This window comes from Salarias fasciatus, chromosome 15, assembly GCF_902148845.1.
Source record: "Salarias fasciatus chromosome 15, fSalaFa1.1, whole genome shotgun sequence".
NCBI classification, from domain to species: Eukaryota; Metazoa; Chordata; class Actinopteri; order Blenniiformes; family Blenniidae; genus Salarias; species Salarias fasciatus.
Window position 1 is genome coordinate 24,795,383 of NC_043759.1, and position 71,288 is coordinate 24,866,670.

General features: G+C 43.5%; 6 protein-coding genes across 6 annotated transcripts; all 6 read right to left on the bottom strand.

Moving 5' to 3' along the window:
* Positions 1-3,841: 3,841 nt before the first annotated feature.
* On the bottom strand, positions 3,842-4,846 carry LOC115402364 (trace amine-associated receptor 1-like). Its single transcript, XM_030110872.1, has 2 exons — positions 4,519-4,846; positions 3,842-4,446 (listed from the first exon to the last, which is right to left on the bottom strand). The coding sequence occupies exons 1-2, from the start codon at positions 4,844-4,846 to the stop codon at positions 3,842-3,844; spliced, it is 933 nt and encodes a 310-aa protein (XP_029966732.1).
* Positions 4,847-9,092: 4,246 nt separating this feature from the next.
* LOC115402366 (trace amine-associated receptor 1-like) lies at positions 9,093-10,097 on the bottom strand. The gene is made up of 2 exons (XM_030110873.1): positions 9,770-10,097; positions 9,093-9,697 (listed from the first exon to the last, which is right to left on the bottom strand). Exons 1-2 carry the CDS (start codon positions 10,095-10,097, stop codon positions 9,093-9,095), a joined length of 933 nt encoding a protein of 310 aa, XP_029966733.1.
* Positions 10,098-19,202: 9,105 nt separating this feature from the next.
* LOC115402367 (trace amine-associated receptor 1-like) lies at positions 19,203-20,207 on the bottom strand. Its single transcript, XM_030110874.1, has 2 exons — positions 19,880-20,207; positions 19,203-19,807 (listed from the first exon to the last, which is right to left on the bottom strand). Exons 1-2 carry the CDS (start codon positions 20,205-20,207, stop codon positions 19,203-19,205), a joined length of 933 nt encoding a protein of 310 aa, XP_029966734.1.
* A 23,988-nt stretch (positions 20,208-44,195) lies between these two features.
* Positions 44,196-45,191, bottom strand: LOC115402368 (trace amine-associated receptor 1-like). The gene is made up of 2 exons (XM_030110875.1): positions 44,864-45,191; positions 44,196-44,791 (listed from the first exon to the last, which is right to left on the bottom strand). The coding sequence occupies exons 1-2, from the start codon at positions 45,189-45,191 to the stop codon at positions 44,196-44,198; spliced, it is 924 nt and encodes a 307-aa protein (XP_029966735.1).
* A 3,019-nt stretch (positions 45,192-48,210) lies between these two features.
* On the bottom strand, positions 48,211-49,206 carry LOC115402369 (trace amine-associated receptor 1-like). Its single transcript, XM_030110877.1, has one exon. It carries the CDS (start codon positions 49,204-49,206, stop codon positions 48,211-48,213), a length of 996 nt encoding a protein of 331 aa, XP_029966737.1.
* Positions 49,207-56,962: 7,756 nt separating this feature from the next.
* On the bottom strand, positions 56,963-58,684 carry LOC115402370 (trace amine-associated receptor 1-like). Its single transcript, XM_030110878.1, has 2 exons — positions 58,663-58,684; positions 56,963-57,951 (listed from the first exon to the last, which is right to left on the bottom strand). The coding sequence occupies exons 1-2, from the start codon at positions 58,682-58,684 to the stop codon at positions 56,963-56,965; spliced, it is 1,011 nt and encodes a 336-aa protein (XP_029966738.1).
* Positions 58,685-71,288: the final 12,604 nt, after the last annotated feature.

Consider the following 71,288-nt stretch of genomic DNA (forward strand, 5'->3'; position numbering starts at 1 on the left):
TTGATCTTCCTGCCACCTTTGAGCTGAATAGAGACAGTGAGGCAGGAGGGACAGATCTACAACAGATACCTGCAGCGGTTGAGAGGGAAAGTAAACGGCCTCAGAGAAGTAGGAAGCCAGTGATTAAACTCAGTTATGATAAGCTGGGACAACCGTCTGATCAGCCTGTGACTGCTGTTGCTCACGGGTTGTTTGTCAGGAGTAGTGCCAGCAAACACTCCAGATACCATCCCTGTAAAACCATTTGGTGTCACCCCTTCGCATTATGTCCAGACTGTGTCAAGCTGAGTCTTTGTAAGTACTGAATATGGGCTCATGGTCTAGTTTGATGGGGACATCAAAACGTTTAGAAGGGGGAGGGTGTAGCCCATTGGAAATATAAGGGATTATATGAAGATCATAGAAGTTTAAAATGGATCTATGTTGATGTATCTATGTTGTGTTCTATGTTTTAATGTCTATGCTTGCGTGTTTTTTCAAATCCGTCATTTTCTTTAAATACATTGCTTGATTATTTTCTGAGAAAAACCAAAATCAGTTGTCTGGGTCCAGTTATTTCATTTTATAGGGAATTATTATATAATTTAATTAAAGTGAACCTGACCACCCCAGCTAATAATCACAGCAGGGGTGTTATATAATCACACAACATTGTGATCAGGGTGTGATCAGAGCGGAGCGCTGCAGTGTGCGGTGCCTCTCTCTCTGTCACCCTGTCGCCCTCTCTTCCTGTGTGTGTGTGTGTGTGTGTGTGTGTGTGTGTGTGTGTGTGTGTGTTTATCTGAAAAGGAAAACCGAAAAGCAACATAATTAATGTTATTTTACTTCATTTTAATTGACCGGATTCTCTATTTTCCGTTCCCGACTTCCTGTGTGGTGCGATCTGCTCTGTGTAGCTTTACAACTGGCGGTGCACAGCGGGCGCGTCTCACAGAGAAAAAAGAGAGGAGCGGAGCGGCCGCGGTCCACGCGGCGCTGTCACGCACCTCTTGTATGAAGCGTCAGATAGGTTAACAGGGGTGCCGATCTGACAGTCGGTGCGCGGCGCTTCTCACTTCCGCGTCGAAAGCGGCGCGTCTTGTGTGAACCAGGCGTTTGTCGCCCCCTGTCGGCGGGCCTGCTCAACCATGTGAAAGACTCCCTATCTGTCAATGATAAAGAATCATTTAAAAAATTCCTGGATCCAGACAGTGATCCGGATCATAATTGAAATTTAATCAATTCTAAGTTAGCCCAAGACCCACCTTTCCACAAAGTTTCACTGCAATCCGTCAATTACTTTTTCCGGGATCTTGCTAACAAACCAACCAACCAAACAACCAACAAACCAACCAACCAACCAACAAACCGACATGATTACATAACCTCCTGGCGGAGGTAATAATAATCCTGGGACGATTTGCACAGATATAATTATAATGCAGGCGACTGGTTTTGCCATGCCACCTCCTGGTCTACGCTGGGCACCTTCTCCAGATTCTACAAGTTGGATGTTGTGCCTCCGCATCCGCTGTGGGTGGTACTGGGCCTGGCAGAGGCATCTCAGTGAGGTGGGTCTCTGGGATTCCTCGTGACCAAGTTGGCATATGTCATTCAAGTGCTTTCAGCACTGCCTCTGGCGGTCAGTAGGGATCAAATAGAACAAGAGCTATGAATGTAACGATGGTTCTATGAATCCCGGATGACCGGCAGAGCACTCTGTCACTCGGAATCCTCGTGGTCACCCGAGAAGATTCCACAGGAAATGAACCTGGTTCGCTGACCGGAATTTGTAGTAATTCCAAGGTCACCCAGGGGTCACAAGTGACGCTGTTGGTATACATCAGGGGTCTCTAACTGACGGGCCGCGGTCCGGATCCGGACCCAGACGCCATCCAATACGGACCCGGACTATATTGAGCGGAGCGCGGCATGCGGCATGTGGAGCAGTACAGCGTGCGACGCGCGGATCGGTGTGGCGGCGCGCAAAGCGGTGCGGCACGGTGCCTGCATGCGGTGCCTGTCCATGCTTCACATGTCCGCGTGGGTGCGTGTTGCGCGTTGGTCCGCGTGACGTAAAAATCATCATGGATTCCTGTCCGCTAGGGTCCCACGGACCGATCCACGGATGTCCGCGCAGCAGCCAGATTTTGAGACCGTGTTTTGCATTGCGCGCAGCTCGTGGCGGTGTACGCATGCGCCAGACCGCTACAGCAATCAAAACATGACAGTAAAAGTGAAAGTAGACGGAGCTCCAGCCTGATGGCTCCACTTAAAGACACCGAAAGAGTGAAAAACTTGTGGAAAGAGAGAGCAGACTCTGGAGGGAGGAGGAGGTCTGCAGACATAAGTGAAAGTAACTAATCGCTCCGGCGCCACCCCCACGATTCAGAAACAGGAAAAAAAAGCTAAATAAACTTTAATAATCTGTAATAAAGGAGCAGATAAACAGTCTGTAGTGCCGGAAAAGCTTCTCGAGGATGCGTGGGTCAGCGTTCCTGCGTTGAACGTTGAGCTCAAAATGTAGTATGGGAGAAAATATGGGAGAAAGCGCGTGCGCATCGGTGGTGCGCGGATACTTCAAAGCGGACGTGGAAACGCATACATGTGAAGCATGGACGAGCCTTGGGTTGGGGAGGCGCGGAGCGGTGCGGTGCCTGCATGCTGCGTCGAGATCGTTGAGTGGGGTGCTGGATGGGCCCCCCCGCCTTTAATTCTGGGCCCCCCCAACCCTGGGCCCTGGACAACAGACCCGTTTTCCCCCCCTGTCGGTGGACCTGGAGCCCAGTATGATCAGTCCACCAGGATACTGAGAGTCACTCGCTGCCCAGCAACGTGCAAATGAATGTTCCCTCAGAGTTGCTTGGATATTGGGGCATCACAAAAAACCATTTAGTGATGGGGAGGTTGTCAAGGACTGCATGAATTCATTTGATTTGATAGTCAACTATTGATGACATGCAGACGCTCATAGAACTACTAGGTTACATCAGCATATATCACACTAATTCAGTTAGACATTATGATGCTCCGGACCTTTGCTTTAACAAAATATCCCTGACCGGACCTCTGTGAATTTTAGTTGCATACCCCTGGTATACATACTCGAACTACGCATGCGCGAAGGGAACATTCCAGTGATTTCAGCACCACCTCTGGCGGTCATCTGGGATTCATAGAAACGTTGTTACATTCTAACTCTCATTTTCTGTTGAGACTGTAGTCATTTTCTTTAGTGATTGTTTCTCTTTGTGAAAAAATATATATAAGCATTGTTTTGCCAACTGTCCAATTCAACATGAAATTGAGCTGTATATGGCTCATCAACTAAAATGTGTTTGACACCCCTGGTCAAGACTTCAATATAGTATGTCACATCAAGAAAGTATTTTCTTGACGTGTCTCCGTTCAGTTCCCATCCAGCAAAGTGGTGTGGTGTTAAATAGTATCACTACAGAGTTAGAATGTTTGCTTCTTCGCTGTGTGGATTTTCAGAGTGTGCAACTGACATAAATGGGTAATGCTGGCCTGGTGGAGCTGTGGGAGTAGGCTCAAGTCCCTGAAAACCTTTTCTGATTAAAACAGGTGTAGAAGACAGGCTGATGTCCATTCATGGATCAGTGAATATTACTGATTTATCGAAGTCTCTGTCAGAAGTCATATCAGCTATAACTAAGACAGAGTTCATCCTGGACAGGTTGTCTGTAAAATCACTGACATCTTGAAAATCCGAAACATTGGAGCAGAGACAGGACATGAAAACTCAGCCAAATCAAAAATTAAATGTCTTCATGCTTTAATGTAACAATGTTAACCACAGCCTTGAACATACACTGTAGGTTTAAGCTGGTGAGTCAGTCACTTACAACAATTTTGTGTTTGTAAAATTGCCTTTGAATATTTTCCCAGAGATGATGATCCTGAAGGCCGATCTGAACCAGCTGTAAAAGAATCCATACACAAACGGATTAAGCATTGAATTGGACCAGCCAAGCCAAACAAAGGTCTCAGTGAGAGCTGAGGGGATCACATAGTCAGTCACGGGATTGAATGTTATAGAGAGAAAGAAAGGAGTCCAGCAGAAGAGGAAAACACCCAAGACAACAGCCAGAGTCTTTGTGGCTTTCCTTTCCATCTTATTGACTATAACTATTGATTTTTTGGCCTGACATGTTGCGTTCTGAATGCATCGTGCTTGTTTCTGTGCCACAGAAAATATTTTCAGGTAGACGAAAAGCATTAACATGACTGGAATGTAAAATGACACGATCGAGCCAACTATATTTGATTTTGGGATGTGAAATATGAAACATCTTCCTTCACAAACAAAGTTTCTGAGACCCACAAACATGATTCCAAATCCAGAGAGAGCAGAAGCGGACCAGCTTCCCAAGATCATGAGGAGAACAACAGAGTCATTTATTTTGGATCTGTATGTCAGAGGCTGGCACACAGCGTAGTATCTGTCAATAGAAATACAGCAGAGGTTGAGAATTGATGTCGTCATGAGAGAAATGTCAAAACCCCGTCGCATTTTGCAGATCAAATCTCCAAAATACAAACATGACTTGACGGTTAGTGCCATGTTAAACAACAGCACCACGGCCCCGACGAGCAGGTCGGCCACAGCCAGGGAGAGAATGAGGTAGTTAGTAGGAGTGTGGAGCTGTTTGAAGTAAGCCACGGAGGTGATTACCAGAAGGTTGCCGCTTATCGTCACAAGTGAAAGAGAACCTCCGATGAACATGTATAAAAACAGACGTATTGTTGAAGGGCTGATGGCCATGATGCAAGTAGCAGTCTCTGCCTCTTTACAGGAGTGCACTGTGGTGTTATCAGTCCCGTTGAGGATGTTTCCGGCCTCCATGCTTCCTCAGTCCACAATCTTCTGCTCGTTAATTTCCACAAAGCACATTTACAACAAACAAAGGAGAGATTCTCTTCAGGATGAGGTTTGACTGACTGAACGGGCTACATGATGGTTTGAATGAAGTTCATGAGAGATAATACACAGCTTCACACACATAAATCAATTCAGCTGACATTTACTAAGCTCCTCCCCCTGAACCATAACTGTCCAATGAGAGGTCACTGCAGACAACAATGTGATTCACATTGGTCAGTAACTTTTCAAGTATTCAGTAAAGGTTTTACTTTAATTTGTGGTCCTTTTGAATGATTTAGAGATGGGGACTAAGACCAGTTGGCACTGATCTTACCAGGTACTGGACGCCTAGGGCGGGCAGAGCAGAGGGCCCAGGGCCCCAATAGTGGAAGAACTGCCCCTACCTGCTCAAGCAGCGAGCCATAACTATAGCCAAGAGAACCGGCCTCAACAGGTATGGCGCAGTGCCCAAAGTGAACCACAGTGTTGTACATAAATAGCAGCGCTTGAAATTTAGTCCATTTTTCATTGCTCATAATTTGTCAAAGTGGTGAATTTTAAGAAGAGGTAAGATTTAACAAACCTATATTTATCCTCCATTGCCACATTCATTTTCAAGCTGTTCTGCCAGTGCACGCCACACTTGAAGGAAAGAAACAACAGAGGTAGAGGTGGGCTTAATAAAGCCCTATTTGCATTAAAATTCTATTCTATTCTATTCTATTCTATTATATTTTATTCTATTCTATTCTATTCTATTCTAATTATGGACAAACACATTGTGTTTAATTACATTTAGGTCTTTCTAAGAAAACAGCCCTATTTTCTTAAAACTGAACGATAGAAAAGGCAGTGAATTTGTTGTCTGCCATAATCTAAACTTGAGGTTATAGAAGCGCACTTGGGATCCTAAATTTGCAGGTTTGACCCACAACCGCTCCCTGGACACCTCTCACAGCAGTCCACTGCTCTTAACGTGTGTAGTTAAACCTGAACTAATTTTTTATGAGCAAGCCAGAGAGGCCCTCAGGACCCAGGCAATCCCAGATCCCAGCCAACCCCTCAGAAAAACCACATACTGGTCCAGAAGTAGGCAGGGGAAGGCACCAGTCAGGACATCCTGCCCCCACCCACTCAAGTGGGCGGGTGGGAAAAAACAGTGTCCACTGTACAGGGCGTGCAGAGCACACGGAAATAAAACTTTCACCTAATGTGCATGGAAACTCCGTGAGGAACCCATAGATAAAACCACTGACACACCCGCTGTGGAGACCATATGCTCACCAGGAGAACCTCCCGCTGTGGAGACCACACCCCTACCAGGAGAACCTTCGAGGACCCTTCTCCTGATGAACAAGTGAAATGAGACTGAAGAGCAGCAGGACAGAAGTGAAGAAGAACATCTCTGTCTATATTGTTGAGGGCATATTTCCCATTTCCCCTGGAGACTCAGAAACTTTCATTCATTTTTTTTAACTCTTGAGAGGATAAAACCCTTAAGATGTGACATCTCATTTTCGAAAGGGTCCTCAAGTCCACAAGGAAATGATATGATTTCTAAATTTCAATGTATGAATGCTGGAAGGATACACACAGAGGCGGAGCGTGCCAACAGGCAAACCAGGCATTTGCCTGGGGCCCCGGCCTTTAGGGGGCACCCACTAGGTGCAAATTGTGTGCAAAAAGCAATTTTTTCGATGTGCACGGATGGGCTGGGGGCCCGATGAATTTCTTGCTTGGAGCCCCCACTGACCCTTGCCCCACCACTGGGTACACACCATTGTTTTTTTTTTGGTTTTTTTTCCATCTTATTTTGTTGGAATGAAGTGTTAGAAATATGCAGAAATCTAACTTTATTTTATTTTTATTTTTCAATTTGGTGTAATTTGCATAAAATTAAAAGATTGAAAGTAAGAAAAAGTTTAATCAGGACACTTTTATCTGATTCCATTTAGATCATGATTTGTGATGGAATATAGAGAAAGAATAGAATCATGCTGAAAGCTTTATTGCTGTAACGTGCATTCAGGTTGTGCATCATGTTTTTGAAGAGTATAGTAATAAATACACTAATAACTTTTGAAATTAATCACTAAAGGAACAAGATTACTTTCTTGGACAAGTAAGCAGTAACTAATTACTATTTCCAAGTAACTCGACTAACACTGCCTACCACCACCCACATCTGCTGCCCCGTGCCCCCACACAGATGCAAACAGCTGTGTGCCCCCAAAACCAGCAGTCACCCAGCCCACAGGCGGCCTGGATTCCAGGCCTGTGGGGAAACCAGTTGGCACCAGGACGCACCTGGAAACAGGGGTGCAGAAAGACCCCATGGCCCTCATCTCCCACGATCAGGAGTAGTGATGAGGCATGTGTTTTAGATGAACTTTCTGAACCGCCGCCATCTTAGTCGTGACATTACGACGAGAACAGGATTAGCAACAAGACTAATGACAACAGAAAAGTAAAGAAAGACAAATATCTTCTGACATTTCACACTGCTCTTCAGTAATTAAACCCGTTTTTGAAGAATAGTTTGAGAGTGGCCGTCAGATTGAGTTTTTTCATCTGATAATCTGGACTTTAGGTACTATTGATCTCATGATGATACCAGACACAATCTTGTCTCCTTTATTACATGTAAGTTAACTGATGCTAAATGAGTCTGATCACAGATGATGTTTCATAGTGTACACATTTACTTTTAATGAAAAAATACTTTCCTTTCACAACTATTATTTATGAGAGTGGCCAGCTCAAAAGACATTCGGTCCTCCTCACTGACAAAGGTCAATTTTTCAAAAAGACAAAGAAATAAAAGTGACAATTATTACAATGTCAACATACAGCCCGTTCTCATGAACTCAAAAGCACTTATCGGAAAGAAAAAAGAACTGAAGTGCTGTACATAAATAGCAGCAGCTGAAATTCATAGTCAATTTTTCATTGTCTATAATGTGGCTAAGTGGTGTCGTGTTAAAAAGCATCACAGCAGAGTTAGACTGTTTGATTCTTAGCAGAGTACTGTATTGGCCCGAATATAAGACGACTCCGATTATAACACGACCCCTATTTTTCAAAGATCATTTTGTGGAAAAAAAAATGCTGAAGACAGTAAGGTCACTCATAAAACAACTTTTTATTATACAATTATTATAAACTCAAACTCACAACTGAGATAACATTTCACGAGATATAAAATGAAAAAAAATATTACTACAGTATTGAATAAAAAATATATTCTCTTTCTCAAAATAAGCAACAAATAAGAAGCCTCAAGGGGTCAAAACTGCATAAATGATGTAAATAACTTTCCATTGCCTTCAGCTTAATCAGGCTCTGGTGGTGGGCATTCCGTCTTTCCGTTTTTCAGTTTCGTATTCACTCATCCTTCTATCAGTCTCTCTGAAGCGTCGCTCTTGGGACCACGGAAAGCTTTTCTCATAGCGTTAGCATCTGTAGGCGTTTTTTCTGTGCTCTCCAATATCGAACTCTGCTACACCAGATCTCCTGGTGGCTTGGCAGTTGTTTGATGACTCTGCTGCGTTGATCACCATCAGTTTAAAGTTGGTATCATAACTTCGCCTCTGTTGTTTGCTCAGTTGTCCAGCGTTCGAGCCCCTTTGTTCCAGATTATCCGCCATTTTTCGTCAGATCATTTGATCTCATTTCATCGCTCCACTCGCTCTCTGGTCAGTGATACTTTGACTCCATCTAGCGGCGCAGATGCGTATTGACCATCTACCGTAAGTCCGCGATTATAACACGACCCCACTTTTGAGGATACAATTTCTGGAAAGAAATATCGTCTTATATTCGGGCCAATACGGTATTTCGTTTCTTCTGTCAGACTGTGTCATTGATTTCAATGGGTAATGCTGGCCTCGTGGAGCTGTGGGAGTAGGCTCAAGTCCCTGAAAACCTTTTCTGATTCAAACAGGTGTAGAAGACAGGCTGATGTCCATTCATGGATCAGTGATTATTACTGATTTTTCAAAATTTCTTTCTGAAGCCATCAAATCATATCAGCTAACTAGGACAGAGTTCATTCTGGATGGGTTGTCTGTAAAATCACTGGCATCTTGAAAGACTGACACATCAGAGCAGAGACAGGACATGACACCTAAGTCCAGTCAAGGCTGAAACATGTCTTCATGCTGTACTGTAACAGTGTTAACCACAGCCTTGAACATACACTGTAGGTTTAAGCTGGTGAGTCAGTCACTTACAACAATTTTGTGTTTTTAAAATTGCCTTTGAATATTTTCCCAGAGATGATGATCCTGAAGGCCGATCTGAACCAGCTGTAAAAGAATCCATACACAAACGGATTAAGCATTGAACTGGACCAGCCGAGCCAAACAAAGGTCTCAGTGAGAGCTGAGGGGATCACATAGTCAGTCAAAGGATTGAATGTTAGAGAGAGAAAGAAAGGAGTCCAGCAGAAGAGGAAAACACCCAAGACAACAGCCAGAGTCTTTGTGGCTTTCCTTTCCATCTTATTGACTTTAACTATTGATTTTTTGCCTTGACAGGTTCTATTCTGAATGCATCGTGCTTGTTTCTGTGCCACAGAGAAAATTTTCAGGTAAATACAAAGCATTATCATGACTGGAATGTAAAGCGACACAACCGCTCCAACTACATTTGATTTGGGGATGTGAAATATGAAACATCTTCCTTCACAAACGGAGTTTCTGAGACCCACAAACATAACTCCAAACCCAGAGAGAGCAGAAGCAAACCAGCTTCCCAAGATCATGAGGAGAACAACAGAGTCATTTATTTTGGATCTGTATGTCAGAGGCTGGCACACAGCATAGTATCTGTCAATAGAAATACAGCAGAGGTTGAGAATTGATGTCGTCATGAGAGAAATATCAAAACTCCGTCGCATTTTGCAGCTCAAATTCCCAAAATACAAACATGACTTGACGGTGAGTGCCATGTTAAACAACAGCACCACGGCCCCGACGAGCAGGTCGGCCACAGCCAGGGAGAGGATGAGGTAGTTAGTAGGAGTGTGGAGCTGTTGGAAGTAAGCCACGGAGGTGATTACCAGAAGGTTGCCGCTTATCGTCACAAGTGAAAGAGAACCTCCGATGAACATGTATAAAAACAGACGTATTGTTGAAGGGCTGATGGCCATGATGCATGCAGCTGTCTCTGCCTCGTGACAGGAGTGCACTGCGGTGTTATCAGTCCCGTTGAGGATGTTTCCGGCCTCCATGCTTCCTCAGTCCACAATCTTCTGCTCCTTAATTTCAACGAAGCACATTTACAGAACAAAGGAGAGATTCTCTTCAGGATGAGGTTTGACTTATTGATCAGGCTACATGATGGTTTGAATGAAGTTCATGAGACACAGTACACTCACAGACTACTGTCTGCCACAACTTCACACACATAAATCAATTCAGTTGACATTTACTGAGCTCCTCCTCCTGGACCATAACTGTCCAATGAGAGGTCACTGCCAACAACAAAATGATCCACCTTGGTCAGTAACTTTTCAAGTATTGAGTACAGTTTTTACTTTACTTTGTGGTCCTTTTCAATGATTTAGAGCAGTATTGTGACATTTGTGGGCCCTGAACCCTTTAGTTCAGGGGCCACATACACCTCAGTTTCACTTCAAGTGGGTCATCAGTGCCATAATAAACTTTAAAGAAAAACTTTATTGTTTTTCTTTCTGGTGACATAGGGTATACGTGATAAAAATGTTGATGTTCACAAAAAAAAAAAAAAGAAAAAAACAAACAAAAAAACAAATACTCCAGAAAATTACTACAATCTCAAAATAAAGCTAAGGAAACTTTCTGGGGCCGAAAATGATAAAATATCCCTGAAAAATCTTGAAGATTGCACAGAGATTAAAGATCAGCTAAATCATGCAAATGTGACTGTAATCATGTAAATATGACCTCTGACCTCTGAGGCAATCAGAAACAGGCCAGAGAGGCTTCCAAGATCCAGGCGATCAGCAGCAATCCCAGAGCTCAGATTCCAGCCACCACCCGAGAAAAATGTTGATGCACTGATCCACAAGGGGACAGTGAAAAGTCCTGGCCAGGGACCTCCAGCAGCCAGGGGTCTGGTCCCCAGGGAACTAAGACCAGCTGGCACCAATAACACTGCACAATGGACGCCCAGGTTGGACAGAGCAGAGGGCCCATGGACCAGGGCCCCAAGAGCCAACGAGCTGCCCCCACCCATTCAGGCAGAGAGCCATGATGACCATACCCAAGAGAAGGCTTACAGTCAGGTCTGCCCCATGCAAACTTTCTCTCGCTGAAAAAAAAAAAAAAAAACGCTAAATTTGTCTGGTGCGCCACTGCTATGGAACCGGTAGGAATCAAACACGTCTGCTGTGACGTTCATTGAACGAGTCGGTCATTTGAACGGCTCTTTTAAGTCAATGGCGAGAGCTGGTCCACAGTTGTCTGAGAACCGTTCCAATGTGCAAATTATCCACGCTTCCTTCACGTATATAATGTGTGCCTTGTGAGTCCGAGCTGTTGCCGCTGCCTTCATTTGAACGACCGAGTTTTCTGCAGTCACCTGAACGCAGCAGCTAACTAGTGGAGAAGGAGTGTCTCAAAACCAAAGTGGAGCCAGTGTTTTGGAATAACTGGTGTCCCTATTAATTGGCGACTGGGTTTCTTTCATGTCACTTATTGCTGGTAGACGTTAAACATCAGACAAAAAGCCGTATCACAGATTTTATTAGTCTGATTTCAACACTGACTGCTACTAGCAACAGCAGCAGCAGGAAATGCTGAAGGAAGTCAGTCACCAGTTAACAAGGAAACTAGTTCATATGAAACACTGCATTGACCGCTTTAACAGAGGTTTTAGCAATGGAAAACACACACAATAAAATGCCCAATCAAAGAATACGTAGCAGCATTTTGAAGCTCTTCTCTGGGGACGATGTGCAAGGTAAAGCACAATGTAATGTGTGTCAGATAAACATCTGTTAAATCCACTCACAAATGCCGCTCGCTCTCTAGCAGACTCACCTGATAATAATGTTTTTTCATTGGTTGTTTTGCGCTATTTTAGCCCGCCCCTTTCCCTTTTTTGATTGACAGGTAAGTGACAGGCTTGCACACGTGTTTGATTCATCCCGATTCCATAGCAGCAGTGCACCAGACAATATTACCACCATTTTTTTTTCAGCGTGAGAAATGTAATGTGTGGTGTGAGTGCGTGACTAAAGACCGAAATGCATGACTGTCACGATCAATACGTGAGACTTGAGACCCCTGCGAGTTTGCATGGGGCTGACTTAGCTTGGAGCCGAGTTGGTAAGCAACCCTAAAGGTTACATGAACATTAAAGAACAGAGGTTCATGAAAAATTAGAGACTATGCTAGAAATGGGAGTAACAAAACATCACACAGTGCCTGGTGTTGCCCTATTGTTCTTGTTCCAAGAAAGATGGCTCGGTATGGTTTCTGTGGACTACCGCAAGGTGAATGAGGTGTCACGTTTTAATGCCTACCAAATGCCCCAGGTTGAGGATCTTCTGGATCAGCTAGGCAGGGCTCATTTTTTAACAGCACTGCATTCAGCCAAGGGCAACTGGCAGATACCTTTGTCTTCAGAGTCCAATGAGAAAATGGCCTTCTTCACACTCTATGGTTTTTACCTGTTTGTCAAGCTTCCTTTTGAGTTGTTTGGTGCACCCACCACTTTCCAGCATCTCATGGACCAGGTGCTGTGGCCTGACACTGCGTATGCTGCCACCTACCTTGATGATGTGATTATTCATCAAGACACGTGGGAGGAGCATATGCAGCTGTGCTGTGGTGCTTCCATCTCTGAGATGTGCATGTCTCACTGCCAACCCAGGGAAGTGTGCAGTTAGATGGAGGGAGGTACGGTATCTGTGGCATCACTTGGGTGGTAGGCAGGTGCCACAGGCCACAAGTAGACAAGACCGCAGTGATTGCACCCTGCCCACAGCCCAAGTCGAAAAAAGAGATGAGGTGGTTTTTGTTGTTATCAAAGTATTATCAACAACTGTGGATTACTGGGGAGTGCAGTCGCCTTACAATCGAGAAGTTGTTTTTTCAATTCCTGTCTCCCCCTGTCTGCATGTCGCAACCCCCAGCTATGGGTAAAATAGCACTACTGCCTTGTTGTTGTCATGGGAGTGACAAAGGCTAAGGGAAACCCCCCCCCTACAGAAAAAATCCGGAGTGGAGCCCCAAAGGCGCTTGGTCTTTGTGGCCTCTACCAGTGACTCCTGTAACCAAGTAGGTACCAACCATATGGGCCTGTCCCTTCCGTTGGCCACTGCCAACGAGGCTGAGAAGGGGGATCTGTCGACTGGGCATCTCAGTTCCTCCACTACTTCGCCCTGGCTTGTCCATGATCTCTCGAGATTGACGGAGCCTACAACAAATTATAGACGGTTCATCCTGAACTTTGTTGACCTGACCAATCCACTGACAGTGGACGGAGATGTGCCAGTTGGCGTTGGAGAGGGTGAAACAGGCTCCCTGTGGGGAGCCACTGCTTCACACACATGTTCTGCAGACTGATGCATCAAACGGAGGGCTGGGGGTCGTTTTGTCCGAGCAGGTGGAGGGTGTCGACCACCTTGTGCTGTACATCAGCAAGAAGCTCTCACAGAGGGAGAGCAAGTACAGCACGGTGGAGAAGGAAGCCCTCGCTATTTGGTGGGTGCTACTACCTACTGGGATGCCCATTCAGCCTCTGTTTGGACCATGCTACCATCCAGTCATTCCACCGCATGAAAGATACTTAAACCCGGATCATCCAGTGGTATCTGGCTTTTCAGCCTTTAAAGTTCAAGGTGATCCACAGGACAGGAGTACAGATGGTCTCTCTCACTCTCATGAGGGAAGCAGGAGGGCAAGTTTGCTCTGCTGGACAGTTCCCCAGGCAGCCTCCCAACCTGGGTCTGATGGTGGGGGTATGGAGGAGAGGTAACAGCAGATGTTAAAATAAGACTCACAGTGGGACAGATTATCTCAATATTTCATAAGAATCTTTCACTTGGTGATACAAGCAGCAAAATTGGCACAGATGAAGTTCAGAACATACATTTTAAGAAAAGTACGTTAGCCATCAGAAAATTCAAGATGGCTGCCAGTTTTCAAGATGGCTGCCAAAGCAAACCTGACAAATTGCAATTTTTTTAAGAGGAACTCCAATTAACAGTTTGTTTTTGGTCCAAATATAAAATGAATGTGTTTTCATATAATAAAGCCGATGATGACAGTGACAATAAGACAGAACTGTTTAAGTACCTAGCAGACAAGATTGTATCCATGTGTCTCGACAATGTCATAGTTATGACCAAAGGGGAGAAGGTCTTGTAAAACAAACCCATCAACTTTGAAGGTCTACATCCTTGCAATCATGAAGAAGCTGAGTCCAGGATTTTCACACATGCCCTCCATGCAGTCAAACAGCAGACAGAGTCTGTGTTGACACAGACATTCTTGTCATAGCAGTTGGTGTCTTTGCGAGTCTTCAGGATGCAGGCTTAGAAATGCTTTGGGTGGAATTTGGTCAGGGGCAGTCCATTAGATGGTTCCCAATTCACGACTTGGTGAGGAACCTTGGCCCTGAGAAATCTAGTGGCATGCTCTTATTTCATGCCTTCACTGGTTGTGTTGTTATGACAGCATTTCGAGGTAGAGGCAAGACAAGGGCATGGAAAACATGGGCAGTTTGTCCTGAGGTGAGCCCAGTATTCAAGAAACGCAGCCGGTACCCACCTACCATAGAAGATGCCGACCTTGACATTCTTGAAAAGTTTGTTGTCACTATGTATGACAAGCACAGCAACACGACCAAGGTTGATGAGGCAAGACTGCACTTGAAGATCCTATGATTCCATCCCACCAACTAGTGCATCTCTTGTTGAGCATGTGAAACGATCAACCGACCAAGCTGCCTGCATATGGGGCCAGGGAACAGTCCACAAAATGAATTCTGAAAGCCCTGGCAACTGGGGCTGGAAAATGCATGGGGAAACCTGGGAAGTTCTTTGGACGACCCTCCTCCCCATTGCTCAGTCTTGTCAGCAGCTGACAAAAGGTCATTGTACGGGTGAATGTCGGGACCATACAAATGTTATCGCTACACCCTGAAGTGCACACAACTGTGTACCTGTAAATGCCAAGAGTAAAACAATGATTCAGGCTAAATTGAAGCATGTCAGTTCAGTCTGTTGTACTTCTGTTATGACAATTTGAGATACCACATGGGTAACTTTACTGAGACAGTGCTAATTCATATAATATTTAGTGCAAATACTGTTTCACACTGTAATTAATGGTGGCCATCTTGAAAAAAGGTGGCCATTTTGTTTTTGAATTTCACTAACATGCTTTTCTGAAAGAGGAGGTTCTGAAGCACCTGTGGGCCAATTTTGGTGCTTGTATCACCAAATGAAAGATTTTTTTGAGTAATCTGCCCCACTATCACAAAAGACTCTAAACTTATAAATTTACTGTAACTGTAGATAATCAATGTTCGCTAGAAAGACGACAAGTTTCAGTTGGCATTTCAACATCTGTTCATCACAAATTAACATGGACCCCAGTTAATTAGAAACATCGGCATGTGAAGCAGAGCCCCGGTGCTCACACCGAGACGTGGCGCCTCGCGGGGCGGACTCCGGCCAGGAGAGCACCTACTCCTTGAGTAGCGTATCATAGAGATGTTGGAACATTATTTGTAGCAGTTCTATTTCATCCCTAGTGACCGCCAGAGGGGGTTCTTAAAGCACTGGAATGTTCCCTTCACGCATGCGCAGTTCGAGTATGTATACCAACAAACGTCACTCGTGACCCCTGGGTGACCCAGGAACGGCACTTCAAGGGATCTCATTAATATAACGCTATGCAAACCCTAACTCAGTCTGTTACCACATGACTTTAGGGTCATCTCTCTTTCTGAATTTTGGCAAAAAAAAAAGTCAATGTGACAAAAGCAGCGCCCCCCCTCCCCATGAGGGAGGAGACCATTGGTGTGAAGCTCCGCCTCCCACCACCCACGGGTCAGTTCCACCGAGCTTTTTGTTCGGCAGAGCAGCTAGCCTGTGATGTGTGTTGTGGTGTAAGAGGCCAGCCGCCTCTTGCAACCAGCTGCTGTGTATCTTTCTGGTCTGTTGTGTGTACAGCCGCTTCCGCGGGTTATGCCGCCGCTAGCAGGCGGACGGGGGGCCAGTGCTGCCGCCGTGTTCCAGCCTCCGTGTTTGCGTGCAGGCCAGGTGCGCATCACTGTTTCCTGAGGCTGAGGCTGAGGCTGGGCACCCCCCCCACCGCAGTCGGGGCCATGAACTCGCCCCCCACCACCCCCACCACCCCCACCCAGCCTGTTGTTCGCCGGCTCCATCCAGGATACACACATTCCTGTCTTTGTGTATTGTGGTACCGCCACGAACACACACACACACACACACACACACACACACACACACACACACACACACACAGACAGACGCACACGTCTTTGTATATTGTGGTGCCGCTGTTCCTGTGGGCACTATGTGCAAAGCGGGTGCACCATTGTTCTTGTGTGGTATGTTGCTGCAGGCTTACCTTACGTTGTTGGTGGTGCGATGCTGTTGGCGGTGCTACACTGTTAGCGGTGCTACGCTGTAGGTGGTGCTTCCACTGTAGGCGATCTATTCTCTCAGCATGTCTCCGGTGACTGCCACGTCCTTCCTAGAGTGCTGTCGGGGCTGTGGACAGCCAACCTATGCGACTCAGTTTGTGGCCCACCCGGCTAGAACTCTGGAACGCTGCATGGCTGCTATGCAGATGTGCCGACATCTGGCCAGCCAGTGGTCTTCTACGGTGGCCCTAGTAAGGGCTTTGCTCTCTCCAGGCAGCGCCTGTCCCACTGGGTTGTGGACACTGTTCGCCATTCCAGGCCGCAGGCCGGCCTTTGCCCGAGGGTGTGCATTGCCGCTCCACCAGGGCGGTGTCCACGTCTTGGGTCGTCCTGAAGGGGGTGCCCTTGGCCGAGTTATGTGCTGTCGCCGTCTGGACGATGCCTGGCACCTTTTTCAGGTGCTACAGGTTGGCCGTTGTGCCTCCGCATGCACTGCGGGTGGTACTGGGCCTGGCAGAGGCTTCTCAGTGAGGTTGGTCTCTGGGATTCCTCGTGACTGAGTTGGCATTCGTCATTCCAGTGCTTTAAGCACCGCCTCTGGCGGTCAGTAGGGATGAAATAGAACGAGAGTTATGAATGTAACTATGGTTCTATGAATCCCGGATGACTGCCAGAGCGCTCTGTCACTCGGAATCCTCGTGTCACCTGAGAAGATTCCGTAGGAGCTGTTCCTGGGTAAAGATCCCGAATTTATACAGTTCCTGGGTCACCCAGGGGACACGAGTGACGTTTGTTGGTATACATAATCGAACTGCGCATGTGCGAAGGGAACATTCCAGTGCTTCAAGCACCACCTCTGGCGGTCATCCGGGATTCATAGAACCGTAGTTACATTTGTAACTCTCGATAACCAGCAGATAAAAACACTCTACTCGGCACTGAGGACTGCTGGCTGCAAAGCTAAAGACCTGAAAGTTCCGCGAGAGACTTTGTACCATTTGGAACACAGAACACCTATAATCCACTTCATCTCGACAGCTCCAGGTATCTTTGACCAATCAGAAGAGCCCCTGAGGCTCTAACCGTGATTGGTCGAGGGGCGTTCGTCACACATTCTTGTGGGAGGGGCTTAACTTGCGTAAGGGTGTGATTTCAGAGAAAACAAGAAAGGATTGGCTGTGCAGGATTTCAAATCGCCATCTTGGTTAGGTAAACCTAAGCAAGATGGCGGTGATGCTGAATCCGGCCTACAGCACCTTTAACACAATTGTTTTTAATCGAATTGAAAAAAACATCCATGTAAACTGGGCCAATGAGTGCATCGATTCTGTGCTGGAGGACGAGAGTGGAGGTGGAGAAACAGAGTTGTTACAGTTAGTTTTTGCTTGACAGTTTGGCAGTGACTGGTGGATTTTTATGTCTATTCAGAGCTCAAAATTGTTGTATTTTTTTTATTGTAACTATTAATTCCGCAATAATAATAAGGCAGCAGTTATTTTAGTAGTTGAATATTGTGTTGATTACTTTGGTGATTATTCAAGAAATCATAAAAAAAAAAAAAAAAAAAAACACATATCCATTCACTCTCTATCACACCAAACATACTCCATCACACACACCATCAGTCACTGTCATAGATATAAAGCTCTTTGCAGTCATTATTCAAATAACAACAATAATAATAATAATAATGATCATATAAAACAAAAAATAAATGATTGAAAGTAGTAGATGTTGAACAGATGCATTTTTAAACATATGAAGGGAGGTTATAGGGCGGATGGAAGATGGATGATTGTTCAAGTCACATTATATTTGAATTAAAATTTGTGTATTTCATTTTTAATTCAAGCTGCTACAAAAAATATTACCATGTCTCAAACTCTAAGAAGGACTGAATAGGATTAGACATTGTTCGAACTGAGCAGGATTAAAATGAAAACATTAAGACAACTCCAGTGGAGTTGACGTCTGGAGAGTGGAGTGAGCCAGGACAACTGCTGTTACAGCAAACAGGGATCAGTTCTGAAGGGACAGCGAAGGACAGACCTGCATAGACTGTTACAGGTGACAGATGAAGTATAAAAAAGTCAGTTAAATTCACAAACAATTCAATTAGTCCTTAAATTAATGTTTTATTGGCAGATTATGGTAGTGTTTTTTTTTTTTTTGCTCTATTCCTCACTGATGTGTTGAAATCTCACTTTGACGACCTCAAAGGACAAAAACCTCTGACCTTCACTGTGCTCTCTGGTGTCCCTCTTAGGCGCTGCTGGACAGGCCACCAGTCCATGGCAGACACCTTGAAAGGAAGACACATTTGACCATAGACAATGCATGAAAACTCAACAAAGTGATGTAAAACATGTCTTCATACTTTAATGTGACAACGTTGGTCATATCATTGACCTTCCTGCACATGAATCATGGTCATGAAATGTCCCCCCTCAGCAGATGTCACATTGGGTTGATATAAGCTTTCAAGTTAACTTGAACTTTTCATTAAATCTGCTTTCTTTTCTGATCCAGTTCTTTAAAAATATATATAAATAACATGAAAAACTACTTAAATTACAACAGAATTGGATCACTTTTACACAAAGTGGCACAGGATGAAGTATTAGTAATTTTCAGCTTCTTGCAAGAGTGACTTCATTATGTATTATACAGGGAACACTATGTTTTGCTTTATTTCTTCTGAGAAACTTCATAAAGCTGGTGGATCAGTGAGTTACAGCAATTTTGTGTTTGTAAAATTTCCATTCAATATGTTCCCAGAGATGATGATCCTGAAGGCTGATCTGAACCAGCTGTAAAAGAATCCATACACAAACGGATTAAGCATTGAATTGGACCAACCGAGCCAAAAAAAGGTCTCGATGAGAGGAGATGGGATCACATAGTCAATCACAGGATTGAAGGTTATAGAGAGAAAGAAAGGAGTCCAGCAGAAGAGGAAAACACCCAAGACAACAGCCAGAGTCTTTGTGGCTTTCCTTTCCATCTTATTGACTTTTACTTTTGCATTTTTGCCCCGATAGGTTGTGTTCTGAATTTGGCGTGTTTGTTTCTGTGCCACTAAGAAAATTTTCAGGTAGATACAAAGCATTGTCATGACTGGAATGTAAAATGAAACAACCCAAGCAACTATGTTTGATTTGGGGACGTGAAATATGAAACATCTTCCTTCACACACTAAGTTTCTGAAACCAAGAAACATAGTTCCAAATCCAGAGAGAGCAGAAGTGAACCAGCTTCCCAAGATCATGAGGAGAACCACAGAATCATTTATTTTGGATCTGTATGTCAGAGGCTGGCACACAGCGTAGTATCTGTCAATAGAAATACAGCAGAGGTTGAGAATTGATGTCGTCATGAGAGAAATGTCAAAACCCCGTCGCATTTTGCAGATCAAATCTCCAAAATACAAACATGACTTGACGGTGAGTGCCATGTTAAACAACAGCACCACGGCCCCGACGAGCAGGTCGGCCACAGCTAGGGAGAGGATGAGGTAGTTAGTAGGAGTGTGGAGCTGTTTGAAGTAAGCCACGGAGGTGATTACCAGAAGGTTACCGCTTATCGTCACAAGTGAAAGAGAACCTCCGATGAACATGTACAAAAACAGACGTATTGTTGAAGGGCTGATGGCCATGATACAAGTAGCAGTCTCTGCCTCTTTACAGGAGTGCACTGTGGTGTTATCAGTCAAATCAAAGATATTTCCGGCCTCCATGCTTCCTCAGTCCACAATCTTCTGCTCCTTAATTTCAACGAAGCACATTTACAGAACAAAGGAGAGATTCTCTTCAGGATGAGGTTTGACTTACTGATCAGGCGACATAATGGTTTGAATGAAGTTCATGAGACTCACTGCCACAACTTCACACACACAAATCAATACAGTTGACATTTACTAAGCTCCTCCCCCTGGACCATAACTGTCCAATGAGTGGTCACTGCAGACAACAACGTGATTCGCTTTGGTCATTAACTTTTTAAGTATAGGGTAAAATTTTTACGTTACTTTGTGGTCCTTTTTAATAATTTAGAGCATTGTTGTGAAACTCATTTTAGTTCAGGGGCCACATACACCCCAATTTCATCTCAAGTCAACATGCTCAATAGCAGTATAATGCATTTTAAGGGTGACCTTTAAAGTTTTCTTTGTTGTGACAAAGCATATACTTGATAACAATGTTGATATTTTAACAGAATCAAAAATGAGGACAAAAAAATACTACGTTATCAACAAAAAGCTCATTTTAATGAATCCTTCTGTGGCAAAATAAAGTGAAATGTTCCAGAAACTTTCTTTCTGTAGCTGTTACATTACGCATGCTTTTAAATTCTTGCTGGCTCGAGAGACTGCCCATGCAACTGATGGTGACCAGCAGGCCAAACAACTTCCACATGTGTTTTGTAGATTTGGAGAAGGGGTTTGACCACGTCCTTCGTGGTATCTTGTGGGGGGTTCTTTGGGAGTTAGGAGTCTGCAGACAATGTTGTCTTGTTGGCCTCATTGAATATGGACCGACAGCATGCACAAGGGCAGTTTGCAGTCGAGTGTAAAGCGGCGGGGATGAGGATCAGCACCTCCAAATCGGAGGCCATGGTCCTTGACTGGAAGAAAGTGGTCTGCCCTCTCCAGGTTGATGGAGAGACCCTGGCCCAAGTTGAGAAGTTCAAGTATCTTGCGGTTTTGTTCAAGAGTATGGGAAGGATGGAGATTGACAGGTGGCTGAAAATGGATGGATGTATGTATGTATGGATGGATGGATGGATGTTTTTACAAACTCACCAAAACAGTATGACTCTGAGGCTAAAGCTAGTTTGATAGTTTTCATCGGAACTTCTAGGATGGGGAAATATTTTTTAAATCCCCTGCTTTACTTGTAAGTTTTCCCACTTTGATACAAAATAAAACTCACTTTTTTATGATTGCTTATGATTATGACAGTAGATAGAATATCAGTAAAAAAAAAAAAAATGCACAAAAGAACACAATATAAACATTACAAAATGCAATGCATTTTATCAAGTGAAATAAATATTAATTAAGCCCCCAACTAAAGCCTGGTAGAGACTTGGCCATACTTGGTAGAGAAACTTTTGTTTGTTCCACACTTCTTGTAGTTGGTCACTAGGTTTGTACACAGCTCAGGAGGGATTATTACCCCTTGATTTTCACAGCCAGTTTCTAAATCCGTTATGTTTCTTTGAAACTATGAGCTTCAGCTCCCTACACAGGTTTCCAATTGGGTTGCGGTCTGGAGACCGACTGATCTTTATCTGCTTCTTTTTGAGCCACTGCTTTGTTGTCCTGGCAGTATGTTTGGGGTCATCGTCAGGCTGGAAGACCCACCCATGACACATTTTCAGAGTGCTGGCTGAGGAAAGGAGGTTTTATTCGAAAATTTTACAATGCTGTAAAATCTGCTCGAACAGTGTAAAAAGTGCTATGTACTTACATTTACCATTTTCAACTGATATTCTGTCTACTGCCATAATCACTAATGATATAAAGAGTCTATTAATTCCGAATCAAAGCTGAGCTGTGGCCTCTCTGATTAAGGTCTTTGAAAGAACAGAGTCTGTTCTGGGTCTTCTTTTGTGGCAGAGGCCAGACACAAGGGCCCTCATTTATCAAATGGTAGTACGGCGGTATATGGGCCCGTCGTACGTCCATATGAAAGACGGGTTGGTTATTTATCAATTTGGTCGTGATCGTTCGGAAAGATGAAATCTCACGATAGGTCTGACATCGTGTACACAAGTTTCAGTCAGTGCGGACTTGCGGTGCAGTGCAGAAGAACCTGGCGGAGCGTGAAAATAATTACAAAGCACATCTCAAACATGCCATAAAGCAGGAGCAGCACACATTCAGTACAGATTAAAAAATAAATAAATAAAAAATAAAATTATGCCCTTACGGAATATCTAATAAAATTCTTCCTCGTTGGATTAATAAAGGATTTTTAACTTTCAATAGGTCCGCTGGTTCATCCTGCCACGGAGAGGAGGGAAGTTTTAACAGTGCGCAAAGATGCACACGCGCTGCTGCGGAGCAGCTTCAGACGCTCAGATCCAGCGGGGGAAACACTGCTGTTCCTGTTCATCCCCGAAAAGGTGTGTGACTTTATTTAGGTAGTTTTACACAATATTGCACTGCCGATAGAGTTACTTTGATGCGCTTGCGCCACAAGAGGATGCGGGAACCAGCAGAGCCGCACTGGGTCTGGATGGAGGAGACAGGACCTGAAGAACCGCGACTGAAATGCAAATAGCTAAACTCTAAAGTATAGAAAATTATTTATTTTATCAGTGATGTGATGCCAGCAGCCTAGAAAATAACATATGAACTAAAGGGAGGTTAAATACAGACAGAGGACGTGTAGTCAAACATTTTATTAAAACTTCTATAAATTGTCTTTAATTTAAGCAGCACCAGCAGCGGGTGGCACGCGCCGCCCTCGGTGGACTGAGTCCCGGGTCCTGTTCGGTCGTGTGCTGTGTCCCGTTCGGTCCGAGGTGTGTCTCGGTGAGACCGTCCCCGCTGTGTGAAGGAGACCGGGCCGCGGTGCCGCGCTGTCTGACTCTGAGACATCATAAAACAAAACAATAAAACTCTGAGCTGTACAACATGAGTCGGCTTCATTATTTGTAATATCAGGGTTAAATTAACGGATCTATAATCTGTTCAGACCTCAGCCGGTGCCTGTTCATCCAGGTGACGCTGCTCACCGCTGCCGTGAACAGCATCCTCCAGACTGCGTTTTTCTATTCTCCTTTAATTTCAGTTTTTATTCTTCCAAAGAGCTCCTCCTGATTTCTCTCCACCTCAGACCTGAGAGGATCCATTTCCAGCTCCCAAAAGTTTCTTTTTTCGCCAAAATCGCTCCTTTTCCATGTTTGACCTCAGTGGGCGGGGCTTCGGAACGATGAATATTTCAGGGCGTAACTTGTTAATGACGATCAAATTCAGCCGCCGCATTTATCAACACCCGATCACTCAAACGCTGAGATCGGTGAGGTACGGAAGTTTCTGTAATGCCGTGCGAGCCCCGTCGTACGATGAACTCACCGCTCTGATATACACCCGTTTGAAAGATGGATTGATAAATGAGGGCCAAGGTGCTGAGCCTCTTCTTGTTGGTTAAGCCTGGCCTTCCTCGTTTGTTAACCTCTGTGAACTTTGGGTCTGGTTTCAGAGAGTTGGAGGGGTGGACCTCCTATTCCGAGCTTCTACAGCAGGGGTCACTAACTGGCGGACCGCGGTCCGGATCCGGACCCAGACGCCATCCAATACGGACCTGGACTATATTGAGCGGAGCGCGGCATGCGGAGCAGTACGGCGTGTGACGCGCGGATCGGTGCGGCGGCGCACAAAGCGGTGTGGCACGGTGCTTGCATGCGGTGCCTGTCCATGCTTCACATGTCCGCGTGGGTGCGCGTGGGTGCGCGTTGGTCCGCGTGACGTTAAAATCGTCATGAATTCCTGTCCGCTAAGGTCCCGCGGACCAATCCGCGTACGTCCGCGCAGCAGCCAGATTTTGAGACCGCGTTGCACACAGCTCGTGGCAGTGTATGCATGTGCCAGAGCGCTACAGCAAACAAAACATGATGGTAAAAGTGAAAGTAGACGGAACTCCAGCCTGATGGCTCCACTTAAAGACACCGAAAGAGTGAAAAACTCGTGGAAAGAGAGAGCAGACTCTGTCTGGAGGGAGGAGAAGGTCTGCAGACAGAAGTGAAAGTTAAATCGCTCCTGCGCTGACCCGCGATTCAGAAACAGGAAAAAAAAAGCTAAATAAACTTTAATACTTAATGATAATGTACTGACAGTGTATGTGCTGAATTTTCTCTAAATAATCTGTAATAAAGGAGCAGATAAACAGTCTGTAGTGCCGGAAAAGCTTCTGGAGGATGTGTGGGTCAGCGTTCCTGCATTGAACGTTGCACACAGCTGGGCTCAAAATGTAGTATGGGAGAAATATGGGAGAAAGCGCGTGCGCATCGGTGGTGCACGGACACTCCAAAGCGGACGTGGAAACGCTTCATGTGAAGCATGGACGAGCGGCGCGGTGCCTGCACGCTGCGTCGGGATCCGTGAGTGGGGTGCTGGATGGGCCCCCCCGCCTTGAATTCTGCCCCCCCCCAACCCTGGGCCCGGGACAACAGACCCGTTTTCCCCCCCTGTCGGTGGGCCTGGAGCCCAGTATGATCAGTCCACCAGGATCCTGACAGTCACTCACTGCCCAGCAACGTGCAAATGAATGTTCCCTCAGAGTTGCTTGGATTTTGGGGCACCACAAAAAACCATTTAGTGATGGGGAGGTTGTCAAGGAGTGCATGAATTCATTTGATTTGATAGTTAGCAATTGATGACAGGCAGATGCTCATAGAACTACTGGGTTACATCAGCATATATCACACTAATTCAGTTAGACATTATGATCTTCCGGACCTTTGCTTTACCAAAATATCCCTGACCGGACCTCTGTGAATTTTGGTTTCATGCCCCTGGTATACAGCAAGGCTGACAGATGCTCATGGAGGTAATTTAATTAAATCATGGCAAATGCACAGTTTGTTGACGCACGGGTCTCCGTGTTGTGTTGTGTCTATTACTCTTAAGAAATTTAATAATAAAAAAAAAAAAAAAAAAAAAAAAAAAATCAGTCTTTTCTTTGGAATCATTAAATTTTGATTGGCATTTTTGCGGTCATTGGGACTTTTCAACCTCTTATTGTCACACAACAGAACTCAAATGCCTTGAATGATGAACACAGCAAAGTGTTGTTTGAGTTGATGAGTCTGACAAGTTGTAACTGCCTTTTGTCAGTGGTTTACTATTTTAAAGTTATAATTAAATAAAACACACAAACAAGCAAGCAAAAACCATACCACAAGCAGATAAGAATATATCTGTAAACTGAACTGCAAAAAAAAATCCCCAAAAAATCTGGTGATTCCTTTTTTTATGGACTTTACAGGAAGATTGTTATTATATTGGTAACACTTTGAATGCTTTATAACAATGAACTTCAGATTACTATGAAGGTCACTGTGTTTTAAAAAAAAATACTTTTCAGAATGCTTGAATATATTTTTAATAAACATGTATATTCATACAATCCAATTCTCTTGCATCATACAATCCAGCCCGGTCATGTTTACAAGCTGATGCAACAATGCCATGAACGTTAACAACCCTCTCATTAAAGGTGTGAATGTGTTCGGTCCCTGAGGGGCCTCAGTGATAAACTTCTGCCCAAGACACAAGGAACAGCAAACTCATCTCTCATGAGGTGGTTATGCAATGTTTCCACAGTGATGTTTCACACAAAGTTTCAAGTTAGAAACTTAGGAACAAGAGCAACGTCTGAAGTTGCTTTGAAACAAAAGTGGAAAGGAGTTTGGTAGCGCCTCACATGCAGATTCAAAACTGTCGTGTCTTCATTACATTTACTTCTGTCTATTTTTTTGTATTTATTTTCTATTTAGAAATATATATTCAAATTGCAACAAATTTAGTGCTTGCCAGACCAATTGACCAAAGAGGAGCACGAGGCAGGAAAGCTCAGTATTGGCCTAACTGCTCACTCTGGCCATGTAGCCACTCGCCATTTGCCAAATATTAGTGGGAGTCGAATTGGAAAGACAGAATACAGACTGTGACATAAATGTGTGAAATATTGAATAAATACAGGAAACTGTCTCGGTATAAGTTAAACTTTGGAAAGAGTGAGGTCATGCCTTTGGGACAGGTCACTTTTTAAAGGAATACTCCACCCAAAAAACGATTTGGCCTCATTTTCTACTCACCCTCATGCTGAGAAACACTCTGGAGCACTTTTTTGACGTTTCAAATGCAGTTGGAGATGTTTGGGGATTTTCGTTGTCAACAAACAGGGACCGACAGAGCCCGACAGAAAAAATCGTCCATAAAATCCACAAAACGTTCCCATTTTCCTTCATACTGCTCGTCCGCTGTAATCCAAGTGTCCTGAGCGCGTAACGTCCATAATTAATTCTTAACGAGGTCATTTAGTACATTTTAAGAGCCCAAACAGGGCACTCTCATACAGCTCCATTGCATGTCTGCGCGCGCACCCTGAACTACGGAAGCCGCGGCAGACCAAGCCAGACGCTTGCGTGCTTTCAGCGACTACTTTTCTAAATTGCAAGCGTAGAAGAAGAAGTTCCGCTGTTTATATTCTGCTGTGAGTGACCGAGCTGTGGACAATGACAAAAGTGATTGGCTACTGTTTTAAAGCTTTGTATTCGGTGTCCTGCTGAAAGGGCACAAGCGTGTTGCTTGGTCTGCCGCGGATTCCGTAGTTCAGGGTGCGCGCGCAGACATGCAATGGAGCTGTATGACAGCGCCCTGTTTGGGCTCTTAAAATGTACTAAATGACCTCGTTAAGAATTAATTATGGACGTTACGCGCTCAGGACACTTGGATTACAGCGGACGAGCAGTATGAAGGAAAATGGGAACGTTTTGTGGATTTTATGGACCATTTTTTCTGTCGGGCTCTGTCGGTCCCTGTTTGTTGACCACGAAAATCCCCAAACATCTCCAACTGCATTTGAATCGTCAAAAAAGTGCTCCAGAGTGTTTCTCAGCATGAGGGTGAGTAGAAAATGAGGCCAAATCGTTTTTTGGGTGGAGTATTCCTTTAAGGTCTCCCTGACATAGTTTTAAAATGGAAACCAAAAAGATTTCAATACCCTGGTGTACATATGTGTAAAGACTTTATTAAAATATAGTAGCTGAATTTTCACTCACTCATAGGAAAACTTAAGACAGCTTTGCTGTCTGTAATAGTTTGACATCGTCAAAATGAATGTACGACCAAAATTCCCGAATCTCTTTCAATCCATCCCTCGGGGAATGTCCCTCTAAGTTATCTATTGAGCTCAGTCAGGTCATCTCAAAGTTCATATGGTCCAATAAACATGTGTGAAACAAATCCCTAATTCGGCAAGCTCCGAAACACAAAGGAGGACTCACTCTACCAAATTTTAAACTTAGTAACTTCCCAAGTGAGAGCTGTATGGTGCTGCTGCCAAGACAGGGCACCAACGGCTTCATTCATGGTTACAGAAAGGCGTATTTTAAATGAGATCCCCTTTAATGCTTTTCCTTGCACACAGATTAATAATATTACAACCAACCCAATAATTAGACAAGTTCTTTCTGTTGGCAGAAATGCCACAACCTCATGGGTATTAAAAACAAGTTTTTTGTTAGGAATCTCTTGTGGAATGGCTCCTCTTTAGGCAATTGATTAAATTTTTCCCCTTAAATTGCTACATTGTCGTATGCAAGTATTTGGAAACCTCTGTAAAGATGGTCTGATTGATGAATACTTAGATTTCTGCAATCATTACTATCTACCCTCTTCACTTAAAAAAAAGGACAAACTAACTCAAATTTTTCTAGATTAACTAGAACTCGTGATTCTTTTGGATCACCACCTGACTCACCAGATGGACAATGAGGAATGGGAAACAATCTTTAAAATGTCACAAATTTTAATAACATAAACTAAACTGAATCACTTAAATGTCTTGAAGTATCCATATGACACCCCTCTCAGAGACGACGCCACGTGTCCATCAGTTCCTCCTTGTTGCCCAAGATGCACCACTGAGGATGGTGATCTAACCCAGATGCGATGGGACTGTCTGTCAGGGCCTTCAGACTTTTGGGGAAGGCATCCACAACATCTTATCTAAAGTACTACAAAAACTGCAGACCCCTTTGCAGATATTATTGGGAACAGGCTGAACAGGCTTCACTACTTCACACCGTTTCAGAAAAAGTTAATTCTACTATCCATTACAGCTGAAAAAGATGCAGTTCTGTTTCATCCCTTCTGACCGCCAGAGTGCTTAAAGCACTGGAATGTTCCCTTCGTGCATGCGCAGTTCGAGTATGAATACCAACAACGTCATTCATGACCCCTGGGTGACCCAGGAATTACTATAAATTCCTGTCAGAGAACCAGGTTCGGCTCCTTTTTTCTTCTCGAGTTCAGTTCGTATACGCCTGATGGGATGAGCCTCTATGGCATCATGATGCACCGTCGCTGGGAGCTTTGTGACTGTGTAGGTTGGAGCTGCTGATGCCCTCCAAAGGCTGTGATGTGTTGCGGTCCTGTTCACCTAACTCGGCGGCACTGTGCGTTACCTGTGGTGAGAGATTCATTCATACCTCCGGCAGACGGTAAGGTTGCTGAATCTACTATCCTTCATGGTGAGTGATGGGGGTTAGCAGCTGCTTCCCCTGGGGGTGTTTACATGACGCCTGCGGCCGTTGCGGCGTGGTTGGTGTTATTGGGGCTCAGGGATGCCGCTCCTGTCCCTTGCCTGGCTTCAGAAAGTGAAGCAGCGATCTGGCTGGTGTGATACTGTGCTTCTGACTGTTGTGAAGCCGCATTCAGCTCCCCACCGAGCAAGGTGCCACCACCGCCGCAGCGGGCAAGGAGCGCGGTGGGCGAGGAGCACGGCAGGTGGCAGCGTACGGCCGCTAGCTCAGCTGACCGGCTAGCCTGTGATGTGTGTTGCGGTGTTGGAGCCCCAGCCGCCTCTTGTACCAGCTGCTGCGTGTCTTTCTGATCTGTTGTGTGCACCGCCGCTTTGGCGGGTGACGCTGGTGCTGACGGGCAGATGGGGGGCTGCCGTAGCCGCTGCCACCGCAGTGGACGAGCTCCACAGTGGGTGATAGCATGTGGCCGCTAGTGCGTGGCTCGGCTGAGCAACTAGTCAGTGATGTGTGTTGTGAGCAGAAGGCACAGCCCCTGCGTACCCTCCGCCGTTACATACTTCTGGTGCATTGGGCGCAGCCCCGTTCTGGCGGGTGGCTCGGCCATTGGCATACTGTCGCAGTATTTCCGCTGTTGTGATGTTTCCGCTGTCATTGTTGCAGTGTTTCCACTGTCACTGTTGCGGTGTTTCTGCTGTTGCAGTGTTTCTACTGTCCTTGTCGTGGCGTTTCCGCTTTCACGGTGTTTCAGCTGTTGCTGTTGTGGTGTTTCCGCTATTGCTGTTGCGGTGTTTCCGCTGTTGCGGCGCTTACGCTGGTTGCTGTGTTTCCGCTGTAGCGTCGCTTACGCTGGTTGCTGTGTTTCCGCTGTAGCGGCGCTTACGCTGGCTGCGGTATTTCCGCCAGGTTGCGGTATTTCTGCCAGATTGTGATATCTTTGCTGGTGCGGTGTCTGCTAGATTGCATTGTCTGCGCTCTCGGTGCAGCGGACCGCTTCGCATTCTGCTTGAGCGGCGGCGTAGCCTTCCATTCTTGGTGTTAATTAGCGGACGTTGCTGTGTGGCCGGCGTCTGTCCTGCCGCTCTGTCCTTTCCCCATATCCATTGCTCGGTGTGTGGTGCCGCTCCCGCGGGAGCAGCAGGGCAATCATTTTCCCCCCGCACCCACTTGGTTTGCCGTGCAGGTGGTGTACGCCTCTTCCCTCGGCTTACCGCACTACCGTCCCGGGCACCGGAGCAGTGGGGAGCGGGTGTCCCCGGTCGACTGTTTTTTTCCTGTGTGGTGCTGCCCGGCTGCTAGCTTACACTCTGCTTTTGCCGTGTAGGCGGCGTAAGCCCCCTTCCCTTAGCTTCTGCACTGGCATTATTCTGGCCTGCAGCCAGTGCGCGGCACTGCGGTCAGGCAGGAGGAGAGAGAGCCGCCTGGTGGCCGCTCTCTCTGCTGGTTGTGGATGGTGTCTGGTTTGGTTGTGCAGGCGGCGTGCGCCCCCTTCCCTCAACCTCCACAGACAGGACGTGGCATAAGATGGGAGAGCCGTGTTGTTGGCGATGTGGCCTTAGCTGGGACCCTGGGCAGACGGCGTGTGCTGCCTTCCCTCAGGTTACTGCATTGCTTTGTCCTTTTGCTTCTGAGCGATGGGCGCTGCCGCCCCCCCATTCACCCCTGGCGGTGGACCACTGGCGGCTGATGGAAAAGGGGGTTGCCGTCCGTCTCTGGCAGGTGACTCAGCCGGCTTGCTGGCCAATGTTTGAGGTTGATTGTGCAGGTGACACGCGCCTCCTCCCCCTGCTTCTTGTGCTGCTGTTCTTCTGGACTGGTACTGCTCCGACAGCGCAGCAGCGAGGGTACCGCTGGGTGGAAGTCCCCTCTCCCGAGCACGGCCTCAGTTGGTGTTCATAAGCTTGGTAGTACGGCATCCGCTGTGCGGACAGCGTACGCCCCTCCCCCAGCTTGTCGCTGTCGTATCGAACTGTTGCGTGCACACCACCGTTACTGGCAGGTGGCACTGCAAGGGAGGCGGATGGTGCAGGGGGCTGCTGAGCAGTCTGCCCGGGTTTGGCTCTCTGAGTTGCTAGTCCGGTGATTTGCGGTGCACCCCCGCTTTGGCGGGTGGCCCTACTTGAGGACTGATGGTGGAGGGGGCTGCTGAAGCAGCCGTTCCCCTCCTGGATGGAGCACTATTCGTGCGCGCCTCCTCTGACGGTCAGTAGGGAGGAAATAGAATGAAAGTTACGAATGTAACTACGGTTCTATGAATCCTGGATGACCGCCAGAGCACTCTGTCACTCGGAGTTCTCGTGGTCACGCGAAAAGATTCTATCGGAGCTGAACCTGGTTGTCTGACAGGAATTTATAGTAATTCCTGGGTCACCCAGGGATCACGAGTGACGTTGTTGGTATACTTACTTGAACTGCGCATGTGCGAAGGGAACATTTCAGTGCTTTAAGCACCGCCTCTGGTTCATTCATAACTTTAGTTTAATAAACTGGAAAACCAAAGCATCTTTGAAATAGTGGTGGAAAGAAATTGAAGCTTCTATTGTTCTGAATGTGATTAATTGAACTGAATTGTTTTCAGTTGGCCCTTATGTTTATTTTTAACTCACGCTGTCTGGTGAGGGGTGGAGCCGGGTAGGGCACTGCGTCTTTTTGATCTGTTTTATATTTTAATTTGTAAGCAAACTGTGAATAATAAAAGAAAGAAAAATAGTTTACAGCAGTTGTCTGTGTTGTGTCAAATGAGTTCAATAATTTCTGCACAGAAGTGTTTGGCTGCTGTCGTGTTTTTGTGGAAATTCATGGGCATTCCAGAATCTGTCACTGACTCATCATTCTCTCCTTTTGTGCATCGGAAAACAGCGATCTTCAGCAGTTGCATAACATCCACCAAAGGCTACACGAGTGTGTTTATTTTATCTGATGGGGTGCAACGAGATGATTCCAACCTTCTCCTCTCCTGTAATGACTGGCAGACTCAAAAACATCCACATTATTGGCTTCTAGGTAAATCATATTGTTTTCTAACTGATAATTAATTTGGGCTTCTTGAACCATCAGAATTATTTTAAAGAGGATGTCGTGGTTACTCTGTTTGTTGCTCATATGTTTTGTCAACAAACAATAATAATGGTAATAATAATAATAATCATCATCATCATCATCATCATCATTATTATTATTATTATTATTATTATTATTATCATTATTATTATTAGTTTTTTGTATTTGTTGATAGTTACATATATATTTCACTGTGAAGAGTTAAAGAATTGTTTTTATCTTTTTTAAACAGCAAACCGTTTTCTACAAGTTTGTTCAGACTCTTTTCTTGGGCAGCTCTCATCACTGAGCATTTTTAAACACCTGATTTTTCTCCTGATTTTCCCTCTCTGTTTGCCTTCAGCCATAGATGAACGGGATCAGCTACAGTTGCATGAAGCTGGACTTCTAAGTGCACTGATAATTTTGCAAAGAAAGAGGGGAGCAGACTTGTTTTTCCATCTTTACTGTGAGGATTTACAGTCAGTGCAGCTTTGAGTGAGCCAGATCACTTCGCAGTATTTTCCCAGAAACAATCATATGAAAAGCGGACCGAAACCATTTGTAAAAAAAAGCATAAATAAAGGGATTGAGCATGGAATTGGACATTGCAAGCCAGTTAAATGGCTCAAACAGTATCACTGAAATATAGTTTAGAGTATGAATGGGGAACAGGATAAAGAGGGGGAGCCAGCAGAGCAGAAACAGACCAATCACTATAGACATTGTTTTGGTGGCCTTTCTCTCCTTTTTACTGGGGGCAGGTCCCGTCTGACAGGACGTGTCCTGGATGCTGCGTGCCTGTGCCTGTGCAACAATGAGGATTTTAAAGTACATAGTCAGTAAAACAGATATTGGAATGTAAAATGCAAAGAGAGAGAGCGCAATCAGGGCCACAAAACACTCTCCCAAACAGAGATCATAAGAAAACCCCACTGACAGGTACACTATCCCAAACAGGATGGAGATGACCCACGTCCCGATGGCCATGGCCACGGCAAAGTGATCTGTGATTTTACTGTTGTACATGAGAGGGTAACACACGGCATAATATCTGTCGAAAGAAATGCAGCACAGGTTCAGGATGGAGGACATACTGAGCGTAAAGTCAAAGCTGCCTTGGAGTTTGCATTGCACTGCGCTGCTAGAGTTGCACGCCGTGAAAGAGAACACAATGTGTAAGGGAAATGTCACAAGCCCCATCAGCAGGTCGGCCATGGCCAGAGAGAGGATGAGGTAGTTAGTCGGAGTGTGGAGCTGTTTGAAGTACAAGATGGCGATTACCACAAGGAGGTTCCCACCTACTGTGATAAGGGTTAACGAGACAAGGAAAATATACAGCAACACACATGTCTTGTCATTTTCAATCTCACATACTGGGTCATCTGTGAGGTGGGACAGATTAAAAGCCTCCATGCTGCCTCTGCCCTGTGATTTCAAAATCAACACAAACAGCAATGAAATCACATTTTACAGTCAATACAGCAATGATGCTTCTAAAAATGAGAAAGCAGACAGAGTGAGTTCTCATTCAGTCATTCATGCCATGAGCTCAGTCAGCTGTGCGGTGAGGGTGCTCGCCCTCACCTGCTCCAAGCAGAGAACTTCTGGCCTGGACCGCCAGTTTTATGGTGTCCCTCCTGATTACAGTAAATAATTAAATATGTTTCCAGCCAATTACGTGTGGCTGCGCACAACATCTGACTTTGTGATGTCTAATTAGTGAGAGGACAGTGAGTGTGTGCACGCACGCCAAGTCCAAGGGTTAAGTGTTCTATGACCCCCTGACCCCTTCATCAATGAAACATCTGCTCAGCTTCCCTAAAACGTTACTTGAGACAGTTTTCTGTTGGTTAGAACACTCTTGTTTTTCCAACTGACAGCTGCTGCGAAACATAACTCACAACGTGTTCAAGGAATGGAAGATTAGAGAGGAGACTACGTGACAGAACCTTTCCATCGTCGCACTGTACAATTAAAAACAAAACAGTTGAAGGAACTACAGTTTGCTTGTTATATTCTTCAATAATGAGGTTTTATCTTCCTCGTTACATTTACACCCCATCTCAGGGTGTTTGCTGTTCGACTGTCAGTGTCACTTCAGCTTCAGTCTTTTCATTCACCAGTTTTTCAACACAAAAGATGCATTCTGTTTTAAATTTGTCCATGAATTTGTTTTCTATGTAAGTTTTATGGGACCTTTCTTTTGCTTTTGATGGGTTCAAGTTTCTCTTCAGCATGACACCATTGTTTCCTTTTTGTAAACCCTTTAAATTGGTTTTGACTCACCCATTTCTAAAACTTCACAAAATCTCTCTCTCTCTCAGGGGCAGAGCTATGATATAGAAATACAAACATATGTGATGGATGTAGTGTTTTACCAAAACAAAGAACTGCAGAGGGTGTTCATCCATGAGAGATGGTTTGATTAGAGACACTATTTATCTGGATGAACACAGTGATCCAGGCATTTAATGCAAAACAGCAAAATAATGGTTGTTTCAGTTCACAGCTATATTGGTCAAGCTTTGGGTAAAGCTGTTTGGGCCATCTAGTGGCAGGATGCCTGCACTCCTGAACAACGTTGACATTTTTTAAGCTTTGTTTCACATCTTGCCACATGTTATATTACATGTAACGAGTTATATTGTTATACAGCTATGACAATCTTTTTTTTTTTTTTTTTTTTGTAATAATATGCTCAGCAGATATGTAAATATGGAATTTAAGCTCCATCCCTTCAAAAGCTCTATCCCTCCCAATGCATGCCCGGAATTAATACTTTGGCATGACACCGACAAATCAATGTTGCTTTATTTTTTTCTTACTGCTCAACTGTTACTTATTTATTTATGTTATTTATTTATTCTTATCAACCATACATTCAGAATTGTTTCCCTTGGCAATATTTGTAATTGCTCTCAGATGAATTGAAAAAAGGGTTAGAAATGATTAATGGAGATCATCACACTGCAAAATGCCAGTCGCCAAGAAAAAAAAAAAAAAAAGGGGTATACTACTTAAACTATACCCATCGAAGATGGCGATTTGAAACCCAGCACAACCAATCCTATCCTGTTTTCTCTGACATCACGCCCTTACACAAGTTAAGCCCCTCCCACAAGAACGTGCAACGAACGCCCCTCGACCAATCACGGTTAGAGCCTCAGGGGCTCTTCTGATTGGTCAAAGATACCTGGAGCTGTCGAGATTCCTTTTCAGCTCAGAACAGAGACAGATGGAAACGCTGCACCCTCGCGGTAGTGCAATTATGCTACACTCCTAAAGGATTATCAATGGATACTCTAACATTTAATCCAAAGAAAACACAGAAAAATTAGCATTGACTAGCAAAATCCTGCCTACAGCACCTTTAAAGGTGCATTAAGGAGTTTGCACTTTTCATGCGAAACAACGGCCCCTGCAGGCCTTGGGCGTAACTGCAGCTTAGTGAAACGCTCGTGCCCGTGCCTTGCGTCCATGTAAGTGCACGGAAGAGGGGAACTCCTTCCTCGCTCGTTTAGTAGCGCTCAAGTAAGATTTAAGTTTCTTTTACCTGGTGGGGTCTGTGCTGGAGCTGTGGCAGTGCTAGAAGCCAGTCTTTTCTTACTTTCTGGAAGATCCATCCTCAATACTGCACAGTTGTTGCTCGCTAAACATCTGGTGGAGTAATGGCGGACAAAATGAAAGCTAAGCAAGTCAGGCCAGCGGGAGCGCGCATTACGTCACCTCCTCTAAAATTCTCCCCAAGAAATACAAAATGCCGGACCGGCACTGCAACTTTCAAGTGACAATGTAGCGCTGTTAGCGGTATTTACAATGAATATGTCAGGACACATTCTACACATCACTGAATATTTTTAACATATTTATGATTAAAAATAAGTATTTTTAAAGTTTAAAACTCCTTAATGCACTTTTAAAATAAGCAACATTATCTGCCAACACAACAAGAAAATTTGGGTTGTCAAGACTTTCCAAAACTAGTAAAACTATCTCATCTCAATTAATCTTCACAATGCTTAAGATGAGTGTATTTACAGTAAAAACAAGTGTGTTTTTCTTGATAGAAATAAAAAAAATAGACTTGCTACCGTAAAATGTTGAAAAATATTCTTAAATTAAGTGAATTATAGTGTCATTATCTTGACATAAACATGTGTGCCATCATTCCACATTTATTTTTAATATTTTGACAAAAATATAACGTAATGGAAGCCTTTTTTCTGCAAACCCAACTGATTACAACATTTGACAAAGTTATGAACCTCCTCTGCTGTACCTAATTGATTTTTGGATGGTTAATGACTGAAACTCCAGAGCAGAGAAAAGAGCATTGGGAATTTCAAATTGGGAGAAAAAGGCAGTGAATCATTGTGTCCTGATCCCATGTGGTTTCTGAGACCGCGGAGCTTAATCTCTGCTTCCATTCAATGGGAAGAGGAACGAGCTGAAGCAGGCAGGTGCACAAATGCTCAGAAAAGGCCACTTGATGAAAGAATAAGGATAACTCTCCAAACCTTTCCAGACAATAATAAACATGCAGCCCCTGCTGTGTGTCCCCTAATGTGGGAGCGCCATCAGCTGGGCTTACTGATATAACAAATGTGGATTGTTACAATCATGCTTTCATTGTCAAAGAAAATCTAACAAAGGTAATGTAATGTAGGACATTTATAGGTGAATAAATGCTTTTGCTGTTCAGTACATTACGTGCTGCCCAAGTTAATTGTATGCCTGACATCTTATCCTTCTCCTTATTTTGTAATTAAATGTAATAATACTGGGCAATTAGCCTGCTAACTAAACCTAGACTAAACTAAATACTCTCTGGGTACAAGATACAAATGCGTTGGATTAATGTGTCCAACTTCAAGTGCAGAAAAATCAACATATATATATATCATTAGTGCTTGGTCACAAATTCAAAAACGGGCAGGGCCTTTATATTATATCATATCATATTATATTATATTATATTATATTATATTATATTATATTATATTATATTAAATTTTTTGCATTCTGTTATATTATTTAAAGCAAAAGCTGGATAGCTTACAGCACACGTTGAGGAAAAACCTCAATGATCCTATGTGGGGTTTGCAGATGGTTTTATGTTAATACTGATTGTGAACATTTAATGGTTTGTCAGAATTAAGTAATAATCAAAGTCTGAATACAGCTTATATACGTATATGGTATTTAGAGTCTCAAAAAGGATCAAGATGGAGTGAGATAATGTCCTTTTTTTTTTTTTTTTTTTTTTTTTTTTTTTGCAAAGTACTGACTCAGTCTTTGGGGAGCAGCAGTGGCAGCAATGTGTTGGCAAAAAAGAAGCCACAGGTGAAGATGGGATTATTTTTTTTTTTTTAGAAAGGTGAAAACAAATGCTTGAGCCTCATTGGGAGAAAGGAGGGGAGGGGTTCAACATATGGTGGATGCCCGGTTTTCACTCTCTGTCTGGATTCTGACGTTTATTGTCTCCGTGACAATAAACTCCATTTAACTTCACTCTTCTGATCACATGGCACTGACATGCAACTACAGTTCAAATCATAAGTCTCTCACTTTATGTTGTAAAGTTTGTATTTACAGTTTTTAACTGTTAATTTGTTAGCAAATTAGTGTTTCATTCAATTTGAACCTGTTCTTGGTCACAAGCGCACACGCGCACACACAGAGTGACATTACGGTGTGTGCAAAAAGACTGTAGAGGAGGCAGGTGGTGACTGTCATGCCTGAATTTATTGCCATGTCGTACATAAATAGTCAGTACAGTTTTGTGTGAGCAAGGTTAGCCTGAAAAATCTTCCCAGAAATAATCAATCGGAAAGCAGTCCTGAACCATTTATAAAAGAAGGCATAAATGAAGGGATTGAACATGGAGTTGGACATTGCGAACCAGTTCAGGGGTTCCGTCAAGTACACGATAACAGTGCTTAAGAGCTGAAAGGGGTAAATGATGTACAGGGGCAACCAGCATATCAGAAACAATCCCATGACAACAGCCAGAGTCTTGGTGGCTTTTTTCTCCTTCTTACTGGCAACTGCTCCTGGCATGGAGGTGGCATTCTGGATGCTGCGTGCCTGCCTCTGTGAAACCAGGTAAATGTTAAAGTAAACACTGATCAAAACTATTGACGGCACGTAATATGTTAAGACGCATATCAGGCATATCAGTGAAAAACAGACTTCTGTACAGGTTTCAAAAGAAGTAATCACTGCCATGGCAAGAATTCCAAAAATGAATGCTGCAAGCCACGCGAATGTGATCATCAACCCAACCACCTGATCTGTGATTTTACTCTTGTACATCAGTGGCTGACACACCGCGTAAAATCTGTCAACTGAAATACAGCAGAGGTTTAAAATGGAAGTGACACTTATCATGTAGTCTAAAGAATACCGAAGCTTGCAAAACACATTCATGGTTTCCATACAGAAGTGCACAGAGAATGCCATATTTAAAGGAAATATCAAAAGTCCTATGAGCAGATCAGCCACAGCAAGAGAGAGGATGAGGTAGTTAGTGGGTGAGTGGAGCTGTTTGAAGTGAATGATGGAGATTATCACAAGGAGATTCCCAACTACGGTTACAAGGGTTAAGGAAATCAGAAAAATGTACAATAACACACAAAATATGAAATAGTCTGCTTTACATGAAACCAAGCTAGGATCATAACTGGTCTCATTGAGAGCACTCATGCTCCCACAGTCTTCAAATTTCAGGACAACAGTTCAAATGGTCATAAATGAGTAACAGTCAGGAGGTGAAAGCATCCAAAGTACTACATTCAGAGTAAACACCAGCAGCAGCCCTGTGAAAGAGAAAAACACAGAGTGTTAATTCACACTCTCCCAGGAAGTCTCTGTGATTCTGGCTATGGTGAGATTCACTCCCACTGAGCTCATACAGCAGTGTCTATGAGTGCGCTCGATCACACTCCTGCTGAGCTCAGCTTTTAGACCGGACCTTCACTTATATAATTACCCGACTAATTACAATAAATAATGAAATAAACAATCAGACCAATTGGGTGTGAGCATGCACAACAGCTTCTTTCATAGTGTCACATCTACATCTATGGTGGTATACACGTGTGTTCAACATTTACTCGTATGTCATCATGCACTATATTGAACATAAGCATGATCTGATTAATTAGCTTCAGTCTTCTTCATCTGCTGTCCCTCGACAGTGTTGGCAAGAGAGGGACAAACAAAGTAACAGAACACCACTGATGCAATTATATGAACAGTTTACCTCTTCAAATGACGTATACCTAATTTTTTTCAAACACTTCATTTCCTTTTGTGTTTGATATCCAAAGTAAATTATTTGGTATCACTGATGGTGTTCTTCTTATGTGATCACAATCCGTTTGTGGAAGCATGCCATTCTTTTTTCCTGTGATGGTAAATGGATTTCACTTACACAGCACTGTCACACTGCTTTGAGCGGCGGCCGAAACTCTTTACTCTGTTGATCACATTCAACCCATTGCACATACATTCAGATGACAATGGCACACGTCAAGGACGCTTCGTCATGTGAAATCAAACCTGAAACATTTCAATGGATAGTGGACCACTTTACAAACTGAACCACAGTCACCCCTGTGAATGAGGAAGAGCGTGGTTTAAGGAGGTGGTTTAATATATCAGATAGCTGCTTGATGGTTCCACGTCTGATCTGATGATAGAGTGTTATTTTGATAATGCTTCGTTAAAAAAAGTTTCAGTTTCTGGGTGAGTCCAGAGGCTGTAAAGAGGCTGCCAGTAAACCAAAATTTTGCTCAGGGTCATGTTGTTGTCATCCACACAGTAATCAACTATGGAAAAATTTGTCATGAGATGGTCGAGATCCTTTTTGTCAGTATATGAGTATCGTATGATGGTGGGTTTGTCTAGTCTCCAGAGTGGCATTGGTATTTGCTCTTGATGTGGTGAGACACCAGTGACAGATCAAATAACATATGGTCAGATAGACAAGAGTCATAAAAATAGAGGTCGCAGACAGAGGTCAATTCAGTGATCACCAGATCCAGACTATTCCCCCTGGAGTAGGTGGGAAAAACATGTTGTCTGTCCAGTGATTGCAGAAATTATTAGCATTTATTTGCAGCATTTATGTTCAAGCCTCCAACCATTTGCAGATGTTGTGCCGATGTTAAAAATTAGTCTATACAGCACTTCTCAGCATTAAAGGACGGCTTTGGTTTGGGCTACAAGAGCAATCGCAGTACAACAAGGGGATTCAGATTGATTGACATGCATTTCAGGAAAGATAGGTCCAGTGGAGACTGAAGAGTCTCGTCCATGATTGTTGTGGATTCCAGAATTCCAGGTGGGGATGACTGCTTTGGGCCAGGGAGACATTGAAAATCCTGCAGAAGATGTGGGACAGCTCGAGAGCAGATGCTCTGAGCACCTTTCCATGGACTCCATCTGGAGCAGCAGCTTTCCTTGGGTTTACTTTCGGGAACATCCGCCTCACATCATGCTACAAGCGAGTGGAGGGGTAGATGAGTGTCCCTGTGATGATTCAAAATGTGCAAAAATGTATTTTAGCTCCTCTGACAGCGACTCACTCAGTTCTCCTGGAGTCGCATCACAACCTCTGAAGTTCGTGATGCTCTGCAGACTCTGCCACCCTTCCCGTGATCTGTTGCTGGTGAAGTGAGGCTCTATTGTCCTCTTATAGTCTGCTTTAGCCCCCTTGATGCCCTTTTTCAGGTCAGGTCGAGCAGCACTGGAGAGAGCTCTGACAATTGACCTGAAGGTGGAGTCACGGGCCTTGAGGAGTCAGCAAACCTCGCTAGACATCCAAGGTTTCTGATACGGAAAGATCCTGATGACTTTATCCACAACCACAGTTCCCATGCAGAATTTAAAGTAGTGCAGTACTGTCCCTGTGAATGTTTCCATATTCTGGTGTTAAAAGAGGTCCCAGTCAGTGTTTTCCCCCATTGTGGAACATTTGACATGCTGTTGGAACTTCTGGAGTACAGTCTTTAAAGCAGAACTATGCAACTTTTTTACCTCAATAAATGCCGGTCCCTCCACTCCCCCCGGGGTCTGTGTCCTGAAAACAGCGCTTGCAACTTTCAGCGGAGCGACCCGACTACATCTTGTGAGAACAAACCTGCTTTACAGCACTCATACGGGAGTACAAGAATAAAAGCATATAAAACAAACATGAAACCCTCTCTAGTGTTAGCAACGCCACCCTTAGGTGCTAACGGATGACAGAACCAAAAAGATAGAAAAAAACTTTTGTCTGACGAGCGAAAAAAAAAAAAGGAAACGGGAGTGGGACGCTCTCTGCATGCGGGGGTGGGGGTGGGGGGGGGGGGGGGGGGGACCAGTAGGGGGAGCGTGAGAGCAAAAGTTGCATGGTTCTCCTTCAAATTGGCCTAATCATCTCCAACTTTAATGTGAACGCCATTGAGTGGGAGCCTGCTGTTGTCTGTTTATGGCGGTCAGCAGAATAGAGAGTGCCGTGCTAACATCAGCATCTAGTGGTATACAGTGGAGTGACGTTCATTGCTGCTCTCTCGGTAGAAAAGAAGGCCAACATCTAAAAGATGTACTTAATGTAAGGGGAGTCATTTTTAACTAAAATCACGCTGTTTGAGCGGAGATACAAAGTCCCCCACCTCTGCTTTTACCAGAGTCTTCAGTCCATTCCCAGCAGCTGTGTCGTTTTTAAGAAAAATAGAACCACATGTGCTATGTTTTTAAGCAATTTCACCAATACGTCAACAATACAACTTCATGGCTCTTTTGGCAGGCATAACCATTGTGGAGGAGGGGCGTGGTTTGCTCTCGGCTGCAGGAGAGAGGGAGGCGGGGAAGCGGCTCAGGGAGCCAGTGTCCAAGGTGCAGCAGGTGCTGGCAATTGATTTGATGACTGTCTGTCCTGCTAGAAGTAGTGTGCTGGACCGGACGGAGAGGGGAGAGAGGAATCGAGCCGTACTGACGGCAGCAGACTGGAGGAGCCAGCGCACACAAGCCTGAAAAGGCTGGAGACTGGGACAACCAGGACGATAACTGCACGGTGTGGCAGCAGCGACAGAAGCCCGCCGGGCTGAGTTGTGGGGATTGGGCCCATGGACACGTGCAATAAAAGGAAGTTTGAACTCACTGGCTGTGGTTTCACCTGTGTCTAGTCGACCCACACTTGTGTGCTACAGCCATAGTCCCAGCAACATGTAATTGGTATATTTAGTCATTTTAGAGCTTGGAGAATGGGAATCAGGTTGTACTGAGTAAAAATCTGAAATAAGAATTTTTTCGAACAGGTCTAAGGATGGGGTCCTGAGTTCGGCCCAGAACCTTCTAGAGGGATTTGAAATAGCTTTTTGTTTGTTTGTTTGTTTGTTTGTTTTCTTGGAGGACTTTGGAGTACGTTTGCAAATTCCATTATGGAACTATTTTCAGGGCTACCCAAACTGCTGTTACCTCTCATATGGACAGCAGAGGAAATAAGATGAAACACTTCCATTTTTAATTTATTACATATGTACAACAAAAAGCATAACCAAATGATAAATAAAATTGACAGAAAATGTGAAATAAAATAGTGACTAGTATTTTTAGTATGCACAATCCTTTTCGACACCGACTGGATCATGCTATGCTGAAGTTATCCATGAGCAGCTCATGAGGCACTGCAGCAGTTACTTTATTGGTCTCTCTACACAGGAGGTGTTCAAGGGCAAATTTCTCTAAACCATGATCTATAACAGAGCCTGTACACACTGTACATCACTGTCACACAGCACATTAGTACACATTTAATCAACTAATAATATTTCTGGTCAAAGGATTTAATGATGAACAGTAATGTTTTCCTCCAGAGGGTCATGACTCCCAGTCCATATTCTCCTGGTCCTGGTCACTGTCCATGTTGTCCTGGACTTGTAGTTTTAGAGTTGACTGTCACCTGAATAACAATCTCTCATAGCATTTCCATAGGAATGTCTGTGAGCTCCCATTGTTCATGTTCATAGTGCTCATCTGCTCAGGTTCCAGTGGTTTCATGACAAAAACATAGTTTTCAGAATGTGATAATGACACCAAAGTTAAACAAAAAGATACATTTTCATTGGAAATGTAGTGTAAAACAAATTTCAGGTTGATTTATTTATTTCGGTTTGTGAATCATCCTTCTAATTATTCATCTCTCTTCTTCCTGAACTTATAGGGCATATGGGACTGTAGCCATTTGGACTGAAATTAGTCAACCTTTGAGTTAACTCTGGACTTTATACCAATCTGTCAAAGGAAGAAAGGAAATACTAATGCAGAGTCGATAATGAATCCAACAAGCATGTCTTCTAATGAGCATGTCTCTGTCATTATCGCAGTCACCGTCACTTCACACCTCTCAATATGTTTTCCTACATGACTCTTCTGTCATGTCAGTCGTCCATCTAGTTCACACTTAGCAAGAAACCTTTTTGGTTTATAGTGACAGGCTAGTTCTGGCTGTGACCTTTTGATTTGCATCATATTTTATTGGATATTTACTCATAACATTACACAGCACTCTAGCAGTGCACAGTGATTACAAAACACGTGGGTTTTAACTGACAGCAAAGAAACTGTTGATTTAAAAAAAAAAGCTAAATCCACCCGTAGAGCAACGGTAAAGAAGAAAAGGCATTTACAGGTGGTGCACACACTCACAATGCAAAGAGCAACTACTTAACAACTTCATTCATACATTTTGCAAATCTACCTACAAACACACAGCTTCACTTTTGCATGTGCAAATTTGTACTCACAAACTCAGATTATGCAGATTAACATGTGATGACATGCACATGAATGTTTTCACTAATCGAATTTTGCTTACCTTGAGATCACAACAGGCATAATGGTCTAAAAAGCATTCAGACACTGAATCAGCCCCGCAGTTTGAGTTTGTATTGAGATACCAAACTGAAAAAAAAAAAAAAAAAAAAAAATATATATATATATATATATATATATATATATATATATATATATATATATATATATTCATAATAATTTTAATGCTTTTTTATTTATCTTGACTTATCTGTTCAAGCTCGGGAGGAGTAACTAACACAATAAACAAATGAACTGAGGCATTTTCATATGTTTTTAACTAAATGAAAGTGCAATATTGTTAACAGGGATAAACAGTAATCAAAAAGACTACTTGCAATGACAGCTAATTATGTTATAATTATTATTAGTTAGAATCAGTTGCCAGTTGTGCTTAGATGTGGCTACGGATCATGTTGATGTAGCCACTAGGGTAAATTAGTTCATTCTCAGGTTAAAGTAGGTGTTTCATGATTATGATTATAAAATAAGTTGTGAGAGATAATAAAAATAATTTATGCGGAATTTTAGCAGAAAGTGAAAATGATCAAAATAATTTGGAGTTGGCCAAATCAGCCTGTAATATTTTTCCGGAAAGGATCGTTTTGAAAGCTGATCGAAACCAACTGTAGAAGAAGGTGTAAATAAGGGGATTGAGCATTGAATTGGACAATGTCAGCCAGTTAAGTGTTTCAATCACAGAAACTGGTGGGGGCGTTGGTGCCAAAGGCTGAAAGACCACACAGATGAAGTAAGGCGTCAAACATAAGAGAAACACTCCCATAACAATTGCTAACGTTTTGGTGGCCTTTCTCTCCATTTTGCTGGCAGCTGACTTTGTGCTCTGCAGCTTGGAGTTGTGGATGCTGTTTACTTGTCTTTGTGCAACCAGGAAAATCTTCAGGTAAATACAGACCATGATGACGGCTGGAAAGTAGAATGAGAAAACAGGCCCCATGGTGTTAGCCACCACAACATCCACTGAGCACATTTCCTCACATGTGCCTTGACTGAATCCTGCAACTATGATACCAATACCAATCAGAACAGAGATACCCCAGCTCAGCAGGATCATAGTCAGAGTAACCTGGGCATTTATTTTAGTTTTGTACAACAGAGGCTGACATACTGCATAGTATCTGTCGATGGAGATGCAGCACAGGTTGAGAATGGAGGATGTGCACAGTGTCACGTCAAAGCTGTCCCGTATTTTGCAAAACAAGCCTTCATGGTACAGACATGAAGTTACTGTGAAAGCCATGCTGAAAGGAAAGACGACAACTCCCACAAGCAGGTCAGCCACAGCCAGAGAGAGGATGAGGTAGTTTGTAGGAGTGTGCAGCTGTTTGAAATAAACAATGGAAGCAATGACAAGGAGATTTCCACATATGGTGAGGACAGATAGTGAACCAAGGAAAATATACAGGATCACACATATGCTGGAAGGATTTCTTGCAAACATATATGTCTCATCATTGAATTCATAGCAGGGATGGATATTCTTGATAATGTAGCTGTTGTTCGCAGTCGACCTTGGATCCATGATTTCCAAATATTGATCTGTGAGCTTCGGACAAAAAAAACAGTCGGTTATTAGTATAACTTGAGAACAATCACACAAGACTGTAGATCAATTCAGAAAAATAATCTATATTGCCTTTTTTCTTACCTAATGGTACAGTGATCTGCAGTGTGATGTTGTGTGTTGCGCTGACACTGAGTCACTGGTCAGCGCCTTTTCAAATGCTATGTAAATCTCATTACCATATTTTGAAATGAAGCAATCTGCCATCTAATTGGATGCTTGGTGTGTGTGTGTGTGTGTGTGTGTGTGTGTGTGTGTGTGTGTGTGTGTGTGTGTGTGGTACAGTTTACCCTATGAAGAATACAATGCTTCAGCTGTTTATGTTCCCACAATCAAGATCTTGTTTTCAGGCTATGATTAAAATCATTTTAGGATTGTAGTGCGTTGCGTTCATCCTCTTGCATTAACTTCCGGATCATGTACTTCAAAGTCTTTTCAGACCATCAGTCTGCGGATGAAAGATGCTTGTCCAAATAGACTTGATGCCTACGAATCCATATAGTTCCTTAAGTGCGTGAGACATGAACTTGGTGCCCTGGTCAGTTAGGATCTCTTTTGGGATCTTCACTCGGGAGACAACCTGAAGCAGTGCTTGTGCCACACTCTTTGCAGAGATGGTTGTTGCGTTGCAGATTCCACCAGAACCAATACAAAGTGATAACCACATGCACTTCGGTGATATGGCCCAATGAGGTCCATGTCAATGCGCTCCATTGGAACCTCCATTATTGGTAGTGAGCGCAAAGGTGCTTTTGGGATGGCCGGCTGGTGAACCAGGTGGCAGTCCGGACAGGATGCACACAAGTGGCGCACATCCTCTGAAATGTGCCTAGCCATGGGCTTATAATGAAAACCATTTCCCAATGGCTTTTAGGCACCAACAACCGTGTGGTTTCTACTCCTGTCTCAGTGTCATAGTTAACCCTGTATAATCTATCGTTTATTAAAGGTACATAAGATACATCTTTGCTGCATCAGGGTGGACCAAGTGACCATCAACATGTCACGTGGTCAAAGGCTGAGATTAAAGTATCCTCACGAGACTGAGAGAGTTTAAAGTCCTCTATGGTGTGAATGACAGGAGCTCTCTGTAGTGTCGGACACCCTTGCCACACCACTGAGTACGGCACAAACCCCCGTGATGAGTGAGACAGTAGCTCAGTTGGTAGAGCAGGTCGTCTTATAACCGGAAGGTTGGCGGTTCGATCCCCGCTCCCGCAGGCGTAAAACTGTCGTCGTGTCCTTGGGCAAGGCACTTCACCCACCTTGCCTAGTATGAAAGTTGTGAGAGTTGTGAAAGTTGTGAAAGTTGTGAGAGTTGTGAGAGTGAATGGTTGGTGGTGGTCGGAGGGGCCGATGGCGCAGATTGGCAGCCTCGCTTCCGTCAGTCTGCCCCAGGGCAGCTGTGGCTACAGCAGTAGCTTACCACCACCCAGTATGGTGTGAATGACTAATGCAATGTAAAGTGTCTTTGAGTGTCCTGAAAAGCGCTATATAAAACCAATGCATTATTATTATTATTGTACTGAGAGGTGTTTCTTCAGCTAACTGAAATGAACAAAATCCATCTCAACTTCATGTTGAAGAATAAATTCACTGGAAAAAAAACATAATGCTTAACAAAATGAAATTTATGAAACAGTACGTGTTTCATATTCACTCTTAGGGACTACACAATGCAGCATTTTCTTGTCTCAACTGGAAATAAAACTACTTCTAGAGGATTATTTTGAGGAGACTCATCAGGTCACTAGGACACCATCAGAGGCAGTGCATTAACGGATCCTACAGTCTGTTGTTCTCTGTGTGAAAACATTTTATTTGTCTGGCAAATTGCTAATTTCTTAATGCTATGTGAATGTAATGACAGTCATGGATAGAATATTTGCTTTGGTGAGATTTATCAGGACAACCATACACACACACAATCAGGACAATTTAGGGTAAGAAATTAATCTCACATGCACGAGAAATCCCACTCACATTAGGTCTACATGATTATGGAAAAAAATACTAATCAATGTTTTTTTATTTATTTATTTATTTATTGATCATGCCACGATTCTCTGGCATCCTTTTTTCACAGGAATGTTTATTGCACCCATCACTTTTGACAACAGCAACATTAAAGTGATTATTCGAGTATCAGTGAGATTTCTTGTTTGTTTGCACATTATTTTTGTTTGAACATGATTTTTTTCTGCTGCTTGGTGAGTACGAAGTTGCATTGCACAAGGCTCCAGTTCTTGACATCAGTCTTTGTTTCTTGCTGTGTGCAGCTTCATCATTCTGGACTTTGTGGTGGTGAGATTTGTGGTGTTGCTTAGCAGCCCGTGAGATTCATCAATCAATTAAAAATTTAAAAACATAAATACACAAATATCTGCTTCATTTTTCTCATAGTAACACAGACTGTTTGTTTTGATAAGATTTGGAAAAGCCTCTAATCCATAAAGTTAGTGCATATGTGTGTATGTGTCAAATGACAGTATTTTGTTATCAACATGCACAAATTTTCTCAAAAATAACCGAGATGGTTGCAAAAATGTAAATGACATACAAAATGTGAAATATTGGTTTGTAGAGCCTCTTAAAGAAGCTCATCCATCCAACTTTTATTCTACATTGTCCAATTCAGGGTGGCAGCAAGGAGGAAGGCAGTCAAGAGTTTCTCATCTCACACTCTCACACCACGATGCCTTTTCTCATGTCAAGCTACAGTCTTTTACTGCATTTCCATTTTTGTTTTATTTTTTTTTCAGCTATTCTTTATTCATTGCCTGCTGTTACACCACACTTATTTTTCTATTTTATTTTATAGCTTTGAGTTTGCCCTGCAGACATCACATCACGATTTGCATGAAACATTTTTTCAGGAACAGTTCATTTTACTTAAAATAAATAATTAAACTGTGTGAGCTCGAGTCAAAAGGGCCACTGTTAATATTTATTGTCTTGCAGATCCTGCATCAACATATCAAAGAAGTTTACAGTTAGAAAAATTACCTCTAAATATCTTCCCAGAAATGATCATTTTGAAAGCTGACCGGAACCAGCTGTAGAAGAAAGCGTAAATGAATGGATTCAGCATGGAGTTGGACAGGGTGAGCCAGTTCAGGGTTTCAATAACAGCCACTGGTGTTGAGTCAAATGTCAAAGGCTGAAAAGTGATGCAAAGGAAATAAGGAGTCCAACATAAGAGGAAAACTCCCATGACCGTAGCCAGAGTTTTGGTGGCCTTTCTCTCCATCTTGGTGGCAACTGCTCCAGACTTTGTGCTCTTACAGGTTGTATTGTGGATGCTGGTTACTTGTTTGTGAGCAACGAGTAAAATTTTAAGGTAGATACTGAGCATGATTATAACAGGGATGTAAAAGGCGAATATGCAAGCTAGAGTGGTGGATATTAGTGCATCAATTAAACAACTGTCCTCACACTTCCCTTGATTGAAACCTGCAACTGTGATGCCAATTCCAATCAGAGCAGCAACTCCCCAGCTCACCAGGACCATCAACCCAATGACACGGTCAGTGATTTTACTTCTGTAAATCAGCGGCTGACACACCGCGTAGTATCGGTCAATGGAGATGCAGCATAGGTTCAAAATGGAGGCAGTACTCAGCATGACATCAAAGGTGCCTCGCACTTTACAGAACAAACCCTCGTGATACCAGCAGGAGGTCACAGTGAAGATCATGCTGAAAGGAAAGACGATGACTCCGACCAGCAGGTCGGCCACGGCCAGAGAGAGGATGAGAGAGTTAGTGGGACTGTGGAGCTGTTTGAAGTACATGATGGAGACGATCACCAGAAGGTTTCCGCATATAGTGACAACAGATAATGCACCAAGTAAAACATACAACAACACACACGTGATGGAAGGGTTTGTGGTGAATACATAGTTCTCCCCCTGCAATTCATAACAGGGATGGATGTCATGAACGGTCCAGTTGACAATCAGCTCCTGGCCCATGCTCCTGCGATTCCTGCAATTTAGTTTTCCATTGATATTTCACCATATCATGCAAATATGACACATGCTTCAAATACCACCAGTGTTGCATAGACTTAAAATAAAAAAAAGACTTGCATTGCGTGTCATGCCGTACCATAAAATTTGAGCTCGTCAGTGCATCAGTGCTGTTGTGGGACCTTACCCAGTGGGTTTAAACTTCAGACTTGAGTCTGATATAACAATTTCCACCTCATTATCATAATTAATGCTGACGTCATTTGTCCAGTCAGATGGAGTATTTATCACTCTCTCTCCTGGTCACTCATGAGAATACGCATGTATATTTTGTGTTCTTTTGTTAAAAATATCACTAGTACTAATCATGGGGAGCCTGGCTTTTTCTGTTTTATATAGGATTGGCTGCAATGGTTCTAAATAATGCGATGCAATACACATAAACATCCAGTTGATGTCAGAATGGAAATACTAAAGGCATTTATACTGTTTCTATAACTATTCTTGTTGAACTGCTAAAGTGTTGTTGCATGGACATCATGTTAATAGAGAGAATTTTGCCACACAATACAGTAGTTAAGATACGTATAATTTGAGTTTAGAGTTTGCATTTCTTCCTGCGAGCAGACACACATTTCTCACAGTTCTCCCTTCCTCCGGGTGCTACGGTTTCCTCCCATAGTTCAAAAGCAAGCATGTGAGGGTAATTGGTGAGCTTGAAATGCCCCTCGTTGTGAATGTGGTTGTGTGCATTAGTCCTGTGATGGACGGCGACCAGTCCAGGATGTATTGCCTACAGTAAACTGCAATTGGCACTGTTCCAACACGGATCCAACACGTGTTAATTAAACGTGGAGTTCTACAGAGTTTTGTATCAGTTTTGTAACTTTCATTTATATGCAGATGATACACTTCTTTAAAGATGTAACTGGATGAATAAACTGTTTATTGACATTTTTCCCTTATTGGTTCATCTATACTTCAGCTCTTTAACATTGCTGTTATAAAACCTCTCCTAAAAAGGCCCACCTTTGATCCAACTGTTTAAACAAGTTACAGGTCAAAATTCAAACTTTTCTTTGTTTCTTAAATCCTGGATAAAGTCTGCTCCGTCACCGCATGGGATCTGCAACCATACTGCAACTGAACCACAACAGCACGGTGGCCAGTGTGAGCCAACAGCATTGATTTTAATGACTGATTACTTGCAGGGTTGCACTGGCCCAATGTGAGCCTGGGAAAGTTTTTTGAGGCAGGTGGGCGTAGAAATTGGAGCAATAAGCAGACAAGTCAAAAGCAAGTTCATGTTCAGCTAAGGAGGAAACATTTTCCATAGTAGTAACTTTAATTTACATTTAGTAATCTATGATTTCTGTGTTGGGATTTATGCACGACTACTGTGCACAATCAGTGTTATGATCAGTTCAGCTGCCCAAAATAACAAATGTAGCTAATATTTCAGTCCTTTGAAATGAAAATGGACATCATGGAATTGTATGGTCATAAATATATAAAAAGTCACTGATTTGGATCTGTGATTAGTTGTTAAATTTATCAATAAAACCAATTTGACAACAAAAAAAGTTAAAGGATGTGAAGTTCTGCACATTAGAGATAGACTGATATGTTCTTTTGGGGCCAATACCAATTATCGGTTGTCGAGGAGGCCAATAACTAATATTTATTTGCAGTAAAATTAAAAATATCGGTGTCAAAATTTTGATTGTCATATACTCTCAGGCTTCTGTAGCTACTCCCTGTTTGCCTTTTGTAGGTTAATGGCACAATTTTCAGCATTTTTCATTATTGCTCATCTTTTTCTGAGTGAGGGAAATATATGTCTGTTAGGATTGAAATAATTAGCCTTTGTGTTTTGTATTTAGTCAGTGAAATGTTGCTCAGTTTAATTTTTTCCAACAAGTTCTGTGACTGTTGTGCTAACTGTGGCTTTCCCATTCAAGGTAGCATTAAGCTAATGGGGGCTTTTTTCATAATGCGTGTTGTGATTCACTGTGTTTTGCAGCGTCACATCCTAGTGGAAAGCAGAATTCAGCCTCTATAATTAATCTGCCAGTCAGGAGACAAATCTATTCTCTCCAGAGCTTGTTTCACTGACAAAGCTTCTTCTCTCATCTCCTCTACGCACATATATCTATGGCTCTACAGGCACTGTGCTGATTGGTTGTTAGCCTTGCCGCCTGTAAGTGTAACCAATCAGATGGTGCTGTAGGCAGGACAATGCTGGAGTCAGAGGAGCTATTCTGCACAGAGACACATCTGCATCTGAGCCAAAATAATTCCATTTCATATTTATCTTTTATCGGCCTTTGGATTGAAAAAAAGGCTGATGCCAATATGCCTAAAAATGCCAAATATTGGTGTTGATAATTGGCCTGACTGATTATCGGTTGATTCTTATTGCCTTATTGACTTTGTACAGCATTAAATAAACAAGCTTAAAAAATTCAATTAAACTCAATTCAAATGTTTCTGTCAGTATTAGTGAGTGAGACGGTGTTTCTGTGAGTGAGCAGCATCTGTATGGTGACATGTGACTAAACCTCGCCACGACTCATCCTCTCTGAGATTTTATAATCCAGATTACATAGAAGATGCTTTCCTAATATGGATGACAGCTTTTAATATTAAATCAGCTGTGTTGCTTTCTGTCTGAAAACTGCAATTAAACCAGAACCAGATGAAGCAAAAATGTTTTTAATTATTATTTTTTTTAATTGTTTTTGTTTTTGTTTTTATTATCTGGCAATGAGAAAGCTAACAGCTACCAGAAATGATGTGCTCAAGGCCACCACGATCTTGACAGCCACCTAATGCCTGCAACTAACACACGGTGTAGTATCTGTCAATGGAAATACAGCACAAGTTTAGAATGGACGCTGTGGCCAGTGTTAGATCAAAGCTCTCTCGAACTTTACAAAATACATTATGAAAATATATGCAAGCATTTGCAGGGAATCTGGTGCTTAGAGGAAAGATTAATACCCTGACAAGTTGGTCAGACACAGCCAGAGAAAGGATGAGGAAGTTAGTGGGAGTGTGCAGCTGTTTGAAATAAAAATTAGATTGGTACCAGAAGGTTTCCACACACAATTGCAGCAGACACAGCGCTGAGAAAAACATGCAATAGAACACATTTTGAAGAAGGACTGTTAGTCAGTGAGAGAGAAACCATATCAATTTCATAGCAGGGATGTGTAGAATCAACATGAGTGTTATTGACAAGGTCTCCTGCTGCCATGTTTCTGAGTCCCTGCAAAACAAGCTTCCCTTAGTATTGTGTTTGCTGTTAATTTCCTAGGAGAAACGAGTCATAATGTAAAAGGTTTCCATTCAGATGGATGTTTTTCATAAGTGCGAAGCTGTGCACAAGCCTGTTTTTTATTCTATCAACAACTACTCTATCACCATGACAAACTTAGAACATATTGTCAAATCAGATGGAGGACATCTTATGATTGAATCAGATGATAGGCAAACACACTGTATTGATGAATGAATTTTCCACATCGGAAATAGTCAACACTGCAGCTCTTTTAATAGCTTGACACTGAACTTCAGTCTTATTTGCACAGCAACACTTCACATGAAACTGTGTCGTTTTTGCATTTTCATTTTGTTAAAACTCCGCTTTCAGTTTTTAAGAATAGCGGGTGTTTCTGGAGTGTATTTACATGGCCTTTCATGACAACCTACCCAACTGTTCCAAACAAGCTAATTACCTGAAATGAATTCATGTTACAGCTAGACAAGTGAAATACATAATATTTCAAGGTTATGCAATGCAAAATTGTTCCCTTTGCGTCATTCAGCCAAAATATTAACTTTGTGGAGTGCCAAGTACAGCACAGTCATGTCTAGGCACTTTTACAAAGAAAAACCCACCATTTCCACCTGAGAAATCATAAGCAAAAGTGGAAAGGAAAAACCTTTAAACAGAAGAAATCTAAAGTGACGTGGCAGGTGTTCAAGTTGGATGAAGGTGGATTCAGTGTATTGTCATTTAAGATACACATGAAAACTGCACACTTTGAATGAATTTTTTTAGCTAATGACCTGTATTATATGTACAACATACTACATACCGTAAATCCTCTGATAGTAGCCGGGGTTTTTATTTTTCTCAACTGTAGGTGGCACCGGGCTTTAAATGGAAGGAGGCATGTATTAGAGTGAGGCTTATATTTTAACATTTTCAGAAAGAACAGAAAGATCTTTTGTGTCAGTTTGAACCCAGTAAAATGTACCGTATATGTACTTATTCAATCGATGTGAAAAAAATTAAATCTCAACATCGAGTTTAATGTTTTCTGTCCCTCCGCCATTTTTACCGGACGCGTGTAATACACACAGTCGCCATACCAGGAGGACTGGAGCTGTAGCGCAGACTACTGTCAGTACAGCGCCATAGCGCTTCACAGAAAAAAAGAAAAGACAAAAAAAAAGCAAAAAAAAAAAAACAGGCTTGTATTGGGAGGCGGCTTTAGTGAGCTTTCTTCAAAGACGCACCCGGTCATTGAAGGAGACAGGCTTTTAATGGAATACAGGTCACTATTAGAGGATTTACGGTAGACATAAATAATGTAAAAATCTCCTATGAAAAATCATTAACACAAATACAGTATTATAGTATATAGCAGCGGTTTCAAAGTGTGAGGCGCGCCTCCCCTGCGGGGCACCAGAGGGTTTCAGGGGAGGCGCAGAACCGGTTCTTTTGTAGAACCGGTTCCTCGTGTCTCGATTCCAAGGAATTATTTGGCTGTCTCCTTAACGATTTCGCTTATCGGTTCTGCTGTGTGTGTGACGACGTACCATGCGTACCATGAAGTCACTCAAGGACAAGGTTGGTATTGCAATCTTCACAAAATTTCCTCTGTCCAGCAGGTGGCACTATATATGATGGCTATTATGCAGCAACAAGTAAAGTTTGAAGTGCCTCAAACCATGTTCAGACCTTTTACAATAACTTTTTAATGGAGAATCAGCTAAATTTGTGGCGAGCCTTCAGACTGATGCAGATAATCATAAAAACGTTTCGTCACCACCCTCTTTTCTAACGAAAGGCCAAATATGAGTTCATGTGGAATTTCCTCCTAGGATGAGTTAAATCTTGAAAAATTATTAATTTGAGCAAAAACTGGCAAAAATCTGCCATATTATTCAAAAAGTGGACTTCTTCTTGAGTCTTCAGTATGTGTGTAGAAATTTTTTTGCGCCTCTTGGACGATTACATATGTGCACCAAATATACATTAGCTGTAGGTGAAATGTGATGTGGGGCGTTGAACGTGTGTGTCAAGTTTTACAACATCTCATGTAAATTTAGACCCTGAAAAATTAATTGGAATGAGAATATTAATAAACCAAGAGCTTTCAATGGGCTTCTTGCCCTTGTGTCTTGCCCTAATTTTCAATACAAACTTGCCACAGGCCACAGGCCATCACCCTCAGTATGCTTCCCCGTCGCCGCAACATCGTTCCTACGACATCTACGCTGCGCCCTACATCGGGGCTACGCTAGGGCTTGACGCGCACATCCCAAAAATTCTGACTTCGCGTCGAGGCAACGCATGGTGACGTGAACGTCGAGCGCTGTGATTGGTCCGCTTTCGCGTTGTTTATAGAATGAAGTAGAACTCACTCCGAATGCTTTTCTGATCCGAACAGTGCTTCGGGAGAAATTTAGATCCAAAATTGAGCCGCGCACATCCCTATACTGTTAGCAGATGGGGCTATGTGTGTAGACACTCCTAAAACGGCTTTAATCATCCAAAAGCTCATTAGTTTCACCAATATTTCATCATGGTCCACTCAGCCTCTCCTTCACGACAGCCCGGTGTCGCCAGATATGTCATATATGCAGCTATATGTTCGGTAAGTGCACATTTGTGTCTAGATATCTATGTCTAGATATCTATGTTTATAGATCTATGTCTGGGTAAAGCGGGAGCTACGCAAACCGCATTGTTGTGACTGCAGATTGCCCGCCTAGCGGCTTGGCGGTGAAATTGCAGAGGAGGGCGTTCCCTTGACGCAGAAGCAAGGTATGTTCAGTGTCGGCGTAGGGTTGACGGCGTAGGAACAACGTCACTGCAACGGGGAAGCATACTGAGGCCTTAACTCACACCTGGCTGACAGAGAAAACTCACAGCGGTGTGCTGCACAGGTTCTATTCTCCGTACATCACTATTGTTTATGATCCAAACATTCTTATTTTCCTTTTATCCTGCTCTGCACATACATCTTGTCTTTTATTCAGCACATTTCTCATGGCTTTAATCTCTTATTCCTTGTGTGTACTTATTGTATTTGTGTGTATATGTATGTATGTGTATAAGGTATGTGTGTATATGTATGTGTGTATATGCAGTATGTGTGTATATGTATGTATGCAGTACATATATGGGTGTTTGCATATAGGTATGTAAATATATGTATATATATCCTTCACTGTTTATAATTTTCTGCATAAATTATGTATTTTTACTTTTGTTTGCTTGATACTGATGCTGTTGTAACACCAGAATTTCATAGTTTGGGATTAAAAAAGTAACTCTCTGCTCTACTTAGAATTGGAATGATGAAACTTCAAAGATTAACAGAATATGACTTTTATTGATGAACACAAACTCATCAATGCACAGATGAACCCTGTCAGCCACAGCCCCACTCCCACTCCCAGTGTCATACGATTCACAAAACCTGCAATGAAAACTGAACAAATGCAGACACTGATAAATCAATAAACAAATGCAAAACAGTAAAGACATGGCAAAACCCAGAGTTAAAACCTCAACAACATCAAGGCTTTTTCCCCGCTCTCCCCACGTCGCTATTTGAATATGATTACAAGCATAAATATCACTTGCGATCTATGACACATCACTGACCTTCTTTCCATGTAGAACCTAACATAATATCTGAATTAATTTTTTTTTTTATCATTTGTTTCTGCTTAACGTATTTGTTCAAGGAAAACTTTGTACAGTTTTCAACATTTAAAGAATCGTTTCCATCCATCCATGTTTTACACAACTTCTGCTGTTCAGAGAAACAGGGCTTATTCATCATATTCATATGCATTTGTAATTTGTATTCAAAGAGTTTTCAGGCTGATTGTGTTGCAGTAATAAATATTGTACTATTATATTTTAACTATTATATTTCAGAACAATCAAATGAGCGTACTTGGATATCAATGGCATACAGAATAAAAACACAAGGTTAAATGTAACAGTGCATCATCATATTCATCTTAATTATTCTCTTTCGATGAAAATAATATTTCAGAATATGTCATTTCTTTCAAGAGTCTTGAAACAAATTGGCAACGTCAGATGTCACGATTCAACTGATCATTTTCCTTGCTGAGGATGCTGCCCTCAGTAAGGAAGTACTTTGAATAATGTAGAGACAATATGTTGAAATTATTTTTATGTTACTTTGATTGACTTCAGCAGTGATGCATTTTTATGGTTATTATGGTTTCTGGATGAAATATTTCAGTTCATTTCAATCATTTCTATGCAAACATAACAGAAATAACCAAAAAGTATTCTGTTAAGGCCTCACTCCAAATCCCAGAACTCACAGTTCATCATTACATATCTAAGGTATGACTGAGATACATACAGTGTATGATTTAGATTGCTGCACTCTGCTGCAGAGTGAATCCCAAAGCAATGACGTGTGTTCTTGTTGCTATACCACAATACAACAGATCTGCCTAGATGGTCAGTATGTCAAAGAAGTCTTGAGTTAGACAAATCACTTTGAAATATTTTCCCGGTCAGAATCAGTCTGAAAGCTGATCTGAACCAGCTGTAAAAGAAAGCGTAGATGAATGGATTGAGCAGTGAGTTAAACAATCCAATCCAGACAAGGGTGTCAAATGTTGTAACTTGCACTGACATAGAACTGAAAACTTTTATCTGAAAACAGAGGAAAAAGGGTGCCCAACACCCCACGTAGGCTCCCATGACAATAGCCAGAGTTCTGGTTGCCTTTCCTTCCCCCTTTTTTGCAGCAGCAGTTCCAGCCTTTGTGCTCTGAGAGTGTGTGTCCTGGATGCTGCGTGCCTGTTTCTGTGCCACCATTAAAATCTTCAGGTAGATACACACCATCGTGACCATTGGGAGGTAAAATGAGAACACGGGTCCTAAAGGGTTTGAAAAACCAGTATTGAAAGAACAATTTTCTTGACATTCTCCAGAGTTCATTTTTGCAATGAAAAATCCAATTGTCATAAAAACAGCTGTGCTCCAGGTCAACACGATCATGATCACAACGACATTAGTATTGATCTTAGTTGTGTATGTCAGAGGCTGACACACTGCATAGTACCTGTCAATGGAGATACAGCATAGGTTCAAAACAGAGGCTGTGCTCAACGTTAGATCGAAAGTCACTCGTACTTTGCAGAATACATTCATTGACTGCAAACAGAAGCTAAAAAGGGACTTTGTACACAGAGGAAAGAGTATCAAACCAACAAGTAGATCCGACACAGCCAGAGAGAATATGAGGAAGTTAGTGGGCGTGTGCAGCTGTCTGAAATAAACAATAGAGATTAGGACCAGAAGGTTTCCACACACAATTACAACAGACACAGCGCTGAGGAAAACATGCAACAGAACACATTCTGAAGAAGGACTATTAGTCAGTGTGAAAGAAACCATATCAATTTCATAGCAGGGATGTGTGGAATCAACATGAGTGCGATTAACAAGGTCTCCTGCTGCCATGCTTCTGAGTTCCTGCAAAACAAGCTTCCATTAATATTGTGCTTGTTGTGGAATTCCTAGGAGAAATGAGTCACAATGTAAGGCTTCCAGTCACATGGTCATTTTCCATCACTGAGGAACTGTGAACAAGCATGTTTTTTCTCTCTCTCAACAACTGTCTCATTACAATAATAAACATAACTCATTGTCCAATAAGATGGAGGACTTCCCATCACGATACCAGATGTTAGGTAAACACAACATAATGTTAAAGGAATTTTCTACTTCTTTTTTTTTTTTTTTAATCCTGTCCTGTCCAACATGGAAAGGGCGTACTGGAGGTCTGGCTGCTGTTTTGTGCCCGACAGATTTGCTCTTCAAAGAGGAGCTTATAGGTATAAAGCTCCTCTTGTTAACGTGCATTTCTCACTTTATTTTATTTATTTTGAGGCCAACTCGGCCAAAAGCCTCTATTTTTTCTTAATCACGATGCCGGCTGCGGGGCGACAATTTGCATTGCGATAAAAAAAGGAGGCTTTTGGCCGAGTTGGTAAGCAACTTACAGTCAAGTCGGCACCGACCAACTCGGCCACTTGAGAGGCTTGAGATCAGCCGCAGCCTGCACACAAAGGACGCGTTTGGAGAAATTGGACTACTGAACTGTGAGCCTGTTAAGATAGAACTGACAGATGATGCAGTACCATACACAGTGAACATGCAGAGTCCCCTTTCCACTTCCATCGAAAGTAGAGAAGGAGTTAAGGCGCATGCTCAACTTGGGAATCACTGAGGAGGTCACTGAACCTACTGACTGGTGTGCACCGATGGTGCCTGCCCCAAAACGCAACAAAGACGAGGTCAGAGTGTGTGTGGACTTAAAAAGCCTAAACAAGGGAGTAAAAGCGAGAGCGCTACATTCTGCCCACACTGGATGACATAACACCCAAGCTAGCTGGAGCTAAGGTATTTTCGACACTGGACCCATCAAGCGGGTTCTGGCAGATCCCATTGGATCCCAGCTGCCAGAAATTGACGACGTTCATAACCCCCATGGGCAGATTCTGCTTTAAATGTCTGCCGTTCGGGATTACATCAGCACCCGAGATCTTCCAGTGGCTCATGAGTAATCTGCTGAAGGGCCTGGAAGGAACCGTTGTCGTGATGGATGACTTCCTGGTCTACGGGGCTGACAAAGAGGAACACGACTAACGCTTGGATGCGGTCCTACGTACCATCAAAGCTTCAGGTCTCAAGCTTAACAGAGCAAAGTGCCACTTCAGACAGACTGAGCTACAGTTTTTTGGGCACATCATTGGCGCTGATGGAGTGAAATCGGACAGCAGCAAAATTGAGGCTATCACCAAACTGCCCGCTCCCACAAATGTGGAGCAGCTTCGCCAGGCACTTGGGCTCATGAATTACGTGGACAAATTCCTTCCTGGCCTCTCCACCATGCTGTATACACTCACGAGCCTGCTCAGGAAAGAAACAGCATGGGTCTGGGTTGAGCTTCAAGAGAGCGCATTCAATAAAGCTAAAGTCATACTAGCAGCAGCACCAGCTTTATGCTACTACGACGCAGGCCGGCAGACTGTAGCTACGGCCTGGGTGGCACTCTGCTGCAGGACCACGATTGTGAGTTGTGAGCCGTTGCCTTCGCCTCCCGCACCCTCACCGATGCAGAGAAACGATATTCACAAATCGAGAAGGAGTGCTTGGCAAGCATGTGGTATTGTGAGCGCTTCACCCGCTACATCCAAGGGATGAGTAAAGTATGGCTCCAGACAGACCACAAGCCCCTGGTACCATTGATCAACAGTTACGATCTGGATAAAACGCCACTGAGGTATCAGAGGCTGCTTATTCGTCGAATGCGGTTTGATGTCATTGCAGAGCATGTCCCAGGAAAACAGCTGGCGGTGACTGACGCGCTGTCAAGACACCCTCTGGATGGAGACCACAAGTCAGACACAGATGATCACGTCAGAGCATATGTGAACATTGTGGTAAAGAACAAGGCAATCACCTCACCTAAAATGGAGGAAATCCGCAGAGCCACGCAGGATTACGCAGATCATCAAAAGATGACCAAGTTCATCAGAAATGGATGGCCGCAAAGAATGGCAGAGTTCTCACCACTGCGAGGATTTTTCACAGTCAGAGCTCACCTTTCTGAATCTGATGGATTAGTACTGTACCATGATCGCATTGTTGTTCCAGCAGCACTCAGATCTAGCGTGCGAGACCAGCTGCACGAAGGTCACCAGGGCCTCACCAAGTGTCGCAAGCACGGGGTGGGGGTGGGGCGGCAGATGCCATTTGTGAGGAAAATGCTTTTGTTATGACATAAAGCTCCAAATAATATTTCTGAAGAAACTCTAAACCTCCACTGTGTTACTCCTTCTGATCCTGCCAACTGAGTCTGGGCTGACCAGATCTCAGTGTCAGAGTGATCACTCAGTCCCCCCCTGCCACCCTCAGGTCGCATAGATCAGAGATGGTGAGAGGATCTTTGATTCTTTGGTCCTTTAGTCCTGCTGTCACAACCACTGCTGCCACTGATCTGGATTCAGCTGTTCCATGTTTGCAATCCGCTGTCCCAGCTGCAGTCTATACTGGGAGCCAAGCTCTCTGACCCGTTCCTCTACAAGCCGAGAAGAGTTGTTGGAAGACTCTCCTGTTTTTCCCTCTCACCTAAGAGCCTCCATCTGACCAACACATTCTCAGTCCTGGACAGTGATGAGAGTAACTGTGTTAAAATAAATGGCGTCATCTAACTGATTATTTTCCCCAGCGTTACAATGCCATCACGGTTACTGACAATAATATGAGGCATGGATCCATTACTATAATTCACTGCTTTCAGCTTGCCTTTTCCTCCAGCAGGGGGGTTGGGTTTTTCTATAGAAAGCAGGAACTACATTGGTTAGGGTGACCATACGTCCTCTTTTACCCAGACATGTCCTCTTTTTATGTCCTGTCCGGGGCGTCCGGGCGGGTTTTTTAAATTCAAGGAAATGTCCGGGGTTTTACTGTTTCTCATAGCGCTTGAACGTAAATTGACCAGTGCTTTGCACACAATACCATGATACTTTGTTGCGCGATGTAATTACCAAGAGGCGTCTTGTGAGCTGACCTGCGCCACGCGCTCACACAGACGGAGCGGAGAAGACGGTGCTTTTCAGAAAGCGGAGCGCTTTTTCTTCTTCTGTGCTGTTTAACAGCGGATGGCACCATTTCAACAGGCGCATTACCGCCTCCTATCGCTATAGAGTGGGATCAGAGAACAATCTGTAACCCAGCACAGAAAATGACCTATTTTCTGTTTTTATTGGTTTAAATGTATTTGTCATTTTATTTTGAAAAACATTATTTTGGAAAGAGGAAGTGTTGTTTGCTTTCCATAGCTTCACTCTTCCTGTGTTTTGGTCACATTGGATGATCTTGACCTTCTCATTCGTCAAGAATGACGTTAGTCCCGCCCTCCATGCTGTGGACCTCTGCGCATTAGTTTAGCGGATATTTTCCACTCAGACAATGAGAGAGAGGAGTTTTCAGAGGGTCCGAGCACAAATCACGGGTCATTCTGTGGATGGGAGCACAAACTGTGAAGTCATGAGGCTGCTTCCCTGATCGTGTGGTTGCAGTAAAACTTCATCTTGGTGAGTTTCCATCCTAGCAGGCGTTGTAAACAACTATTTGTGCTGTTGAAATGATAACACCAAACATGTGTTTTGTTAGTGGATGGGAGCACAAACTGTGAGGCCACGAGGCTGTTTCCCCGACCGTGTGTTTGCAGTAAAACTTCATCTTGGTGAGTTCTGAACCATGTTGCTGCAGACGCCATGTTAGCTTCATTAGCAATACACTAAAGCTGATCGCGGGTGGGTTTTTATGTTTTAAGGCAACAGAAATGCAACTTTTGTTTAACTTTTGGTTCTGCTATTGGAGATTTAAGTTTATAAAAGTACCACAGTGTATTTTATTTTCATTTTGCACTGTTTTCTGGTAAATGTGTTGGTAATATTGATTTTGAATGTACTTTTTCTGTTCCAAATTGTGAAATGCTGATTGTGGTGTTGAAGTGGAAGCTCAGAAAGGCTTTTTCTGCCACAAGGGATAAGTTCCAGTAATGTATCCCTAAAGAAAGATAAAAAAAAGAAATACTTGTATTTCATTTGTTGATTTACAAAGAGATTAAATAACAGTTTAAAAATCAATCATTTCATTGGTTAAAAATATACACTAATAATCATAAATTCATGGTTAAATCAGTGTCAGTGAGAGGGATAAATTCATTTTTTACATGAGTTAAAAAGTCAGTTCATGTACAACAGATATTTTGAGTTAAAACATGCATGTATGTTATATTGCTGAATATTGGTACATTGGTAATATAATTTGATTGAAGATAAACAAAACACATAGCTATGTAAAGAGAAAGGATAATGAACACTGTTAGGTTGTATACAATAATACTATCATTATTGTGTGCAGGCTAGGTATTATAGCTTGATTAAGAAAACTCCGGATTGGACGTTGGAACGCTGGATACCTGGATTCTTCTCTGGACAGAGATGGCGAGTCAAGCCCAAACTGAACCAACCTTTGGACCGAGGAGCATCAGTCTTCTCTCACAACCAACCAAGTGGTAACAACACAAACTACCACAACACCGGAAAAGGAACTGAACTGAGATAAATCACGACTATACGACTACACGACTAAAAAGGACAAAACAAACACTGAGCTCAGTAAAGACTTGTGGGGTTTTATTTTATTTTATTTTATTTTATTTTTGAGATGCCGGCTTATTGTGAATTTTGTTAATTGTATATAGTTTTGTTTGCTTATTTTTCCTGAAATATTATACTCGTTCTTGCTCATTTCTTGCCTCCAGTCATTTCATTTCACTCAAATCTCAGTTGTTCCTGTACTCCTGCCGAACCTAGCAACTGGTCTATATACTTTCACCTTATTAACGTCAGTCAGGGGTTACAAATCTAAATTCTGTTTATTAACCCCGTTAATACAAGGTATGAGAGCAATGCATTCCAACTGTTTACAACACTATTTATGGAGAACTGATGAATTCTTTCTCTACTTAATTCGATAGCGGAGCATGGAAAATGCCTAAGCTTAAGAGCACCTTCTCAGATGAACTGCAAAAAAAAAAAAAAAAAATTCCAACATTCCAAGATGAACACCACACCACAGGATTTGCGATCAGAAATATTAAACAAGTTCATTATCTACGATCTCCCTTTCTGACGCCTCCCGAGCAGCTCCGACCGGAAAAAATCTCTCTGAACACACCGCACACTACACGAAGATCGGACCCAAACTCATTAGCATACTCCCGACAGTCGGACCTTGAGGAGAAGATCGGGGCAAAATTCAGCCTGATCATCCTGTAGTGTGTGCTGGCCTTAAACTGACCCACAGGGTCCCGTGACCCGCCCATTTTCCCGCTGCAAAAACCAAAACACAGACAATAGAACTTCCGGGTCACGGAGATCGAACCAATTGAAAAATCACATTAAAGTCTGCTCTGTGGCCGTATTTCATCTTTCTTTTATATGAGCTGTCTTAAAGGTGCATTAAGGAGTTTTACAACCTTAAAAATACTTATTTTCCACCATAAATATGTTACACATTTTTAATGATGTGTACAATGTGCCCTGACACATTCATTACAAGTACTTCTAACAGCGATAAATTGTCACTTGAAAGTTGCAGTGCCGGTCTGGCACCAGAATTTTTTTGGGGAGAATTTGAAAGGAATGACGTAATGCGCGCTCCGGCTGGTTAGGTTTCATTTTGTCCGCCATTACTCCGCCAGATGCTTAGTGAGCAACAACTGATTGATTGATTGATTGATTGATTGATTGATTGAAACCTTTATTGTACCCTCTGGGGAAAATCAATTGTCAAACAGCTCCTGACATTTAAAAAGAGGAAGACAAGCAGAAAACCAGAGTTGACAGTGCAATAAATATAAACACACTGCTGGTCCAATAAATATGCAGTGCAACCTAGTAATTTGCTAAAATGCATCAAGTGCAGCTAAAAGTCCCAAGTCAGTTAGCCCATCAACTCTAGCTCTGGGTCTCCCCGTGCCTGCAGGGCGTGGTTGTAGAGTCGGAGTACAGCTGGAATAAACGACTGTCCAAATCTCTTTGTGCTCTGACGGGGGAGGATAAATCTGTTGCTGAATTTTCTCCTCATCCCTTTGAGTTCGATGTACAGTGGATGGGAGGGATTGGCCAACATGGACGCCAGTTTTTTCCCCATCCTCTGTTCAGCCACCACCTCTAGGCTGTCCAACCCGGTCCCCACCACAGAGCTGGCCTTCTTCACCAGCTTGTTCAGCCTGGTAGCGTCCCTGGCACAGATGTTGCCTCCCCAGCAGGCCACGGCGAAGAACAGGACACTGGAAACCACTGACTGGTAAAACATTCTCAGTCGCCTATCACAAACCTTAAACGACCTCAGCCTTCTCAGGAAAAACATCCTGCTCTGCGCTTTCCTGATAAGAGCCTCGGTGTTGTCGGTCCAGTCCAGTTTGTTGTTAATGTGTACGCCCAGGTACCTGTAGGAGTCCACTCTTTCAACTTCCACTCCCTTGATAGTGATGGGGGCTGAGGTCCCTCTCTTCCTCCTGAAATCCACCACCAGCTCCTTGGTTTGGCTGGTGTTGAGCAAAAGGTGGTTGGTGTTGCACCACTGCACAAAGCTCTCCACCAGGGTCTTGTACTCCTCTTCCCTGTTGTCTGTGATGTAGCCCACAATAGAGGAGTCGTCAGAGAACTTCTGCAGATGGCACTGGTGTGAGCTGAACTGGAAGTCGGAGGTGTAGAGAGTGAAGAGAAATGGTGCCAGGACAGTTCCTTGGGGGGCGCCAGTGTTACACACCACCACCTCAGACTGACAGCCCTGCAGTCTAATGTACTATCGTCTGTATGTCAGGTAGTTGTGGATCCAGGCTGTCATGGAGTCTTCTACACACATCACTGCCAGTTTGTCTGCCCGCAGTGATGGCTTGATGGTATTAAATGCGCTGGAGAAGTCAAAGGACATGATCCTCACCGTGCTCCGTGGCTTCTCCAGGTGCGTGTCGGCCCTGTGGAGCATGTAGAAGATGGCATCCTTACATTTTACTTGAGCGCTACTAAATGAGCGAGGAAGGAGTTCCCCTCTTCCGTGCACGCGAGCCACAGGCACGAGTTTTTCACAAAGCTGCGTTACGCCCAAGGCCTGCAGGGGGCGCTGTTTCGCATAAAACGTGCAAACTCCTTAATGCACCTTTAACAAACGGGAAATTGAAAAACAGACAAATTTTCATTTAATTGTTTTCATTTTAAAAATAAAAAAGAAAAACAACTCTTTTTTCAATATATTGTTTTTTGATTCTTAATTAAATATCAATTGAACGGAAGGTGCACGGACCAAATCGGATCATGTTCAGTCATTTCTTGTTTCATGGCGAATGTTAACCTTCATGGTGAGGCTGTGGCCACACTCTCAGACATTTGTAGGAGATTTTGATACATTTTGCTAACCAATCCCTTTTCTATGAACTGTCCAAATCTGAGGGAAGTCACAACATTGAGATTGCAATCTTCGCAAAACTTCCTCTGTCCAGCAGGTGGCACTATATATGATGGCTGTTATGCTGAACAAGTGAAGTTTGAAGTGCCTCAAATCATGTTCAGATCTTTCACGCTAACTTTTTAAAGGTGCTGTAGGCAGGATTTTGCTAGTCAATGCTAATTTTTCTGTGTTTTGTTTGGATTAAATGTTAGAGTATCCATTGATAATCCTTTAGGGTTGAAGCATAATTGCACTACCACGAGGGTGCAGCATTTCCATCTGTCTCTGTTCTGAGCTGAAAAGGAATCTCGACAGCTCCAGGTATCTTTGACTAATCAGAAGAGCTCCTGAGGCTCTAACCGTGATTGGTCGAGGGGCGTTGGTCGCACGTTCTTGTGGGAGGGGCTTAACTTGCGTGAGGGTGTGATGTCAGAGAAAACAAGACAGGATTGGCTGTGCTGGGTTTCAAATCGCCATCTTATATGGGTCAAATCGCCATCTTGCTTAGGTAACCCTAAGCAAGATGGCAGAGATGCTGAATCCTGCCTACAGCACCTTTAATGGGGAAGTAGCAAAATTTGTGACTAGTCCTGGGCAGCGCCTTCAGACTGCGGCAGATAATCATAAAAACCTTTGGTCACAACCCACTTTTCTAACAAAAGCGCAAATATGAGTTCATGTGGAATTTCCTCCCAGGACAGTTTGGCCTTTTTCTGGGGGAAGGCCCATTTTCATTTTTGGGGACCGAAATCCCAAAGCCCTCCACCAGGGGGCAGGGCGCCGGGTAGCCCCTTTCAGAAGCGGGGACCTTCGGGGCTCCGCCCCTGGCCACTCCCCCTTCACTTTGGGGGACTTTGCTTCATTTTGGGGGAAGATGAGCCAAATAGACTCGGGACTCCGCACCGGGTGCTATTACTCCAGTTTGGGGGACTTATGCTTCATATTGGGGCACCCCCTTCACTTTGGGACACTTTGCTTCATTTTGGGGGGAAGATGAGCTAAATAGACTCGGGACTCCGCACCGGGTGCTCTCGCTCCACTTTGGGGGACTTATGCTTCATATTGGGGCACTTTCCATTAATTTCAATGCCGATCGACCCGAGACGCCAAAGGGGGTACTCATCTTCAGTCTGGGGTACTTTTTCTTCATATTGGGGCGCCTTGTTTCATTTTGGGGTAAGATCTACCAAATCGACCCGGGACGCCAAAAGGGGTACTTTTCTTCACTTTGGGGGACTTACTCTTCATATTGGGGCACTTTGTTTCATTTTGGGGCAAGGTGCCCCGGGATGCCAAAAGGGGTACTCTTCTTCACTTTGGGACACTTCCCCTCCCGTTTGGGGCACTTTGGACGTGTGCTTTGTCAAAGCACCCCGAAAACTGTCAGGGTGACCCGTGGGGGGCGGGGGGTTCCACATGGGGTACTTCAGTTCACTTTGGGGGACTTTGTCCCCAAACCTTTCCGGAAGCCTCCCGACTGGGCTGGGGGGTGGGGGGCCATGCCCCCTTGCCTTTTGGGGTACTTTTTTCCAATTTCAGGCACTTTGGATGGGATCCGCGGGAGAGTGCCCCGAAGCGAATCAGGGCATAAGAGGTGTCGTGGGAAGCTACCGTGCAGGGTGCTTACTTTGATTTGAGGACTTTTTTCCCCGAACCTTTTTCTTTGACAGTCACAACAACGCTCAGAATGTTGATTTTGTACATTTGAGTCCCCCAGACATGTTGCTTCATTTCCGGCTACTTTTTCAATTGACAAAGTGCCCCATATTTACCTGCTTCAGTTTGGGGCACTTTGTCAATTGAAAAAGTAACCCAAATTTACCTCCAGCTTCTGGCTGACAGTCAAACACGAGACTGCCAAGACAAGTTGTTTTTTTTTTTAGGGGTGAAACCAATAACGCGGTGGTGCAGTGGTTATTGCATTTGGTTAGTGAGCACGTGGCTTGGGTTCGATTACACATCCGTGCACAAGCCCCATATTCACTTTTTGTGTTTAAAAATAACCCACATTTAGATTTATTATTTTATCAGTGCTTGAAAGACCACTTTATATGTAAGCTGCCGCTTAATGTATTCCAAGGCAGCAGGTTTTTAATTCCCCCCTTTTGAGTAAAGGTGGCGGGTGAGCCCATTACGGTAACCTGGTGGTCAGTCGATCCATCCACTGGAATTGCAATTTTGATCTGGGCAACCTAAATCTACCAGCTTCAGTTTGGGGTACTTTTTATGAGGTGTTCATTTTAGGCTACTTTTCAAATTGAAAAAGTCTCCCAAACTGAAGTCAGGAAAGCTGGGCAATGCCTTCAAATTGGGCTACTTCTCAAATTGGAAAAGTAACCCAAAATGAAGCCTTCATTTTAGTGCAGGGAAGAGCTGGGCAATCATTTCAATTTGGGGGACTTTTCAAATTGGAAAAGTAGCCGAAAATGAAGCCTTCATTTCAGTGCAGGAAAGACCTGGGCAATGAAGTCATTTTCGGCTACTTTTCCAATTTGAAAAGTCCCCCAAAATGAAACCTTCATTTCAGTACAGGAAAGAGCTAGGCAATCACTTCAATTTGGGCTTCTTTTCCAATTGGAAAAGTCCCCCAAATTGACTTCATTTTAGGCTAGTTTTGCAAATTTGAAAAGTAGCCCAAAATGAAGTCAATTTAGGGGACTTTTCCAACATTTTAAAAGTAGCCCAAAATTAAACCACTGCCCAGCTCTTCCCTGCACTGAATGAAGGCTTCATTTTGGGCTACTTCTCAAAGTAGCCCAAATTTACCTCGTCGGAGTCCCAGGGCACGAAATTCTTCAGTTTGGGGCACTTTTTGAATGGACAAAGGAACCCACAATGAAAACTTCCCTCCAAAGTAGGGAGAGAGGTCTTCATTTTGGGCTACTTTCTCAATTGGAAAAGTAGCCCACAATGAAATCTTCATTTCAGGGCAGGCAGGAGCTGGGCAATGGCTTCATTTTGGGCTACTTCTCAAAGTAGCCCAAATTTACCTCCATGGAGTCCCAGGGGCAGGGAATTCTTCAGTTTGGGGCACTTTTTGGATGGAGAGGGTAACCCAAATTGAAATCGTCCCTTCGAAGTTGGGAGAGGGTTCTTCATTTTGGGCTACTTTGAGAAGTAGCCCAAAATGAAGCCTCACTGTAAGGGAAGCTCAAAAGTGTTGACTTCATTTTGGGCTACTTTTCTAATGTAGAAAGTAGCCTTACATGAAGAATTCATTTTGGGGGACTTTCTCAATTTACAAAGTAGCCCAAGTTTACCTCCACATAGTTGCCTGCTGCGACAAGAAACCTCTTCATTTTGGGTTACTTTTCACACTTAAAAAGTTCCCCATTTTTACTTCAGTTTAGGGTACTTTCTGATGTTTGCAAAGTAGCCCAAAATGAATTCAGACTACTCTTCACCCTGGGGCCTCGAGCGGGGGATGGGCAGTCTAGTCAGTCTTCCCTGAGGCCAAAGCACGGTCTAAAAGTCCTGCGGAGTCGCTCATTCCGTGCGAATCCTCGCAGAGGGGTCCCACGCCATCCCGCGTTCCCGATCTGTGGTCTCTAGGGTGACTGGGGGCTCCGGGGGCCCTGAAAAGAGGTGTTTTTCAAAAAGTAGCCCAAATTGAATTGGAGCAGTTAAAAGTGCCCCTATTTGAATCTGAAAAAGGAGGGAACACCAATTATCTTTAATATTTCAGCAACGCTTTGAGTTAGACGGTTGAAATTTAAGTATACGCATCGTGTCGCCGCGTGTGACAACGTGTGCCGGGGGTCATACGCCTGCGACCTTCCCAAGCGCCGAAAGGTCAAGCCGCGACTCCTTTTTCGCACCCGGATCGCAAACGCTTTGAGCGAGAAGGTCAAAAACGGAGTCTGCATATCGTGATCCCGCGCTCCATCAGTGTGCCGGGTCTCGGACTGGTGCGACCTTCCCAAGCGGTCAAGGTCACCACCTCTGACTTTTGGGGGACTCTTTGAATGGCAAAAGTAACCCAAATTGAAAAAAAAAAGCACTGCTCAAAATAGCTTCCTCTTGGAACAGCGACCCGATTCCCGACTATGTGACTTCCGGGATGAAGCCGTGCGGGTGGCCGTTGGTCCCGTCTCAATACGCCCTCCCCGAAGCTAGTTAGCTTTCTGGCGTGCGTATCGAGATGCGACTTTCACGGGCTGAATCTACGTCTGAAATGAGGCCTAGAGACCAACTTTCAAGCGGTTCGGTGCTACCGTGTGCAAACGGCGAGCCGTCGAATCTCCAGAAAGGCGAGTTTTCAAAGGCCCGCCCACCCAAAACTATAGGTCCGATCAGCACCGAAGCCATGCCTCTGGACTCGTCCCGGGTTCCTCTACCACATATTAAAAGATCGGCCTCCTCGGACCTTCGCAAAACCACCTGCTCTATTCGGAGCAACTCTGTCAGAATGGTGTCTGGGGCTATGGGCCTAACAGCCTGCTGAAGTAGTTCAAGCATCCGAGTTGAAAAACCTTCCGAAGGGCGTGCGGAGAATTTTTTTTGATTTTCCGGTAGAGGGGCCCCACGCCATCCTACACTCCGAATCTGGGGTCTCTAGGGTCACGGGGGGCTTCGCAGGGCCCAAAAAAGGGTCTATTCCTAAAGTAGCCCAAATTTACCTGGAGCTGTTATAAGTACTCCTATTTGAAATTGAAAACGGCGGGAACACCAATTATCTTTAATAATTCAATTTTGAGCGAAAAGCCTGAAATTTTAGTATACGCTTCGTGTCGCAGCACGCGACAACTGTGCGTGTGTGTCATGCGCCTGCGACCGTCCCAAGTGCGAAAGGTCAATCCTAATTGGCTTAGAGGTCAAACTTTAAAGGTCCCATATTATGCTAAGTTTCAGCAAGTTCCAATGGGTCTCAGAGGTCCAATACCAGTCTATTTGATGTTTTTTGCCTAAAAATCCATTTTTTTCCTGGACTTCAGCCAGCCTGAAGTCCCCTCTCCTGAGCTCTGCTGAGAACAGGCTGTTTCTGGTCTGTAGCATTACATTCTAATGAGCTTCTCTGACCACGCCTCCTCCACACCATATATGGGAGAGGGCATGGCTCTCGCTCTGGTATCACGCTGTAATGTTGACACACGCAGAGTCGGCATGTCTGCTACGAACTCTGTGGTTCAGCCAGACCAATTTGAGCCAGAGTCTGACCCAGATGGAGAGGCCCCTGAAGAAATTCAAACTCTGCGGCTGCAGCAGGACGTTTCTGAATGGTAAGTTCTCGATATTATGTGTCCCTGATATTTTTCTTTTTACTTTTTCTGTGTGTGTTGTTGCACAGTAACTTATTGGCTAGGTTACGTTAGCTCCTGCTAACGGTTACAACTCCGCTGTCGTCTCATTACTTGGAGCTCTTTTGTTTAATGAGCACGATTGTGAAAAGCTGATAGTTATCTCTCATGACTGTATTCTTGCAGATTACGGAGAAAAGGTATGTCGTCAGAGGACTGTTACAAGCCTCCGCTGTCTTTTGACAAAGGCCAGAAAAAAATCTTGTTTTGTGATGTTTAGAGCAGAGTCGTTTGTCATAACAGTTCCCTGCCATTTCTTTTTCACATTATGTACTAATTTAGCGTAAATATGACCGTATCAATAATCTTTTAGTCAGTTTTCATAATTGGAGTCGGTGCACAGTGTTCTGTAAGCTACACTGTTCTCCATGTCCACATTAGTCACATGCTATAAATTAGATATTTCTTGCACCTGAAGTGGCTATTAGGCTCAGGTTACTTCTGAACCACCTCTG

Bases quoted from the DNA above. Each gene is read 5' to 3' on its own strand.
- LOC115402367 (XM_030110874.1), bottom strand. From the start codon at position 20,207: ATGGAGGCCGGAAATATCTTTGATTTGACTGATAACACCACAGTGCAC. The intron at 19,808-19,879 runs GCAAAATGCGAC...GTATTTCTATTG, and splicing joins GTATTTTGGAGATTTGATCT to ACAGATACTACGCTGTGTGC.
- LOC115402369 (XM_030110877.1), bottom strand. From the start codon at position 49,206: ATGGGCCAGGAGCTGATTGTCAACTGGACCGTTCATGACATCCATCCC.
- LOC115402364 (XM_030110872.1), bottom strand. From the start codon at position 4,846: ATGGAGGCCGGAAACATCCTCAACGGGACTGATAACACCACAGTGCAC. The intron at 4,447-4,518 runs GCAAAATGCGAC...GTATTTCTATTG, and splicing joins GTATTTTGGAGATTTGATCT to ACAGATACTACGCTGTGTGC.
- LOC115402370 (XM_030110878.1), bottom strand. From the start codon at position 58,684: ATGGAAGTGGAAAGGGGACTCT. The intron at 57,952-58,662 runs GCATGTTCACTG...TGGCAGCAGGAG, and splicing joins GGAAGTGGAAAGGGGACTCT to ACCTTGTTAATCGCACTCAT.
- LOC115402366 (XM_030110873.1), bottom strand. From the start codon at position 10,097: ATGGAGGCCGGAAACATCCTCAACGGGACTGATAACACCGCAGTGCAC. The intron at 9,698-9,769 runs GCAAAATGCGAC...GTATTTCTATTG, and splicing joins GTATTTTGGGAATTTGAGCT to ACAGATACTATGCTGTGTGC.
- LOC115402368 (XM_030110875.1), bottom strand. From the start codon at position 45,191: ATGGATCCAAGGTCGACTGCGAACAACAGCTACATTATCAAGAATATC. The intron at 44,792-44,863 runs GCAAAATACGGG...GCATCTCCATCG, and splicing joins GTACCATGAAGGCTTGTTTT to ACAGATACTATGCAGTATGT.